Below are 72089 nucleotides of genomic sequence, written 5' to 3'. Positions count from 1 at the left end.
GGCGGCAGCGGGGGCGGCGGAGACTCCGAGGGGGCAAAAGGCGAGGAAGCTCCGCCGCCGCGGGCGAGCATCATGAGGCACATGGCCAAGTACTCTTCCTCGGTGGGCTGGTGATCGAAGAAGCGGTGGTGGCGCTTGGAGCGTTTCCGCTTGGCCCACCCCTCGACGGGCGGCGGCTCGTCGTCGCTCATCTCCACGCCCCCGCGTGCCCGAAGCAACGCAGCGCCGGCGTCGACCACAGCCATCTGAATTATCACAAAAACGACTTAGATCCAAAACAAGGTGCAGGCAAGTCGGCAAATCGGCAATCGGCAATCGGCAATCGGCAATCGGTGGTTGCAGTGGTTGTAGGCGAGTCGAGGAGTGAAGAATGTGCTTTATATATAGAGAGAGAAGAACGCTAAAAAGCAGAGGAGACTGGACGAGTCCAACCGAGCCGACGCCGAGCCAAATTCCAAAACCAAGCGCGGGTCAGGAATCCTCTAACAACGCCCCATCACAGTGGGGACTTGGCGCGAGAGCGGCTCAAGCCAAGAGCCGCCGCGAAAGGGAAGCGGAGTCAGTGGCGGTTGGTTGTGGGAACTAAGAAATTGAAGTGGAGAAGGAGGAAGAGTCAACCGAAAGCTAAGTAGGGAGTGAAATCTCGCTGGGTGCGGCCAAGAACAGTAAACACAGCTAAGCGCGTGGTCGGCCTTTGCGTGTGCGGTTTGGGCTGAACCCGGAATAGAAAATTAGTTCTTGATTTTGGTCTACTGTTTTTTTTTTTAATTTAGTAGAAATAAGTTTAGTCTCACATCTAAAATATTTAAATATAAATTTTTTGTATATATAATTATCTTTTGATTCAATTGTGAATTAGCATTAAATGGCAAACCTCTTCTGCTTTTTTCTCTACAAATACTAATCTGTTTTTTTACCATGTAAGTTATAGAAGAGTGATATTGTCCTAGTCGAAGGAAATTCGTTGAATCTCAATTGTATTTGTTACGGAAATTAAAGTTATCCCATTGATTCTCATTTGTATTCTGCATGGAGATTAAGGTGTTAAAAAACAAGAAGATAAAACTAGTTAAGAGCCCTTTCACTCGAGAGTTAATACAAGTCTTGCGTGGATCTTAGTGTCTTTGTTTACATACTTCTCTTACCTTACGGAGTCATGACTTAGCTAGTTAGCTTCAGTGGAGTGGAGTGGATGCTGCCTTGCGTTTGTTTATAATTTTTGCATTAAAATACATGTCCTTTCATTCAGTCTACCTACTGTTTTTCTTTATTTCAATCAGATAATTTAAGGTTTTTTAAACTTCGTATATCACATGTATCATGTACTCAAGAAGACTTAATTACTGGATCTTAATTGACTAGGACTTTACCTTTGCTACGTCTAAATCATTGATTATCACAGTGGAAAAAGGTTTTTTTTTTCTCTTCAATATTCGTGGTCAACCTTTTCGCCAGTTCGATCCCCCGGTCAGATTTGAGAAGATTCATCGAATTAAAAGAAACACGTTTTGTGCAGGTTCAATCTCTGTAGCTTCGGGTGAGTTGGAAGAATCAGAGCGGAAGCTACTGACTAGAAAAACGAAGCGTTCTCCTCATCCTCGCCTATATTCAAATCACTAGATTTGGTGCAATTTTGCAGGCGCCAGTCCAATCCATAAACCCAAAAGTTCATGGGAACGAAAGCTACCTTTGTTACTCCTGAAGAAGAGCTTGGAAGTTATGACACAGTAAAGTTGTTGGGTCGATGAAATCTATCCACAAGTTCATGGGAACGATTCCTCTGCAACGACTTGCGAGCGTTTCCACGAACGAAGGCATCGCTCGAGTACGCGGTGGATGGCATAACGTGTGGACGAATTCAGCACCGGCCAAAAAAGTGCCTACCAAATGGAAAGATACAGATACATGGAATCTGAAAGCTGTGGCGTAGATGGAAACGTCTGGGCCGGGGAAGCCATTTCCACATGTATATAATTAGGTGACCGATTCCTGAAGCCACCTTTCCAGAGAGGCATCTGACTTACTCTTCTTCTTTTCTTGCTCCATTTGGCTGGAAAATCAAACAAAAGCATTTTGTTTTGTGGGTTTGTTTCATGGAATGGAAGTCCCTCTCTCTTTGTCTTTGGGCTTCATATATCACCAAAGTAAAGCCCACTTAAGCATCATAATTAAACAGATGCAGTTGTTTTAGCTTGAGGAAGCAAAACTGAAAACACAAAAAAACAATTTCTCTTCTCCAATGGACTGAATGATTGGCAGCTAGTTGTAATATCTTGGCTCAACTGTACAAAAGGTGTTTGTAATAATGTAGCATCCCTTGTGAATCGATGGCCAAGTTGCAGAAAAGGCTGCCCTTCGACTTGTAATTAGCCTCACAGGAAAACAATTGCATGGTAGAAAAGGCTGCCCTTCGACGTGAAGTTCCATTTGAGTCTTTCAAACCCTCGTGCTGAAGACGGCAGGTTCAACAAATAACATTTTATCAAATGGCACAGTTAAGATCAAGTAGATATTGATCGATGATCTTTAAATGATTTTGACTATAAGTACCTAAAGAGCATGAAGTTTTTGGATTCATACCAAATTGATATTGTTACATTCTGGTAAGTACCTACTTCTGCTCCTTCATGATCAAAGGTAAAGTGCCTTATTCCGTAACTTTGTGCCTCGTTTATACAAATGCTTGTGGAATGAGATTTGATTAATAAAGAAGACTGGAAGAGCAGAATACATGAGAGGGTCCATTTTGTCAGGCATGCCAAATCCATGACTTGGTTAAAGACAGCAAGCTCTACTTAATTACCTGAAAGACGATTTCTGCTGTAAGTTTTTGCCCTGACTTCAGACTGATCTGTCTTTTTTATTTTTAATTATTTTTTTGGGCAGATGTCTTGTGTAAAACTCTTATCAGCGGTGTATGTATGGCTTGTACCTTGCAAAGAGACAGTTTCATCAGCAGACAACTATTTTCTGTCTCATATCAGCATCAGAATTTCATTAGAGAATACCAGCCAACAACTATTTTCTGTCTCATATCCGCAATGAAAGAATACCCAAATGAATCAGATAAGGAGGAATAGGCCATGATCAACAACACAATTAAAACGTTGTTATTCCAGAAAAATTGACACTTTTATGAGATACTGGACATTCTCATAACACACCTCTATCTTAGAATAAAAAGGAGGAGAAGAAAGAAAAATATTCATGTTGGATCTCATTTAAGGAGCTCAAAAACTCCAGCACTCAAAATAAATTATTCCTCTCAACATAATTCTACAACAATATAATCCGCAAAACATCTGATATCTCTCCGAATGTTTGAAAGTAACATGTGTTAAGTCTCTTCGTAGTAAGCTACAAGCCTCTTTAGACATTATACCACTTGGATATCATCTCCAGTTATAACTATCTGATTTATCCTCTTCTTCCTCACAGCTTTCTCCAGAGAGTGCTCGAGTAGAAATGGCTAGTTGAAGGGGCCCTTGAGGAGAGCCAGATTGGGAGACACTTTGTCGAGGGGAAGACGTGTACTCTTCTTCCTCCTGGGAAATCCACATACTTCCTCCTAAAACAGCAACAGGTTGGTCACCAGTAGAACCTTTAGGCATCTTTCGTGTGTGTAATCGATATTTCTGAAATCACAGATAGGAAGATTGTGTTATCGGTGCAGTTTAAATATAATCAAACAAAGTTAAAAATAAATCAGGAAGGCACAAGGCAACAGATGTAGAATTTAGTGAGCACCTGCAGATGGCTTTTCACTTCATCGTTGGTGAGGCCATCAACCTTCATCAAGTCTCTTATCTGCTTTGGAGTCGCGACTATATCAAAGCCAATTGCAGATAGTGAAAATTCAGTATGCATACAAACATGAACAAATTATTCGGGTATATTTTTTTGGAGGAAAACTACAAAGGTCAGAATTTGATCTCACCTTGAGGACCACCAAGCTGTTGGAGAGCATTGACAAACTGGCGATGCAGTTCTTGTGACCAGCATCGTCGCATCTTCCTTGCCGATGGCTGAACTTGTAGGCTTAGATGTGCACCCACAGAAGCAGGAACCGACACCGGAGATCTACCAACAGCCTTACGTCCTGAGCCGCCGCTTGAATGTTCCTCGGCGGGAGTATAAAAGGGGGAAGGCGAGTTATTTGCCGCAGCTGGCACTAGCGAGAGGTCAGGAGAAACAAGCACTGGATTCAACTTCCCTTTTGACTTCATTATAGGAGCTGCTATGCCCTTAAAAGGCAAAAATGCAGCCCCTCGGTTCGTAGAGTTCAAAAACAAACTCTGCTGTTCCTCACCCAGTCGATCCGGTCTTCCATTCTTCTGTAGCCGACACGAAAAGGATCCGTTTTAGAGAAGAGAAATGAGGGGTAAAAAAAAAATTAAAACGATCATAAGAGCTGAAAATTTCTTCTCCAAACCTCGGTCGAACTTTTGTTGTCATCATCATTCTTTTCTTCGCTGGAATTATCACTCCACAGCTGAGCAGAACTCATCCAGTTCATCTTATCCTTGCAATCCGCTTCCTCATCTTTCCTCTCTTCCTGGCACCTACTTCTAATCGGAATAAATTCCTCAAACGGGCGCACCAATCTCTCGCACGCCCTTCGATCCATCTCCATCTTCAAACCCTCGATTACTGCAGTCCAAAATAATTCGCATAAAACATCATAAAAATCACATCTTTACAAAACAAAAAAAATAATAATAATAAAACGCCGCAAAAATCAATAACCTTGAAAGAGAACGGAATGAAAAAGGAAGGAAAAGTACCTTCGGTGAGGAGAAGCATGCACAGTGGGAGCTCGCGCTTGAAAGCCTCGATCTTTTTCTTCTCCTCCTCTAGCATCCTCACGGATTCCTTCAGCTTCGCCACTCGGCCATCTACGGGACCAAGCGCCGTCTCCGCCGCTTCCTTGAGGAACCCGCCGACTGTTCTCCTGGCGAAGTCCTTCAGATCCAGGACGATCTGCGCCGCCGTCGATCCCATCCTATCCTTACAACCGCCCTCTTCCTCCTACTTTCCTCGTCGATCTCTCTTTCCCTAGCGCAAACGAGGCCGGAAGCCACAGAGAAGAAGAAAGAGGAGATGCCTATTTTTATACGCAACAATGGATAAGGGGGTGAACGGGGCGAACCGGTTCAGAACAAACCGACGGAGGGCAAAAAAAAAAAAAAAAAAAAGCCGGAAAAAGATTCCAATACGACTCGTCGCGTAGCGCATCACGCGGCGAGGCGACTCACCGAATTGGACCGGACCGGACCGGAATCTTCGTCGTATTTACCATCAATGCTCGTTTTTGTTTTGTTTTTTTTTTAAAAAAATATATTTATAAACTCATAAATCTTTGTTTAATTTTGGGAGGTAGCGTGGCGTGTTAGGATTAAAGATTTGGAGATCTCTCAGATAGGGTTTAGGGTATCCTATAGAATATTCTAATTTTAAAATAACGTGGGAGATAAGAAATTGCTATTTTTTCACTGGATCTAAATATGATTTAGCGGGACGGAGAATGGCAAAGTTGCTATATTCTCGAAATGATAGGAGTATTTTAGGTAGGTCGCGGAAAGTATCTGAGATCGAGGAATGTGCGCCGCGTAACGAGCGAGTCAGCGAATCTCTACAAAATATCGACACGTGGTAGGTGTGGAAGGAATCCATGCAGGCTTTTCGCTTTCACAAGGGAATCAAATTTATTAATGTCGTTAACTTTTCATAAAGAGTAAATAAATAAATAAACCTATCTTTTCTTCTTCAGAAAAATAAAATAATCTTAAATACGCGACGGCTCTGGATTCTTCCCGTGCTCGCTGCGCGGTGAAAGAATCTTGTCAAATTAATAAATTCGTATTAGGAGTTGGATTAGCGATAATTTAAATTAAATTTGATTTAATTGATGGTAGAGTGGACACGTGGTGCGATTGTTGCATTATTGTGAAAGGAACGGGAGACTGAGAGAGAGAAGGAAAGATTCTTCAAAGAGCTAAAGGACACACATTTATCTTTTTATTTGTTTTGAATTATTAGGGTAATCATGCCACTTAAATATGGATAAGTATTTAGTTAAAATCCAATTAAACAAAAACTGAAATTATGAAGAGAAAAAATCGAACTGAATTTTTAAATTCAAACAGTTCAATTAATTTGTTAGATTTAATCAAACTTTTACTCCTCCTTAATTTTAAACTCCCTAGCTTCCATGAAACTTCCTTTCACTATAAGATGTTGACATTAAAGTCCTAAACATGTGAATCACTGCCCTTACGGGGGGTTTGAGCAAAGGACCCTCCGTCCGTTGAGTGGACGACCAAATATGATCCTGTAAGATCTTCCATTGCTTTTAGTTGACTTTGATTGGCTTGAAACCCTAGACCTCATGGCGTTTGGTGTCCACTCAGTCCGGTTGGTATTCCTCCAACCACACACCAAATATTCTATTCCCAATCACGTCCTCAGAATTCGACATTATCAAACTCCTCCCCCTCTCTCTTCTTCCTTCAGCTGCAGTAAACAGGGCGTGCCTTTACACTTTACAGAGCCAGTAAAGATTTTTAACTTTTGAATGAAAAGCGACGTCGCCAATCAAGAATCTTTTCATAGATCGGTGGAATATAATAATACACACGCGGCGTGTATAAAAACACGCAGCGGGAAGAAGACGGTGGCCAGTGGATTGGATTGGATTAGATTGGATTTTGGGTTGGATTTTGGATGGTGGAAGATGACGCGGCGCACTCGTCTCGGCTCGCCGCATCGAGGACCGCACCCTTCCCTTCCGCCGCACGCTAGCTGCTTCCTTTCGCGGCCTTTCTCCTTCGCTTTATTTCCATTCCGTCCGTGTTTTTTGTTCCCCTCTTCTGTTCTCGCTTTCTCCCCTGCCCCCCACTTTCTCCACCCACCCACTTAGTTTTTTTTCACAAAAATTCCACGACCTCCTCAATCCCTTTCCACAGTTTTAATTTTTTTGTATTAATTAATAATCTACGCTCTGAATTGCTTAGGCGTCGAGCTTTAAACATCGAGTGGTGGGTCAAAATTTGCTGTGAGTGGGGCGAAGAAGACGAGATTCTCTCTTATTGATCGGACGAGTTCCATCAATTTGTGTTCTGGTTCCCTTTGATCTAAAGGGGAAAGCACATTAAACTTGTCTCTGCGCAAAAGGAAAAAAGGCACGGTAAAAAGTGATAACGATTAAGTCTATGGCTTATGGCTGTCCTCCAACTGCCAAGGAATCAGACACACAGTCAGCATTGTGGATATCTCAATCATTTCTTAAGCCAAGGAACTCAGTAGTAATTGGGGACTGAGGAAGAAAGTTGTTTGGAGTTTAAGAGAAAACTATATATAAACTTTACTAAACTGATCCTTCTGTAGAACTTTAAGATCCCCTTTTACTGTCAGGCTTTTCATGGTGGGGAAACAGTGGCCTCATTATGGTACTCTTTACTTCCAAAGTTTAATTTCTCAGTTACTTATTTATCTTTAGTAATAGAGTATGACGAATACGGCTTAATTATTAATCATAGCATAATGTGGCATACATTGAGGGTTGCCGGTACTGTCACAATCAGAGAGACAGAGAACCGAAGAAAATTGCTGATTCGAAGAGGACCCACTTCACATGGGAAGGAATCTGCATTTTCTCTCCCTGTCATGTCACGCTTCCATTATCCGGCTGTGAGAATCAATCAATTATCAGACAATACTAAAATCTACGGTGGCAGCGGAGATGGCTCGTCTCCGTCAGGATTTAATGAATTATGAATTAGACAGAAGACTACGAGTCGTAAGATCCATTCCATGGTGAAGCAAAAACTGTCACAATAAAAAAAAAATCTAAAATTTTAATAATCTAGGGAAGATCTGTAGGGGTCGAGACAAAAAGATCCATTTCATGATGAAGCGACGTACTGTTTAAGTAAACAAACGGTAGTTAGTGAGGAAGAATCTACGTCTAAGATCTAGGGAAGATGCGAAAAGATAAGATCGATCAAGCTATACGATAATTGAACCATATCGCTTGGGTTTGTTGAGCTTCAATTAGTTTGTGAATCCCTGCCTGTGACGGAGAAATGTCGAGGTGGCTGTCACTATTTTCATGATATTAAAAACTTTATAAAAAAGATTTCAGTGAATTAGAAACTGAACGGGTTCTATCGTATGGATATCGAGCACACAAGTTATATGTAGAAAAGAGAAAACAAAGAAAATGGATGTCGAATTTCCATCCTAAAAAATTATTCAGATTTCATTGAATTAGAACGATCTAGGAAGCAAAGTGATCATGTACAAAGAACTCGTACAATTACTGAGTACTCAAACCTCAGTACAATTACTGAGTACTCAAACCTCTTGCAAGGCTTATGGAAAGAATTGGATCACTATCAATATATCAAAATGAAGTGTGGAACATCATCCTTAAGTGATTTGTTGAAAAGGAATGCATTTATGATTTTCTTGTTGGCCTTAATGTGAAGTTGATGCAGTAAGGACACATATCTTGGGAAAAGAGGACTTCCTATCTCTAAATGAGACTATCTCCATCCTCTCCACTGAAGAAGGGAGGAGTGTTATGCTTGAAGATCAAATCTCTAATGGGTCAGTTCTTGTGACGAAATTTGTCACTTTACAGTCTCTTGAAGAAATCAATAAGCCAACAAAATTTTCAAAAAAAAAATTCAAACGGTCAAAGGAATCTCACTGGTACAATTATCATAAAAAATTAGGTCATGCCAAGAAAATTTGTTGAAACTAAATGGGAGATCTCCAAACATGAACAGAAATTTCTCTGGCAACACTAAAAAAGAACGAGGACAAGCACATACTGCTAATAGTCATCCAAGCAGGGAAGAAAACTCAAATTCTCGGATAAGCAATGAAGATATTGAAAAGTTTAAGAATTTCTTGGGAACAGTTGGAGCACCATATATAGAAAGACCATGTTCATTGGATTTTTCAAGTATTTCTTCTACATCTTGTTATCCTAATGCTTTAAATTTAAGCACGTGGGTAAGTGATTCGGGCGCCATTGACCATATGACCTATTCTTCTAAAAAATTCATTACCTATACCGCATGCTCTAGCCAAAAGAAGATCACCGTAGCCAATGGATCCACTATCACTGTTGCAGGCTAGAGTGATGTTTATATAAATGATAATCTCACTGTAAAAAAAGTCCTCCTTGTTCCCAAACACCTTACCACTGTCAAAAGGCTCACTAAAGATTCTAATTGTACCGTGATCTTCTACCCATCTCATTGTATATTTCAAGAACTAGGCACGGAGAGGAATATTAGACATGCTAATGAAAGAGAAGATTTTTACCATCAGGAAGAAAACCGTGAAAGCACTAGAGTTATGAGTTCCTTTTTTTTATCTTTTTAATTTTGTTCATCATTTTCAATAAAGATAAAGTTTGGCTTTATCATAGCCATTTAGGTTATCCATTAATTCATGTTCTTTTGTTTATGTTCCCGTCTGTGGTTAACAAGTCTTTATTTAAGAATTTTAATTTTATTGATTGTGAACTTGCTAAATACCAGCGGTCTTCCTTTCCAATCAATAATACAAAGGCATTTGTTCATGTTTCACTTATTCATAGTGAAATATGGGACCTTCTATATTACCTAACATTTATATGGCATGATGGTTTATCTCTTTCATTGATGATTGTACTCGAGTGACTTGGATATACCTAATAAAAAATAAATCTGATATAATTAAGCACTATCTTTCAGAATTTCTATCACATGGTCAAAACTCAATTTGATGTTGAAATCAAAAGAATTCGTTCAGATAATAATGCTAGGGAGTACTTCAATCAAACACTCACTCTTTTCTTTCAAAAATAAGGAATCATTCATGAATCCTTGAGTGTTCACACCTGTCAACAAAATGGAGTAGTTAAATGGAAGAAAATAATTCCTATCAAAGACTTATAAGAAGATTGGTATATTTGTCACACACAAGACCCGACATAGCTTTTTGCTATAAGAGTGGCCAACCTATTTATGCGCAATCCAAGAGAGATGCACCTCAAAGTTATTCATAGAATTCTGTAATATTTGAAAGGAATAGTTGGAAGAGGAATTTTGTCTAAGAAAGCAAGAAACATAACGTTAGAAGCTTATACATATGCTAATTATATGGGTTCTCTAGCTGATGGAAGATCAACCTCGGGTTATCCTACATTTCTTGGAGGCAATCTTGTAATATGAAGTAAAAAATAAAGTATAGTGACAAGATCAAGTGCAAAATCCGAATTCAGATCAATGACACTTGGAATATTTGAACTATTGTGGTTAAAAATAGTTTTGAATGACTTAAAAGTAAAGTGAGATGATCCTATGAGATTATATTTCGATAATAAGTCAACAATTAGCATTGCACACAATCCCGTGCAACATGATCAAATGAAACACATTGAAGTGGATAAACACTTTATCAAGGAGAAGTGGGATAACAGACTAATTTGTACACCATTTATCTCAACCAAAAACCAGTTGACCGATATTCTTACAAAAGGGCAATCAGGTGCATCTTTCCAACGTATGATTAGCAAGCTTGGAATGGAAGATATCCATTCACCTACCTGAAAGGGAGTGTTGAGATTTGAATATATATTTGGAAAGAATTGTAATATCTAATTTGAAGAGAATTAAGATCTTATTACAAATTCGTGGGATTGGATGAATTGTAACCCTTAATTTGCAGGGATTAATTTGTAACCAGATTATATGCTTGATTAGAGAGTAATTTTCCCTCTTTTTTTTACTGACACACACACCTGTTGTGCCTATGGCTAAACCCTCTTTAGATATTTGATCCTGTTACAAAACAGCGAAATAAATAGCAACTTAATGCACTTAAACGAAGACAATTAACACTAATGTGAATTTCTTGGTGACCATTGAGAACACTACTTCCACCAATGCCTAGAAACTTTTGCTTGATGTCACAAGAGCAACTCGAAATGGAGCAGGTCCATATGAATTAGCAAGATTAGCATTACAAATTGGGACATCTTGCAACAAAATCAGAAAACACAATATAAATACTTAATTTGTTAAGAAACAATCTGTGAAAATCTTCAAATTACTTGGAAGCCATTGATAAAGATCAAGGAAGTAGTTAAATACCTTGCTGGGGAAAACTCTAGACAGCACAGTTTTGCTTCCAATGAATCATCTATGACTTTGGACTTTCGATTGAATTAACGTATTCAAATAAACATCAAACCAAGAAACTGAGACTTCATATAAATTCCAAAATATGAATACTGAAAAATTTATCTCCAATTACTCTTTCTACCATTGTCCACTTGTACATTTTGATTCTGAAATTTCAATGGTGATTTTACTAGAGTATGCCCTACTAGCTCCCTCATAATTTCAATGATGATTCTAATGCAGAGTTAACATCATCTACCCTATGTTATTCTGTGATCTTCTAATCAGCAAAAAAGAGGAACTTTCGAAAATTTGTTGCGACTAAGGGCCAGCCAACTACTAAAGTTCGATTTCTACAATCCTAAAATCCATTGCTTGAAATGCCAAAATGCATTAGCACCAACAAACTGACAATTGTCATCAATAGTAGCAGATTGTGATGCATTAGAATTTGGTAGAGATGCACACACCATGGCTTACACCTCTCCAAATGCTGACTCAAACATGTCAACTAGTTTCCATATATTAACAAGATACCTAGTTATAACTCTCACTATTGGATGCCCGGTGGTCTCTGTTTCCTCATAAATATAATAAATATAATGATATCCAAATTAGATATATAAAATTAAAAAAAAATCATGTGATATTTAAATTTGACTTTTTAAAATCCTATAATAATCTTTTGGTATCTAAAATTTTAATAAGTTTTTATGGTCTCTTTTAGAATTCTTTGGATAAAAATTTTAACCAATAAGAACTCTCCAAAACAGTTGATACAACTTTAAAAATAAAATAAAAAATTTTTCTCCTCATCCTTTAAATTTCTATAGACTTCAAATTTTAATTTTTTATGAATAAGTCATTTTTCTTCGTGCTCCTTTTTAATCTCTTGACGGCCTGCATCAACCTCTCAACATGTATTTTATGCGAAGTTGAAAATCCTTTGAAGCATTTTATGGAGTGTTGTCGTCATGGTTCTTTAAAACGGAAGTGGAACAGTCATCATGATTCTTTAAAACGGAAGTAGAACAGTCGAAACGAGCTTACACGGTCTTGCTTACTTTTGCCTCGAGATTCTGATATTAAATTTTCTCCTTAGTTTATAACATTCAGCTCATGAGTTTTACAAATTTTTATAGGTATTCTTGAAAGTAGAAAAATTATTACTTTAAACAGATTAATCATCCTCTAGAGGCGTGCGTATAAATGTTGCCCTTGTTTTAAAATAATGATATAGTTTTTGACTAAGAAAGGTCAAATTGATGATTTCACCGACCACTCGTGAGCAAGTTAAAGTTAAAGTCGAAATCGATTTAGATGGCGGCACTATATGTACCGGGAAGAGAAACTTGACACATTAAATTTTAATATAAAATATATATATTAATAAATCAAATTAATTCTTAATTTAATTAATAAATATATAATTTAATAAAGTCTAATAAAATTAGATCCGGAAAATATTCAATAAAATTTTTAAATTTTAAAAATTCTAAAATAAAATTTATATATCTATATTTATTTATTTTAATAATATTATTACTGATCCTGTCCAAAAATCTTGGAGACGGAAAGCTGGAGATGTGGCTGTTACGTTGACTAGATGTAGACCACGCTCCGATCTGCAAGCATAAAAAATGTCAGTGTCGAGCTAGAGAAGGAGTTTCCTGGCCCTCCGACGTTCAAGTCAATCACCTGTACGAAGAAGAAGACGGAATAACAATAGCACAAGCATAAATCGTAAATCCTGCGTACCTGCACCGGTGTACATACCCCCTTTATATAATATCCTGGTAGGCGACGTGCACGCTTTTCAAGGCATGGACATGTTCTCCCATTAATCGCGGACGCATTCTCCAATTGATCCTGGACACGTGGTCATGAACACGTTCTCCAATTGGTCATGGGCACACCCTTCGATTTGTTGTCGTACGATCCGCCCGTTAACCATACCCTGTGTCAGTGCCCCTAAAAGGATATCCTAAGACACGTCAATGATCCCTTTGATCGGCCGAGCGAGGAAGTCACTCGATTGATACTCTTAGGCTCAGTCAGCCTCAGCTGTTCTTCCTTGTGGTGATTAGATATAGTAGCTTGTCTCCTTCTGCTCGGGCAAGCGCTTCGATCTTTTTGGCGTTCTGTCGCTCCATACTGATCATCTGGTGATCTTACCATATCGTTCCGAGCTAGAAGGGAGGTCAGTTTTGACAAGCTTGTTGCCGATTAGACATAATCTGGCCCGACCGACCACTGTAGTCAAACTTCGATTGGCCTCCATAAGTGACGAGTCTTGGTAGTTAGTTTCTGCCCGACTGGACTAACACTCCGGTCATACGCGCGCTCCTCTTCCTTGTGACAACCATCTGATAGTCTTGGCTGAACGGGCGCTCGTTTGGACCGACCCTTTGCCGATCGGGCAATACATGCCCAATCGGCTACTACTAGAGAGATCCGCTTAACCTTTTAACATCCAGTCCTTTACCGTTGACCTCCTTGACTTTGACCTCCACATTGGCTACTACCCTCATCGTTTGACTCGCACTTAGTGAGCCCCTTTATCACCGCATCAATTAATAATCAAATTAATAATATTATTATTAATTTTATTACTAATCATATTTATCAATTCAACACTTTATTAAAAGTTTAATCAAATTAAAGGGTTGACCAATATTTCATGATAATTTAGATAAAATTTATAAATAAAAATATCTAAAATTATTATAATATTATTAGATTTAAAATTACATTATTAAAGTTTTTTTTAAATTATAAAGTGAGACGTTATTCTCTCTTTGTTTTTAGCCAAAACAAGATAAAAGTATAAAAAGTTGAAAAAAAAATTTATGGACAAGTATGCTATTTATTATTTTATTAAAAAATTAATTTAATTAGGTATTTTAGGTTTTGTTCGAAGATAAATATCGCACGAGACCATGACCACCTATGTTTTTCCAAAATTGAATACACCCCCTTAACCCTACTCGTCTCTCTCTTTTCTTCTCTCACAAGATGAGACGTTCCTTTCTCTCTAGAAAACTACGTAATATAGGTTCTCACCATTAAATTTCAAAGGTATGTTTTTAATGAAATTTTTTGAATCAACCGAGTCGAAAGTATTCGCTGTATTAGTTGGTATCAAATTATAGTATTCGTGTGTAAATCAACAGAATCAATAGTATCCACTACGTCAAGAACACAGTTTCCATGAAGTTTATAAATATCTATAAAAATCTTGTAAAAAAAAGTCTATAGAATTCTAATAATTAGCATTTTGTACATTATTTTGGCTCTTATTATTGACATTTTTACCTTCTCACCTACTTAATTTGATATTTATATTATGTGTTATGAGTAGGAACTTATTTTGGACTTAAATATAAATTTCCTACAATTATGAAATTTAATCACATGTTGTTATTTTGGTTTTGTAGGAAATTCAAAGAGCCATGAGTTAGGGTCGGATCAGATCGAATCTGGCTTGATTTGGAAGTCAAACACAGGAGATCAAGCTGAATCAATATGAACAATCCAGATCAAGAGAGATCTTCCCCTTTCATTCAGATCTACTACCCTTGATCTAGATCTGAAGTTATATGGACCATTGGATCCAAGCAAGAAGACAACTTGATCTAAATCGTTCATCAACGAGATCAATGGGTAGATCTTCATCCATCTCCTTCATCAAAATGAACGGCTCAGATGTAGATCCCCTTCATCACTTTAATCAAATGGTCAGGATCAGTCTTAATCAAATCAAACGACCCAGATTAAAGGAGGAGAAAAATCCTTTCCTTTACTCTTCACGACAGCACAGTAGCGACATGTTCTGTTCGCGACTCCTCTTCCTCATGTTTTAGGGCTCGCGACGCCATAGCGTTGTGCACCTTCTTATTCCTTTCTTCACATCTCCGGCCGGCGACCTCTCTTCCCTTGCCGCTGGTCAGTCAACCACAGTCCACATTTCTTCTTCTCAGATCCAAGCGGCGAGCGGAGCAAGCACAAGAGGCAGGTGGCAACAAATTTCGACAACAACCATCTCCACCTAGCCGGAGAGGGTTTCTCCGGTGTGATCTCTATTGTTCGGCTTCTTCCTGACAGCTTCATCGTTAGGGGTTCAGGCAATGGAGCAAGGAGGTGACTCGGTGGCAGTCCATCTTCACTTCCAGCCAACTTCCATCCGAGGGGGTTCATCGGTGGAAGATTCGTTCATCCCATCATCGTTGTCGAAGAAAGCAGCAACCGGCAGTGAGTTCCTGTCTACAGATTTTGGGGGTTCCGAAGTCGGGCCCTTGTATGCCGGCGAGGGTAGTCATTGGTATTGGAGGTTGATGTGTGAATTGTGGTTGGAACACTTAGTTTAATTATGTTCATTCATGTTTATTAATTGTGGTTGAATGCTTGTATTGAACTTGACTTTCCATGTTTGAATTGCATCTACTATGTTTAAATAGATTCACGCACACAACGTGTTCGATGCATTGCTTCAGCCATTAGTTAGGTTTAATTCGATGCATTTTAGTTTGTTTAATTCTTGCTTTGTCTTGTTCTTTCAATTTCGTTAAGTTCTAGATTTGGTTGAATGCAATTAGGTTGGTTAGATTATATTTCTTTAATGCTTTAGGGTTTGTTAAATGCTTACTTTATTTCATGTTGCCCTTTTATTTTCTACAATTATAGTTAGGTTAGATTTAGCTTTATTACTTGCATTGTCTTTCATTTATTAGATTAGTTTCATTTAATGTTTTGCTATTTTCTTCCTTAGTTTAATAGTGTTGATGATTAAACCATAACATATAGTGACAATGCGTTGTGGATTAATTGTTGACACTTAGTTAGATTTTATTCCAGCACTAGATTAGTTTCCTACTTGATTTACTTTTCATTTGTTAGATTTAGAATCAAAATCTAAAACCCCCATTTTCATATTAAAAATCCCAAAAATAGAAATAACATACGATCCTAAGTTTACCACTTACCGTTACATTCGTTGGCGGATGACACGAGTCATTTCTATGCTACATTAGCATAGGAGGGGGTTGATACTTCATTGTTTAATGTCCATTTCATGATAAAATTGGGTCATAATCAAATTGGTGTCGTTGTCGGAGAAAAGAAGCGGTGTTTAGTAATCTTAGGATTGTTTTTCTATTTCCTCTCTTTTCTTGTCTCTATTTTTTGTGGTTGCGAAAATTCAAAAATATTATTAGGGGCTTAATTATTTCATATCTTATATGCATGTGTGCTATCTTATATATTTTCCTATGTCTTTTGATGTTATTTGCATGAGTGTTTCAGGTAAGACTAGGAAATTTCTTCCATATCGATCATTAGCAATTTCAGTGTGATCAGAACCTCAGATTTGATGAGTACCATGGAGAAGAACACTGAAAAGACTCTCAGAGAGCTTTGGGCACCAGATTTGTTAGTTGATTTATTTTACATCAGATATTCTGATTTAGAGACAGACTTCGAGTTATGAAAAATTGTTCATCTATTAACGAAGTTTCATGGACTTTCTGGTGAAGATCCCAACAGACATCTGGATGATTTGTTCTTCATGGAACTCACTTGGCAGATTAGAAGATGTTAGATATAGAGCATTTCCATTTTCAGTAGCAGATTCAGTAAAAGATTAGTTGTATTGTCTCCCACCCTACTCTATCACTAGCTGGATCGAGATGAAGAAATTATTTCTGGCGAGGCTCTTTCTTGCTTCTAGGATTGCAGTTATTCGGAGGAGTATTTGTGGAATCCAACAATTCACAGGAGAACCGTTTCAAGAATATTGAGAGAGATTTAAAGGACTTATTGCTAATTTTCCTCAACACCAGATAAGCGATCAGCTACTGATTATATACTTTTATGAGGAATTGTGTCCCATGGACAGAAGTATGGTTGATACAGCTAGTGGAGAGACTCTAGTTAACAAGACATCTACTCAGGCCAAAGAACTTATTGAGATTATGGTTATAAATTATCAGCAGTATGGAACTATACCAATGATTGCTAAAGAAGTTCATTCCTTTGACAGTATATTCCCGACCAGGATCCAGTATCAGCAGCCTGATCCTCAGTATTATCAGACTCATCAGCAGGACAGGTATAATTTATTTGCAGGATTAGGGTATGAGAATACTCAATAAGGAAATTTTGAGTGGTCTAAGCATTACCAGTCATATTTTCAGCATCAACCTGAGCAAGATTTTAGGGAGCAGTTATAAAAATTATATCAATAACAAGAAACACAATTTCAGCCAAGGACATATTCATCGACATAGTTATAGTTGCTATCATATCAACCTACTACATCAATTCCTGAGAAGATGGATTGTAGAGTTTGTGATATTCCTAATTTTTATTCTGCTACATTACATGATTCTTCTAGTTTTTTGTATCGTGATGTTGTAGTTGATTCTAATATTATTGTTGTTGATGATATTGTTGTTCCAAATAGTCTTGATGTTGCAGGTATAGGAGATGATGATGGAAGTATAGGGGAGACCCAAGAATCGCTTCCAATGATTATTTTACCATTTGAGCTAGTTGAGTCTACTATTCTACTTAATGACGATGGAAGTGTAGGGAAGACTCAAGAATCACTTCCGTTAATTATACCTGATACAGAGCCAAATCCTTCACGTGACCAAGATAATGTCGCATTCACTATTTTATAAGCTCTAGATACCTTTCAAGATGGTAAGGTTAATATTTCTTTTGAATCTTTAGGAAATTCTATGGAAGTAATTCATTTTGATTGTATTGAATGTGACACATCTTTTGATTCATTCTTTGTTGATTTTATCATCATTTCTAGTCTATCTCACACAAAATGCGTGCAAGAAATGCATCTTTTTCTTTTTAGTGTATGAGATTTCTACAGATATTTCATTTACAGTCAATCACGTAATTATGTATTCTATCATTTGAAGAAAGCCTTAACTTTTTATGCAATAATGTAGCTCTTGGAGTGGGCACTCCAACTAAATCGTCTTCGACCACCGGAGAATTTTTGTGGAGACGATGGTGGAGGGAGTGGTCTTCACTTCACCTACATTCATTCCACTCCCAGATGGGCTTCTGGAACTAAATTAGCTCCGACCACCAGAATTTCAAGGGAGTCTGTTCCATCTCACTTTTACTTTTGCTTTCTACTTGTATATATTTCTTTACTTTGTTTGGTTTGCTTTTACTTGATAGCTCATTTTTAGTTTACTTTGTCGATTTTCATAATAAATTCTCTATGTGTTCTTTTTATCATCTTAGAAATTATGAAAGTTAGTTAAGTTTGATTGTCGAGTTTGATGATTTATTGTCATGATTGGATTCTTGGATTGCATGTGATTACAACTTGGTGATGGATTCTATGTTGATAGATTGAGATGATAATTTTTGATATACCTAGTGAGAATATTTTTGAGCCTATTATTCCTATTGATGTGTTATACACTTATGATTAATGCTACTCTAAAACTTGCTTAATTCTTTCGAGACCACATTGTCATATGTTTGTATGATTTTTATGAAAGTTATCTCACTTTCTTTTATTCATTCCTTTTGTTAACACACTTTTCTTGAATAATCCCCCTATTTTTGGACATTTCATTCTTTTCTCTCTTCCATTCATTTCCACTTTACTCTTCTTATAGATGTGGATATTTTTGAATGTTCTATGATGAGTATTTTACCCGAGACAGACAAAAATTTAAGTGTGTGAGGAGAGAAATAGCTTAGTGGAATTTAGGAGAAGTATAGGTGAACCATGCTTTGTATCTTTTTATTTGAGCTATTAGTGATGTGTAAGGAAGTGCATAACATGTTAGAAAAAAATATTGAAAAAAATAGAAATAAAAAAAAGTGAAAAAAAGGTTGAACAGAAATGAAAATGGAAAAAAATTGAAAAAGGAAAAAAAATGCTTTTAACATGTTGTGCCATTTTTGTATTCATGTGAGGTAGAATATTTTTTTTAAAAGTGGCAATCTTTATTGTAACAACATTTAGATTCCATTGTATATCATGAGTGATTTTTATTGAAAGACTATAGTAGAGGTTGTCTGTATATTTATTGGATTTATGAAAAGCTAGTTTGGTGCTTTGATATTGTGTCATTTCATACGCCTTTGTGGTAGAATTTTTTTTTAGTGACAATTTTTACTTTAGCAACATTTAGATTTTATTGTGTATCATGAGTGGATGTTTATTGAAAAGTTATAGTAGAGGTTGTTCGCATATTTATGGAGTTGTGGGAAGCTAGCTTAGAAATTTGGATGTAATATTTTTGGGGCAATGATTTTTCTTATACTCATTTATGTAACATTTCATTATGTCCATGTCTTCCACCATTACCTTGTTTTTTTTTTCTTCATCTCTTTTCTTACACTATCATTTGTTTTGATCTATGCTTCTCTTACATACTTGATGTCTTCATTATTTTATTGTGCACTCTTATGTATATAGTGGTGGAGATTAGAAGCAAAACAAGCATATGGTAGTGCATAAATCATGAGTAGCTTGAGTGAACTCCACTATTACATTTATATGAGAGGAGAGCCACCATTATTTTTCTTGTGAGGTTATTTTATTATCATTTTCAGTTTATCTATTATGAATTGAAGTTATCATGTTTGTTAATTAATGTATGAATTGAATTCATGATTGCTTTGGTCATTTGAATTGTACAATCCTAGGTAACTTACTTTTCACTATTTTTTATATATGATTGAGAATTGCTAAGGGAATGTATCTTAGTTATTTTCTTGTTTTATTTACATGCTCGAGACGAGCAAGAATAAGTGTGGGGGAGTTGATAACTAACATTTTTGTGCATTATTTTGGCTCTTATTATTGATATTTTTACCTTCTCACATACTTAATTTGGTGTTTATACTATGTGTTGTGAGTAGGAACTTATTTTGGACTTAAATATAATTTTTCTACAATTATGGAATTTAATCGCATGCTGTTAGTTTTGAAGGAAATTCAAATAGCCATGAATTAGGGTCGGATCAGATCGAATCTGGCTTGATTTGGAGGTCAAACGGAGGAGATCAAGCTGAATCAATATGAATCATTGATCCAGATCAACAGAGATCTTCCCCTTTTATTCAGATATAAGTATCCTGCCCTTGATCCAGATCTAAAATGATATGGACCATTGGATCCAAGCAAGAAGATAACTTGATCTAAATCGTTCATCAGCGAGATCAATGGTTAGATCTTCATCCATCTCCTTCATTAAAATGAACGGCTCAGATGTAGATCCCCTTTATCACTTTAATCAAATGGTCAGGATCAATCTTCATCAAATCGGATGGCCCAAATTAAAGGAGGTGAAAAACCCTTTCCTTTACTCTTCACGAGGACACAGTAGCGACATGTTCTGTTCGCAACTCCTCTTCCTCGCATTTTAGGGCTCGCAACGCCATAGCATCGCACACCGTCTTATTCCTTTCTTCACATCTCCGGCTAGCGGCCTCTCCCTTATCTTCCCTTGCCACCGGCCGGTCAGCCACAGTCCACATTGTTGGGACTGATTATATAGCTAGAGGGGGTGAATAGCTCGTCGCGCGCTTCGTGTTCTTCGTTGCTTGTTTCTTTGATGGTGTGCAACGGAAATACAAGAAACAAAAACATACAACGCTAACACTAAAGGATTTACTTGGTATCCACCTCACAAGAGGTGACTAATCCAAGGATCCACACAGGCACGCACCCTCCACTAATAAAACACTCCTTTACGGTAACTACCGAAGGCGGAGAAGCCCTACAAGACTCTCAATACAAGAAGAAAGAAAAGGGCAGTAAAGAACAAGCAAAAGCGTACAAGAAGTGCAATAAAAGCCCTAACCCTAACTTCTCTTCTTCGCCTCTTGACTTGGACAAAACTTCCAAGAATCTTCAAGATCTGGCGTGGAGAGCTCTGTGAAGAAGTTGTGGAGTCGCCTGTGAAGATTAGAGCTGTATACGTGAAGTTCTACCGAAGGAATCGAACGCCTGCAGCTAAATACGACGCCAACGGTTGGATCCCGATCGATTGGAACGCTCCCAATCGATCGGGGAGGCTTTGGATCGATCGACTGATCGATCCAGAGCGCCTCTGTGCTTTCTGGAATAGCCTGGATCGATCGGCTGATCGATCCAGCCTTTATCGCGTGAAATCGCACCTCCCAATCGATCGACTGATCGATTGGGAGCTTTAGATCGATCGCCTGATCAATCTAAAGGGGCTCTGTTCGCGCGACACTTCTCCTCAATCGATCCACTGATCGATTGGGATAATGCCTGTCGCGGGGACTCACCCGATCGATTGGGCATAATCCAATCGATTGGCTGATCGATCCAGATCTTGGTTTTTGTCCAAAACCAAGTCCAAAGCCCCTAAACCAACATCCAGTCAACCATGACTTGTTGGTACATAAAACCTAGCATCCGATCACCCTTGACCAGCTAGGACTCTCTCACCAAGTGTCTGGTCAATCTCTTTGACCCACTTGGACTTTTCTCCTCTTGCCAAGTATCCGGTCAATCCCTTTGACCTACTTGGACTTTTCTTCCTCGTGCCAAGTATCCGGTCAATCCCTTTAACCTACTTGGACTTTTCTTCCTCGTGCCAAGTATCCGATCAATCCCTTTGACCTACTTGGACTTTCACCAGATGTCTGGTCAACCTTAACCCATCTGGATTTCCCCGTGCCTGACTTCACTCACCAGGACTTCCCTTCTGCCTAGCTCCACTCACTAGGACTTCTCTTCTGCCTGGCTTCACTCACCAGGTCTTTCACCTAGCTTCACTCACTAGGATTTTCCTCTGCTTGGCTTCACTCACCAGGATTTTCTTCTGCCTGGCTTCACTCACCAGGACTTCCTTTGCATAACCTCCAAGTTAGGACTTTCACCTGGCTTCACTCACCAGGATTTTCCAGTCAAGTATCCGGTTGACCTTGACTTACTTGACTCTCCATCACAATCTCCACACATAAATAATTGCACCTGCAATCTCCATGTGTTGTCTACATATGTTGTCAAACATGTATTGTCAACATGTATTGTCAAACCATCAAAACATAAACATTAAGACACGAGCTTGACCCAATTCAAGCTCAGTCAAACTAGGTCAACCTTGAACTGGGGAATATTGCACCAACAATCTCCCAACACACATTTCTTCTTCTCAGGTCCAAGCGGCGAGGGGCAACAAGCACAAGCGGTAGGTGGCAGCAAGTTTCGGCAGCAATCATCTCTACCTAGTCGGAGAGGGTTTCTCCGATGTGATCTCTATCGTTCGGCTTCTTCCTGGCAACTCCATCGTTCGAGGTTCAGGCAACGGAGCAAGGAGGTGGTCCAATGGTAGTCCATCTTCACTTCTAGCCAATTTCCATCCGAGGGGGTTCATCGGTGGAAGATTCGTTCATCCCATCATCGTTGTCGAAGAAAGCAGCAACCGACAATGAGCTCCTATCCACCGGTTTTGGGGGTTCCGAAGTCGGGCCCTTGTATGACGGCGAGGGTAATCATTGGTATTGGAGGTTGATGTGTGAATTGTGGTTGGAACACTTAGTTTAATTCTATTCATTCATGTTTATTAATTGTGGTTGAATGCTTGTATTGAACTTGACGTTCCATGTTTGAATTGCATCTAGTATGCTTAAATAGATTCACGTACACAACGTATTCGATGCATTGCTTCAACCATTAGTTAGGTTTAATTTAATGTATTTTAGTTTGTTTAATTCTTGTTTTGTCTTGTTCTTTCAATTTCATTAAGTTCTACTTTTGATTGAATGCCATTAGGTTAGGTTAGATTAGATTTCTTTAATGCTTTAGGGTTCGTTAAATGTTTACTTTATTTCATGTTGCCCTTTTATTTTCTGCAATTATAGTTAGGTTAGATTTAGCTTTATTACTTGCATTGTCTTTCATTTATTAGATTAGGTTTCATTTAATGCTTTGTTATTTCCTTCCTTAGTTTAATTGTGTTGATGGTTAAACCATAATGTATAGTGACAATGCGTTGTGGATTAATTGTTGACACTTAGTTAGATTTCATTCTAGCACTAGATTAGTTTCCTACTTGCTTTGTTTTTCATATGTTAGATTTAGAATCAAAATCCAAAACCCCCCATTTCCATATTAAAAATCCTAAAAATAGGAATAACATACAATCCTATATTATCATCCTATCGTTACTTTCGTTGGGAGACAACTTGAGTCATTTCTATACTACATTAGTGTAGTTAGAGGGGGTTCAAAACTTAAAATTCTTTTGATATCGTGTTTTCACAAATATCAAACTATATGAAATTTGTTTCACAACTATGTGAAATTCTATAAAAGTCAATAAAAATTTATCAACTTTATAAAAAACTATCATTAAAAAAAGTCAATGAAAGTCATTCAATTTCTTGATTGAATACACCCCCCTCGACAAGCATTTCCTTGATTGATGCTTGTTTGTAGGAGCTTTTGTATCTTTAAACCAATTCAACTTTGACGACCCCCAATTACACTATCAATTTCTGGAGACATATGAGACTTCGACATTATGGTTTCCATTGTGCTGATACTATGTCATGTCAGTAACCCTTGTTACGTTTTTCCTATCTAAATCGGTGAAGATATACAGCTAGTGAGGTGGATGGTGCGCTGACCGCAGGAGGATCTCAAACGGAGAAAATTCAAAACCGATAGCTAGCATGCCAAGTCACTAAAGGCACATGCGCAAGGATGAGTCCTGGTGTAGTCACTCTGACACTCAAGTTAGTTTTAAGACTAAATCCAAGTAACTGTGAAAACAGTGATGATGAATAATGAAAACCGTTAGAGAGCTTACCTGCGCATGAAGAAAGGACCCCTTATATAACACCTTTATCCTTGGCACATGTAACGAGGTGTCTCACTATGATAGTGTAACTTCTAATATAACACGTCTTACCTCCATGCCTAAACGGTACTTGGTAGTCCCATTATAGGAATGGTGGAGATGTATCCAATATGGATTGCAAAGATACGTTTCAGAGATTTTCTGACAAACTCCTGCATGACATTAAATGAGACAATGAGCTGATGGACTAAATAGATCAACGAGCCTTTAGTTGATATCCTTTAATAGTGAACATGTGTCGCTTAAGAGAAGACCTTGTGGACTCATAAATAAGGAATTTGAACCTGGATTAGCCTCCAACGAGTTTGAGGCCTTAATGGCCCCCAGTGATGTTCCTTCAGCTGAATCAGCCTTGTTGGAGTCCAATTAGACCTGGTATACCACCATATCCCATTGGCTTCAAGAGGCTGAGCATTTGTGAGGCCTTCGTGGGGAAGTAGGACTTTTAGTAAACTTAGAGCGAGGTTTAGCAACTCAACTATACAATAGATCTTAACCACTTGGAGGCTTAGAGAATATGTTCCGTACAACGTTCGATCGGACCTAAGAAACTATGCCCCTTGAAGGTCTCAGAGAGAAGTCAGGCCCATTGGATCCATAGAACGTTCGATCAACACCATCCACTTGGTACTGTCAAGAGAAACTTCTCGTATGCTCATCAAAGGACTTGGGACGCTTAGTTGCATACGTTTGGGCTTTATGGCTTCCGTGAATATCCATTCGACGCTACCCACTTTGATTTTGGGGGCCACACTTTACACCCCATTGAGTTTAATTTATCTCGAACCTCCGATCAGTTTTCGGGTGCCATCTTAGGACAAGGGCGCTTAATTTGACCTTCTTTAGACTTTGATCTCTACATCAACTAGCCCTCTTGACTTTAACATTCGTTCAAAGATTCTACTTTATTCGTCGTATCATTACGTATGCATATATATAGTGCCTGTATAAATACTGTCTATCTCGTACAAGTAAAGACGACCAACGTGTATTCCCTCTGTTGCTAATATATTTTAGTTCGTTATACGTCGCTAACTTGATGATGAGAAGGATACCCGATTCAGAGAATAACCTGATCAATCTCGGTCACACCGAATAGCGTAAACTACTACAAACAAACACTGAAGTAACCTCTACTGTAGTTATATATATATATATATATATATATATATATTTGTTTGTGTTTTGATTGTAAATAAAATCTCTCTCAAAAAAGGAAAACTCTGTTCTTTAATCTTTATAATCTATAGACATTTTTTACGCTCTAAAATGCTCCACAAACAAAAAATTGTCATGCAAAACTATATCTAAAGGTCATCTATAAAATTTTAAAATACAATTTGCTCTTAAACTCAAACTCCAACAGACAGAATATATTGATGCTTCATGATCAAATTCAAAATCTAGACATTCAACATTGCAATGCCTATAGATTCGGGCTCATATCCAACTTCCCTCTCCCCCTGCTGTCTCTAACATCATAAGGCTGCTGCAGTGTGTGTTGGGTGGGGGAAGAAGAATCTAATTCGCCTGCTACGTTTGGCCCACACCCCCACCTTCCAAAGGCTGCCATCCTCTCGCCCTTTACCTCTCCACTATCTATCTCATATACTTAAAAAAAAAAAAAAAAAAAATTTAATACGAATAAATTATGCTCTCCTACATTTAAAAAAAATGAATCTCCTCCCTTTTCCCCACTTTGATCGCGCCCTTTAATTTGCTCCCTCACACACTCTATCTCGTGGGCCAACATTTGAATTTCCAGTCGATTGCCCCCATCAATTTGAAATCAACGTCTCTTCTTTTTGTCATCATCAAACATCATGCATGCGTGCTTTTCTTTAAAAATTATAATAATTCTCAATTGTTCATGTAGCAGATGATTCATCTGGACACAAATTGAAGACATTCATAAAACCACAAGCATCACATTTCTCATATCTATAATTCGACTGATGATATCAACTCAGTTCACCAACATGAACAAACGACAAATGCTACAACGGAACAAAAGTGAGTAATAAATTTTCCTAGCTCTCAATGGAACGCGCCATTGGGAGTGGGGAGATCAGACCATGCCGCCAGAGACGGGCTAATATTCCAGTAACCGAACTCCGCTGCAGTAGACAGCTGTGGGATTGGGTCCAAGATCGCCGTCGTCGTCGTCGCTGAAGGAGGAGCAACAATGCCGGAATTCGACAGCATAGAACACGAAGCAGAGGAACCGTTATTGGCGTTGCCGACCAGGGTGGTCGGCAACGGCTCGTTGTGGTAATTGGACGAGGATTTGAACTTTTGGTAGAGGTCTTGGATCTCTGAGCTCGGCATTTCGCATGCAATCTTCAGGTTGTTGCCATTTTGCTGCGTCGGTCCTTGTTGGTAGGAGTAGTTTTTCCACAGAGAGGCGCCCAAACCGAGCTGGCTCAGGGGATCCAAGCTCAGGGCGTGCGCATTTAGGTGGTCCTCCTTGACTCTCACCGGACCGCAGTGCGTGGCGGGGCTCTGCACGCCGGCGCCGGACCTTAACAGGCTCATCAGATGGGAAGTGTGGGGCGAAGCCCACAGCAAGGGGCTGCTGGCGGAGAAGTCGCTGTCCATCCCGCCGCCGGCCAATCCGGACCTCAGCATGAGGTCGGATCCGTTGGCCGGCGGCTTGGCCTTGCTGGGCGAAGTCTTAGCGCCGCAGACGGCCGTGGCGACGGCGGGGACGGCCTTGGTCTTGCGGCAGCCGCCGCCAATGGGGACGTTGCGGAGTGCGCCGCCCTTGGTCCAGTAACGCCGGCAGGTCTTGCAGAAGTGGCGGGGCTGGGTGAGGTTATAGTTGTTGTAGTAGCAGAACTTGGTGTTGGTGGAGTCGCACCTCGGGCACCGAAGATTCTGCTGCTGCTGTTGCTGTTGCTGGTCTCCGGCGGCGGCCGCCGACGTGAATGAAGAAGAAGGAGACGAGATAGTGGAGGAGGTAGGGGAGTGGTCGATGAGGTGGGAAATTGCCTTCCTCTCCTCCACAACTCCACCTAACAATCCTTGGATCATTTTGCCGATCGAGAGAATGATATATAATTGGAGTACTAGGCCAAGAAGAAGAAGAAGAAAAAACAGCAAAAAGGAGAGAAATGCAGTAGCTTTGAGCCTTTGAGAGCTGAGATTGTGCTTGGACCAGAGCGATGGATTATGAAGAGAATAATGTGAAGTGGACTGATTATATAGGACAATGGAGAGGGGAATAGGGTAACTGCCATGGATGCACTTGTTGTCTCTCAGCAAACAAACCGAATCAGAGAGAGAGAGAGAAGAGAGAGAGTGAGGGGTTTTGGGGAACTGCAAAGAGACTCATGAGGACTGTAAAATCTTAAGCACCACCACAAGATTTAATTTTGTTTTTTTAATGAATTTTCGTCACAAGATTTATAATAGAAATGAAATTTCAGTCGACAGCTACTATTGGGCACGTCGGATCGGGCCCCATAGTACCTAGGCTAAGAACCCTACGTATGTAGAGAATGGTGGTTAGATTTGGATGAGATTTCAAGCAAATATATAAATAAACTGGTCGGGGACAGTGGTCTGGGCATCTTGTCACGTTCCTCGATAGTAGATACAAATTGGAACGCCATCATCTTCCTTCATTAGGTTAGACACTCGCCATGACATCACAGGTACTCGAGGACCTCCTCCAACAGTACGTTTAACCAATATGCTAATCGGATCGAAGATTACTGCAAAGCCGATCCGTTTAAGTTAAACAGGGACGTTGGCATGGAAAGAGAGCTGTCAGAGCGACTTGTCTGGTCTAGTACTCTTCACTGTCTGTGATCTAATTAATTTATTAATCAAGATTTGTGTCGTCCAAAGATAATGATTACGAAGGGAGGCTGATGGGAATGTCTCCTCTGCGTCTGCACTCTGTCTGGAAAATTGCATTCACGTTTCCCATGCAGGAAATTGGTACGTTACTCCAAGTTTCTTACATGTTTAATCCAATTTATTATTGATTAATTCAAGATCTGGACTCTCTTAATTGTCATAGTTCTCAATTAAAGACTCGTGTTAAGATCATCAATAATGGCCATAGTGTTCCTGCGAATTCATGGCACAAACTGACAGAATGGAGTCCATGTATGTCCTATCCTTTGCTGCGTTTTGAGCGTTCAAAGTTGGTTGCCAAATGGCTGGGAGAAGAAGACAAGCAGCCGGTCTTCATCCTTGTCTTCTCCTTTTGGAACCTTTGGAAGCTCAGAGACAGAGACGATACTGTTCCTCAGTCACTAGGACTTGTGGGAATCCTTGAAGAAAATCCAAGAATCCATTAGTATCGATCCCTCGACTGACACATCACCACTGTGTTCGATTAATCTCATCTATTCCTCCCTTGTCGTCCCTTAGACAGAGAGTCCGTTTGGGACCCGCTGAGGATCGATAGGATATGGCTGCTACTTGCTAGTGTAAATAAACAAAAGACACGGAGGCAGCGATAGCAGACGGCGCAAGCAGGTAACTGGGAAGGGTGCTACGACTGTTAGATTCGGTGGGCGTTCCGAGGCAGCGCGGTCAGTGCGCGTGCAGTCAAGGAGCGGGGCCGAGGCCGCGGTGAAAGCGACGGCTCACCACCACCACCACCACCACGGTAACCGTATAGCTAGCGCAACCCCTGGCCGTGGACACGGCCTGGCCGAACCGTACGGAACAGGTTCACCTCAAATCTTATTCAACTAGCAACAGCACCGGTGTGATGCATGCTACTGGGCAGAGGAAAGAAAGACAGAAAAGAAACGGGGAGGGAGACAGAAGGATAGATTCCCTCCGGTTCTCTTTTCTAGCTCATGGCTCTGTCATGGAAGCTGGGACGAGAACACATCCATGGCGTGTACATGTAATGCTCTGACGCTGGCGCAGGAGCGGGCCGGGGAAGGTGAGTGATGCGTGTATGTCAGTGCCGGCCATCATATAGCATGATGATGAAATGACCCCCGATGCATGACTTGACATGATATGGGGAACATACCCATCCCATGCATCGATCCATCCATCATCCATTCAATCCTCATGATCTCGTCGCAGTACCTTTACTGATCATGATGGATAGGGTTGCTCCCCCAGCAGCAGGCAGCTTCGCCTTTCCTAGGGCTTCACGAATCCATCTCCATCCCATGCAATGGGATGAAACACAACAGAAGTGGAAATATAGAGGTAGGCTCCTGGTTGGCGTTCATGGTCTGCGTGGATTTTCGTGTTGGTGGAGTGGTCCTCGGTCGGCACAGTACGCCTGATCGTCGGCTACAAAAGGCTTAAAGAGAAGCCAATGTGGAGTGCACGCTGCCACATGAAGGGAAGGTCCAATTATCGGTGGCAACTTTTGCTCACCCTTAACCTTCGTAGAGTTCCCTATTATCTTCATAATGCAGTGCTATAGAACTAGTAGATACATCATGGGAATTTGGATTGAGTAGGTAGGAAGGGACGTCGGCAGCATGGGCAATGGTGAACATGTTGGGGAGCCGCCATTGGAGAAGAAAAGAGGAAAGATTCGGTAATGGCAGGTGGGGAAAAATATTCTTGTGACCGACAGACTCATAATCAGATTACTGCATGAGATTATTCCAATAATGAGAGCATGTTCATGACGGTTTTGTGGATTAGTTGTATGTGCATAAATTCATGATTAAAGAAAACTTAGTTATAAATCCTAAATTTTCTTAACTAAGAAACAAAATCACATAAAATTAAGAGCACACCTATTTTTATATGACAAAAAATAAATTAGTCCCTCAACTGAATCAAATGTCAATTTGTCTAATTATTGGAAAAGCCAATAACTTTGATGCAATAGGGGAAGAGGAAAGACTATCCATGGGCATCATTTTAATATTACGACCATCATAGCTAGAGCCATTAGTTGCCTTATGCTGTAAGGACTTATTCTGCAGCCTATTTTCAACCATGTATAAAAAGGGTGGCTGCTGGGTAATCTAAACAACAGTTTAGAGATCATGTTGCCAAATAATTTTAACACGTAGTTAAAACCATACTTGTTCTTCAAGACAGGTAGTTATCATTTGTCTTTGACTCGAACTCAGAATTTAGAATGCTCGTAGAGTAGTTTCATCTCTTCAGACTTCACTTTTCATTCTGCTGATGATGTGATCCTTTGTTGAAACAATAGTGCTTATCTAGAGCTGAGGAATTCGTACACTTATCCTTGATCTCAGTTCAGGAACCTGGATTTACATTGAAACAAAAAATAAGAAAAAGGGAAAACCCTTAAGATAATTTCAAGAGGTACATAAAACAAATTCAAAGGATTTAGGATTAATTGTGTCCTGTCCTCCTTCATTCTTAATCTAGATGGCCACTTGCATTTTGATAAACAAATCTTTCAGAGTCTACGCACCTGCAGTTCATCAGTAACTTATCCCTGAAAAATAGTGTATGCCATCCATCAGCTACAGAAATAAGCTCTTGCCTTGTATAAAAATTACAATGTCCATGCTCTTTCCTCTTTACAATTCTTTTGTTCAATTTCTCAAGCTCTTTCCAGGTCATGAGACAGCTTTTATGGTTGAGTTAAGTGCTTCTGAGACTGTATCAAGTGTGGATTAATATCTTGGCTTTCCTTCTCTGCATCATGTAAAGAAGTTTGATGGTGTAGGAGGGCATCCTTTTCCAATATCACTCGTTTGCACTCATCTAAAAGGAACTTCAAATGTTCAATTTCTGTAAGATAAGCTTCATTTGTCTCTGAAAACTTGTTCACTGTGATCAATGCAACAGTTGCACACAACTCGGCTTTCTTTATTTGTTCTTCATGGACTTTAATTTTCTTCTCTAATTTGTTTATAATAGACACCTTGTCTGCTATCTCGGAGGTCAACCGATAAATCTCTCGTTCTTTATCACAACTTTCCTGTTGCTGTGCTTCAGATATCGCAAGTGTCGCTCCCCTTAAAGATCTCAACTTCCATTCCATATCATATCTAAAACTTTGTGCCTCCTCCAAGCACTTATGCAGTTCCTCAATAATCAAATCTCTTTCTGATATGCCCCTAATCATCCTCTCAACCTGTTCACCTACCCAACTGCTTTGTGGAATTGATTCAGTGATAGAATCAAGCTGATCAGTAGCTTCTTCAAGAGATGTAGTTCCATCATAGAGTATATCAGCAATCTCATATGCTAATCTTTCCCAATCTTCAGTTAATGACCTTATTTTCTCATCTTTGTTGTCAACTAGTCGTCCAAGATTTTCTTTCTCCTGAGTCACCAAGGAAAGCCTTGTTTGGAGAGCTTTCATTTCATTTTCCAAATCAGTGAAGCTTTGTTGCTTCACTAATGACTCATATTTTTCATTGTTGGCCACCTGCTTTTGAAGTGAACAGAGTTCCTCTGGCAAGGATGCAATTACCTCAGTAGTCTGAATCTCGAGCTGCCCAAGAACTTCTTCTAGTTCAAGAAATCTCTGAGGTGCCAAATCATCTTTGCACTTCCTGTTCAGATCTCTAGCCTTTTCTAAGGAAGCATGAAGTTTTCTCAATTTTTGTATAGGAGAGTTCTCATTGTTATAATGTCCAAAAACTATGTTTTCCATCTCCTCATTGGAATGAAGAATACATTGGTTTCTCAATAGAGATATTTCCTTCTCCTTTTCCTTTAAAAGTACCACTTGTTGATTGCACTTTGCTCTTACTTCTTCCATCTCTTTTATTAATAATAAATGTTCTGATTCATGCAATTCGATGATGGATCTCGAATCTTTCAGCTCATCTTTTATATCTTCATGCCCTTTTCTCAACAATAACACAGTTGCATTTGCAGATTTAAGCTCATTATCTGCATGATTAGCTCTCTCCTCTGCAAGGATGGTTTTAAGTATATCTATCTCCAAGTGTAAATTCAGGGTTTCTTCCTGCTGAAGTGTTATTTGTCCATAGACCTGTGTATCTGCGTGTGATAGCTGAGATGGTTTTTCCTGGAGCAATATTGACCATTACATATTCCATATGTTAGACAATTCACTGGTCGAGAACATGAATAAAGGACAAGTAGAAAAACAATGATGTATTGCACATGGAACTCACCTGGTTTTCCATGTCTGACATTAGGTGCTGATCGAGCTTTCCATCAAACACTTGCATAAGCTGCAACAACAAAAAGATGCTGTTTACTTTCAAGAACTTTCATGTTACATAACCAATTGTAATGATAGCTATAAGTAGAAACCTTGTTGCACAATTCAGACACTTCGGCTATTAAATGGTCTCTCTCCCCAGCTTCATAGAAATCCTGAAACCTGTAAAAGAATGTCAAGAAATGGGGGAAAAAAGACCAAATCAGTAAACGGAAGGCAATCAACTAGCTGTACATGAATTACCTTCTCAATTGATCCAGTAGCCTTTTGTTTTCCAATGCAAGGTTTGCCAATTCAGGATTCTCCTCAACTCTTGCATGAAGCAACTGTACCTCTTCAGAAAGGGATCGTTTTTCATCCAGCAAGTACGAGTCAATTCCCACCTGACCTTCCAGAAGGCTTTCCATTTGGCAAACCTTGTCGTGCTGCAGTTTAAGGATTTGTTTAATGCTCTGAGTATCTTCATCTTTTTGATGAACCTGTTAAAAAACACAAGTAGTGCTCCTCATCACATCTCATACAAATGCAAGTACAACATCTAGGCGATTGTTTCAACAAAAGATATTTTTAAAATCATATCACAAACACGAAATGATATTGCAAAAACAGCCTTAAAATTCTAGGCATGCTTAGTTCTCAGCATTATGGTTTTGCATTGAATCTAGAAAATTAGTAAATTTGAAGGTGCTACAAATATTCCTTTACTAATGAATGCGCAATCAATTCTCAACCTTCAAATTAATGACCAACAGTCTCACTAAGTTTAGACAACAGGAAAAGTCAAAAAAAAAAAAACTTACTAGGTAATTCAACTGCTCAATTTCTGCTTCAAGTTCCTTTCTTCTAGTATCTGCTATATTTTCTCTTCGTAGTGAGCCAGCTAATAATGCTTCAAGTGATTGCAACTGCATATTTAATCATAAAACACCATTACTTGCTTTATTCATTTATATCATAAGTTGAATTCGCTGAATACAAAAAATATTGTGAACATTCTATTTATGAATTCTTAAACACAGGCACCATTTGAAGGAATCAACATTTTTAATCCACATTATTTCATTCTCCAAGACAAGAAGTAGTTTATCATTTATATTTCAATAAATGAAAAGATAAGCCTTTTTAAAAGAACCCCATGCAGTCAAAAAATGTAGCAGCTATCAAAGTGCAACCTCAAGTACCTGCTTCAATGAAATTGTTGCACTGTTGAAATCTTGACCAGCCTGCAACTCTTTACCATGTGCTTCAACCATTTGTGGTAACTTCTTCGCAGTAGAAACATCCAAAATTTCATTCTTTGAATCTTCAAAAATGGATCTGCGAAATGACAGAGATCTGGACACATTTTCACGCTTAAGAACTGCAAGTTCCTCCTGGGATGAAGTTTCCATAGAGGCATTTTGTTGAGCACTACTTTTAGAGGGAAAATATTTCTAAGAATAAGAATCAGAAAAAAATGAACATAAATTGTTTAAGGTGCTTGAGTCCACCTTCAGTAGATGTATTTGACGGCGTAAGGCACCAACATCTTCTGAAGCATCTCCATTTACAACAGCCTTACAATTGAGGAGGGAAAAAAAATATTTTTTAACAAATTAACTTTTGAAAATCAAACAATAAGAAAAATCTGAAAATTTTTAACAACACAAGCTGTTACATTATTCTGAATGAGCCTTGCACGCTGAGCAAATCTAAGGGTACTTAGAGTCTCATTAGCAGAGCTGCATGTGACATGAAAGTAAATCAGTGTGCATTAGGCTACCATGTCACAAATTTAAAAAAAAAATGGGAGGAGAGAATAAATTTTTATGTACCATATTGAAGGGCTGACATTTGCAATAATCATAGTTTTGGAGTTGCCGCCAAGTGAATCCTGAGATGATGATACACATGAAACTGGAAATAGAAGAACTTGGTATAAATATGAAAAGGTAACTAGTTTTAGTATTTCTTACTTGGAGAAGAAACGTGAGCCTTGAATCCCTATAAGGAACATGTCTTTGCTTCCCTTGAGCCACATCGGCAAGAACCATTATCACATGACTATAAATGTATTTGAAAATGTCATTATTAGAAGTCTAATAAACAAACTTTTGGCACTGTTGGGTGAAGCAATCGTCACATGACGGAAGATAAATAATTTATTGATAAAGAAGGAATTTGTTAGTGTTCTGATAAATACCCAAGCGTTGACAATGATTTATTGATACTTGCAGCTTCTTTTAGGCGTTCACCTTCAGCACCTGAAGTTTTCTGCCTGCTAAGTGATGCGAATTAGTGGAGAAGTATAGATAACAAAATAATCTAATTGAAAACCATATTAACCTTTCTGAGCCAGCTAGATCAACAAGGTTTAGTCTTGCACTTCGGGTGTTTACTATTAAATCTTTGTCCCATCTACTCTCAATTATACAAGTACAAACAGTATGTGAGCGGCTGCTTTCATGGTTCATGTTTGTAGATGCCATTTTCCTATTGGAAGCGCCCTGATAGTCGGTTTCAGAATTGACATTTAACAAACACAAAAGGAAAAATGTTGAAGGTGGAGATTGGATGTAATTTTACCTGTATAAGAAGCTTAAGAACATCGTTGGCATTCTCAACCACATATTCGGTGAGATTTTCAACATAGATGCCCTTCCTAATGTCTTCTCTCAACTATTCACATGTTATGAGGCAAAATGAAACAACGGGCAATATATTAGCTATATGATCATTCTTATTAACCAATACAACAGACATCAGAAGTTTAAAAGGAACTTACATGTAGACTGGCAGATGAAGGGCCAAGTAGATCAATAATTTGCTCATTGTATATCTCGAGGAATGAACATTTGCAGGTATACTTAAGTTTTTCATCCTTCCTGCTTTCTTCCTCCTGCAATGAAAAAGAAGAGGACTGCATGCTTATATCTTTGTTGAAGGTACAATAAAAAATAATACTAGCACCATTAATAAAAACTCACGGCTTTGACTCTTGAAAACAAAAATTCAAAAATTCTTGGTATCATTCCAAGGTTCGCACCATGCTCAAGTTCTAGCTCTTCAGCCTCACCAAGCATTGTGTATGTCTTCCCACTTCCTGTCTAAAATAGAAATGCATGAATTAGAAGATATAAAAAATGAGAATCAACGAGTATAAAGCACAAAAGGATCAGAAAACTAAAAAATGATGGTTGCGAAAATACAATGTACCTGCCCATATGCGAACACACAACTATTATATCCAGAGATGCAGTTCTCAACCATTGGCAAACCAGCTACTCGAAAGAGCATCTCCTACATATATTTTTTTTTTAAAAAAAGAAATCAGATGGAACCATATGAATGCTCCGAGTTCCTTAAGTCATAACCACATACCTGGTTGACTGTTTCACACGCAATGTGATCAAATGTAAAACGGTTCCCTGGTTGTCCAATCCAAGTTATATTATGTGCACTCTCTTGCTTCAAGCATCTGTAGAAACCTTGAAGGCTCTTTTCCATGTTATTGAGAGGACGCACACGAATGATTACCTATGCAGGTTCAAAAAAGTTTGAAAAGCGTCTCCATTATGTAGCACCCATACTAACCAATACAATGGTTTACATTGTTGTGAACCTCCTAAGGATGATAGCTAAATTTTACGTTTTTTTACAAGTCTTGATTAAAACTCTCATGGGCATTTTCTTGATGTAATAAAGATTAGTCAACCAACAAACAGTTTGACATTCCAATTGACCTTATCCTTTGAGCTCTCATGTTTGTGTTTGATATTACATTTCATTCCATAAGCACGCTGATGAAACTTGAAAAAAGAAAATATATGTTACTAGAACATATTATGTTACCGATACCTGAACATTATTGTCCATCCAGAATGATGTATTCTCTTTGAGTTCAAAGTGAGGAACTTCATCTGAATTCACAACACTAGGAAGAGCGGATGATACTGGAGTGCCTCTGGACGATATGCCAAAGCTCATCCTTCGTGTCCCGACACTAATGGGAGGACGGGTGTTGCTTATACCAGAGTTAGCCAGCTTCATAACACTCTTTCCCGGAGTGCTCCTAGTGGAACTGAAGTCTGAACGTACCAATGATGCTTTCCCGGCGGTCCTATATGGACGAGGAGTCCTCAATCCATTCACATCTCCAATGCCTAAGTCTCCTTCATGACTGAGAGGCGGAAGCAGAGTGTTTGAAACACGGTAGCTCCAGTTGTCACCATTCGTCGTAGGGCTAGTCTTCGATACACAACCTGACCTGTACCCAGCTTCCATCTTCTCTGTCTGGTTCTCCGACAGGTTCCTATCCGGTTTCCTCCTCAAAATCGCGCTTTGATCTAACCCAGATTTAGGGTTCTGCACTATTTCCTGGATCGTTTGCAGAGGAGGTCGAGAAGGATCAGATTCCAACTGCGAGGCCATCGAATTAGCGGGGAGATTTTCATCCCTGTTTTCAGCGATAGAAGCTTTCCCAGAGTTCGCACACCGGCGAAAAATCCCCAATTCTCTCATCATCCTACAAAAACCAGACGGGAAACACAGTAAAAAGAGGGAAAATTATACGAAAACAGCTTCGAAATTCGAGATCCACAACAGAGGCTTTCAAAAATTTACATGAACGAGGAATCGGAGGAGGAATCCTGATGAAACTAGTTCGATCTCTAGTAGGGTTTTGAGAGTGGATTTATTGCTGCGGAGAGGAGAAATAACTAAATCGACGGCGTAGATTTGAAGATGGATTTGAAATTGAGGCGGCCAAGTTGCCGTGGAGTTTGAATGAGGCAGGAGGGTGTTTTGGGAAAGGCAGCCAGCCACGTGTTCACAATTCATTTATTCGTTCTAATTAAATTGGCAGGACAACGGCTACTTTAGATAAGGGCCGCCTATTTTTAATCAACGGCCCATTAATGAAAATAATGCACTGCTTTTCTTTTTTTTCTTTTTTTTTCTTCCATATTTTCAAATACTAGTTTTTTTTTTGTTTATCTTTATGAAATATCAAACGTATTTTTTTTCTCTTTCTTTCTATTAGTTAAGCATAGATAAGATAATCACCATAGCTATAAAATTTCTTACAAGTAAACCTTTGGTGTGTCGCTAGCCATAGACAACTCTCATGATGAACATAAGCCCACGCGAAAAATAAAAGAGCACATAATTCTTGATGTATATGATGATGTATATGATGATACTCTTTAAACATCATATTTACATCCTATCATCCACCTATCCTCACTCGTCCTAAGAATCATCATGTAATTCCTGTAAATTCAGAAGGATGAATAGATTGTACAGTAAATTTATAAGTTGACAGATAAATGATCAAATCTTCAGTTCCCAATCTATCATTCTATGCATGTATTTCCATACAGTTGATCCAAGTCATAGAATAAGATTAGGGGAGAAAGTGGTTTGTTTCCGTTTGCAATCGTTGTCAAGTGAGTTAGTGAAAAATAATTATCGTGGAGAAGGTTGTCAGTGACACAATAGTAAGAGAGGCCCACCAACAAAATAACTATCATGGGAAAATACAATAGAATTATTATTTAGACCAAGCATGTCCACACCTTATTTAAATACTTCTTCTATCGTGATATTTCTTATAAATATCTATTTTATTTAATAAATATATTTTAAAAAATTAATAATATTTTAAAGTAATATTATTATTATTATTAATTTAAATATTTTCAAATATATTTATTTAATATGATATAATTTTAAGATGATATAATTTTAAGATGATTGAGTTGATTATGGATTCATATATAATGAGTGTTAATGTTAAAGAGAATATAAATGAAAGAGATATGTTATTATAATGAGTATGTGATAGTGAACCTTTTATGAGATGATGAATAATATAATATGAATGGGTTGTAAATACTCTTAGTGATAATTGTACAATAATGCTTGTCTTTCTTGAGGGCATATCAAATGCTTAGTTAGAGCATCCATATCAGTTTTTTTATTACTATATCTAAAATTTAGGATAAATGACCTACTTTATTAAATTTAGATAATCACTTTTCACTACACACTACATCAAATATCTTAAAATTTTCATCATCCTTAATTTTTTATTAGTTTATTCTCTTTCTTCTATTTTTTATTATTACTAGTGTAATCGTGCACACGCGTTGCGTGTGTAATATAATAATATATAAATTATTTGGGTATTTGAAAATTTGAATTGTTTGGATTTTCTAGTATCACCCTTATAAACCAAGAATTAATTATTCGTCAGACTCATACAATAGTAACTACTGTAACGGGCTTCCCTATGTAAAAAAAATATTTTATTTTAATATTATACTTGTCTTAGTAAAAAAAACTAAGAAAAGTATATTTTTTAACATCGTCGGCTTAAAATATTTATAGAAGCTTCTTTCATCATAGTATTGTCAATTCTAAGATGTGGGACTAAAGAGAACTATATTTTTTTATATAAAATAACCAGAGAAAAATTCATAATAATATGTCGCAGCCGAGTCTTGAACTCTACATCACATGTTTCGCTTGTGGAATTACTAATAAATCTTGGAATTATTTTTAGTGTAAATAGAAAAAAAGACATTAACGTAAATGCATTTTAGGCTTCACCAAAGTTAGTTAGTAAAGGGGAGAAATTTTTAATAAAATAGTAAGATATTTATGGAATGAGTGGAAGGAAAGAGATTGTGTGGAAGGAGAGAAATTAAAAAATATATTATTTTATTTTTAGGGTAGAGGTTTCATTTCCTAAATTTAGAGAATCACTATTTATCAAATCTAAATTTAGAGAATGGATAGGGTAACTAATGCTAGGGGTGACAATTCAGTTCAGGTTCGGGTTGACGAGTTCAGGTTGGCAGATTGGCGGGTTAGCAAATGACAACTTGAACCCGATCTAATTATTAATTCGGGTCAAACTATTCAACCTGAACATGATCTGTTTATTTGCACTTGACCCGAACCCGACCCGTTTGACCCGTTTGACCCGAACATGACCTAAATTCATTAAAGAAATTTTGTATATTAAATTAAAAATAACATCTATCTACCCAAATTGAAAATCCATATCATAAATAAATCATGACAACATTGCAATCAATAGCATATCTCTATGTGTTATAGTTTTAACTTTTTTAAATTTATAATTTTAGTTTAAATTTATAATTATTTATAAACGGATTCGTGGATTGTAATTGGGTCATTTCAGGTTGACCCGAACCTGACCTGTTTATTAATTGGGTCAATTGGGTCGACCCGATTTCGACCCGAACCCAAAACTACCCAACCCTAAATTGATTTTTTCGTGTTCGGTTCGGATCGTGTTTTCGTTTCGGATAAAAAATTATCACTCCTAACTAACACAGAGAATTTTTAGTTAATCTATCCAAAATTTATAGTAAAATTTTTAAATAGAATAACTGATGTGGATGCTCTTAATGCACATTTAGATCTCACATAATAAGGAAGGCCAATTATTATAGAGTTGTTTCTGGTCTGAACCTGAGTTTGAGGGTAAGAAATGACTACCTCGTCGAGCCCAGGCCTACCCTGGTTGTGGTCAGATACGATAGATGCTTGTCGAATTGCTTTGATCTAATTTCTAGATCATTGCAAGAGCTTTTCTACATGATATTATCATGTACAGAAAGTACCGATGGCTTTCTCACAATAATTATAGAAGACAAACCGAATCTCCCTGCACATGCTCATATATTTCAACGCTCGTAGCCTTGTATTTCCAATTACCTGACACTTTAAAGGGGGCTTTAGAAGACAAAAACATAGTTTTTTAAGGGAGGCTCTGCTCAGGTGAGAGTCTCTTGAGGATTCTGAGGCAAAGCCTGCAGTTAAACAATTACGTACTTGCCTCGCTTTGTTCCCCTACCGTAGTGAGATTCTCTCGAGGATTATGAGGCAAGCGAATTAGTAAATGGGCAAGTAACTGCTTTTGAGGTAAAACTCTGCTCTAATGCCCCTCGTTCATCTCGCCCAGTTGGAATTTTCTCCTGCCCCTCTCTGCCAGCATCTGCGGCCCCTTCCCAGTTTGAGCCACAGTGGTGTGTTCAGTTCAGCTAAAAATTGGAGCTGGGGAAGAATGGCGAAGAACTTTGAATCCAACTGAACTATTGAAAGGAGATTAGGACAGAGGAAGAAATGGCAGCAAAGAAAGCCAGTTCGAGTGGCCAAGCATGGTTCTGCACTACTGGTTTGCCTACTGATGTTGTGATCGAGGTTGGCGACATGAGCTTCCATCTACATAAGGTGAAGTGCTGTGCCTCAAAAATCTCATCTTTGTTCATGCTTTCGTCGGTATCTAACTCTGATTTTTTAGCAGTTTCCTTTGATGTCCAAGAGTAGAAAGCTCCACCAATTGATAGCGGATGGAGAGGAAGATGATGAGATCGAAGAAGTAGAAGAAGATTTCCAGCACATTGCGCTACCGGACTTCCCGGGAGGCGCCGACATATTCGAGGCCGCCGCGAAATTCTGCTATGGTGTCAAGGTCGAGATCACCGCCTGCAGCGTCGCTGCCCTGCGCTGCGCCGCTGAGTACCTCGAGATGACGGAGGAGTTCGCGGAGGAGAACCTCGTCGCCAAGACGGAGCGATTCCTTGACCAGTCCGTGCTCCGGAGCTCGAGAGACTCGGTGAAAGCCCTCAAGTCCTGCGAGAATTTGCACACTATGGCTGAAGATCTCGGTCTCGTCCAGCGGTTCGTCGATTCCATTACCGCCCTCGCGTCCGCCACCGCCGACCTTAGTTCCCTCTCGGGCCGCGCCGTCGCCACCCTATGGAACGGGATCGATTACGGGATTCGGCGCAAGAACGGTGTCCGCACCCCCGCCATCGCCTCTGCCGCAGCTGCCGACTCCTGGTTCGACGACCTAGCGACCCTCGGTCTACCTTTCTACAAGCGGGTGATCTCCGCAATGAAAGACAAGGATCTAAGCGCCGATGTGATCGAGTGTTCTCTCATCTCCTACGCGAAGAGGTCGATCCCAGGGCTTTCACGTTCGAATCGCCATCAAACAAACGCTAACACAGCCGCCGCTACCTCCGCCTCTCACCCAATGCCATCAGAGACGGAGCAAAAGGAGCTCCTGGAGACCATCATTAACAACCTCCCCCATTCGAACAAGAAGATCAGCAGCTGCTCCTCCGGTCAGTTCACTACCCGCTTCCTCTTCGGCCTCCTCCGCACGGCGAACATTCTCCGTGCGTCGGAAGATTCCCGAACCGTTCTGGAGCGCAAGATAGCGTCGCACCTCGAGCACGCTACGCTCGACGACCTACTGATGCCGAGCTATTCCTACCTGGTCGAGACGCTCTACGATGTGGACTGCGTCGAGCGGATCCTGAGCTACTTCCTCGAGGAACTGGAGGCCACAGCGGCAACGGCAGACTCTGCTAACGACGGGAGCGAGGAGGGATTACAAATGTGTAACGATGAGAACAAGCTGCTAATGGCAGGGAAGCTGATGGACTTGTTCCTCTCGGAGACCGCGTCCGATGCAAACCTGAAGCCGGACAAGTTCTGCGACCTCGCACAAGCGCTGCCGGCCATGGCAAGGGCGTTCGACGATGGGCTTTATCGCTCTGTGGACGTCTACCTCAAAGTACGGCGACCGCGGAGCTCCTATTTATATGCACGCAAGGTGTTTGTTCATATGTTAATGTGATGTCTGACATTTACATGTACCGTAGGCGCATCCTCGGATAAGCGATGAGGAGAGGGAAAGAGTGTGCAGGGTAATGGACTACCAGAAGTTGACGCTGGAGGCGTGCACGCATGCGGCGCAGAACGAGCGGCTGCCTTTGCAGGCGGTGGTGCAGGTGCTCTTCTTCGAGCAGCTGCAGCTGCGGCGAGCGATCGCGGGCACGCTGATGGCGACGGAAGCATCGGAGCACGAGGAAGAGAGCACGCAGGCCTCAGCGACGAACGAGAGAAGGGAGAGGGGCGCGTGGAAAGCGCCGTCGGCGATACGGGAAAACCAGGTGCTGAGGCTGGACATGGACAGCATGCGGAGCCGGGTGAAAGGGCTGGAGAGCGAGTGCTCCGTGCTGCGGAAGGCAATCGAGCGAATGGATCGGAGAGCGGCTGCGAGCAGCAGGGGGATGCTGGTGCGGAGGCTTGGCTGCAAGTTCAGCACACAGGTGTGCGTTTCGCACCACCGGACGGTGGTGGCGCCGAGGAAGTCCCACAGGACGACGACAGAGATGAATTGACTGTGATCCGACAGCAATTGTACTGTGACCATTCCTGATCCATAAAAATTTTTTGGACCAGATGATCTTCAATGCTTTCCTGAAAATTCTGTATCCCCCCACGAACGCATTATAAACCTCGGAGGTGTTCCTAAATACTTCACCGGCCATTTCCGCCTGAAGCTTCGCCGCGTCTTCCACCTCCCCTTCTGCGCAGAGTCCTCCGTTCCTCCTACCCGGCGTTAACCTTTCCCCTGCTGTCTCCTCCCTTAAAATTCTCATCCCTTCGGCGAGCCTTCCCTTTTCGCGCATTGCTGCGAGCAATTCGTCGACTACCGAGGTTTCCACCAAACCCTCGACTCCTCGAGTCCTGATGGGGAAACAGCGTGGAATCGACGTCGGCGATCTGACAGTGGCAGCCGGTCAAATGCGCGAATGGCCGCTTGGAGGAGGGAAAGGGCGTCGGAACGTCGACGGTGGCGAGCGAGCACGTGGGTGGGAGCGGCGAAGGATAGAGAGTCGTGGATGAAGAGAGTGTGGCGACTGGAGAAGAGGAAGAAGCTGAGGGCGAAGCGGGGTTAGTTGAGGAGGCGGAGGAGGACGTGGGCGAACTGGGCGGGGTTAGTTAAGGAAATTCCAGCGGCGTTTAGAGCGGAGCTCCCGCAGGATGGAAACGGCGGAGGAGACAACGGCCTCGTCATCGGAGGAAAAAGGTGGAAGGTCGTAGGTTGGCGGGGAAATAGGAGGACGACGTGAACGGGGCGGAGGCGTTGCGAACCGGGAGGGAGGTTGAACCTGATGGCGGCGGCGAATGGCATTCCAAGAAGGAAGATCATGCGGCGAGGTGGATGAGGCGGACAATGCATGATAATATTGTATGGGATTTCTTTCCGGCTGATCTTTTTTTCGGCCCAAAAGGCATTGTTGAGCCCGATCGTCATTGCATTCAAGGGAGAGACAAGAGGGGTTTTGCTATTGCGTTTTCGAAAAGTGAACAAAATCACTTCCTCCCTAGAGAGTTCGTACTTCATAACAACATCAAATATCCTATCCAACCTACCATACATCCCTCTTAATATTAAATTATACAATTAAATATTTCATCAATTAAATATTTATAGATCTCGTATATTAAAAAAAATAATTATATTTTTCAATTCTTCAATTTAATATATTTTATCTACCATTTATCCATAAATATTTTTTATTTAATATTTATCTATATATTTAAATAATTATTTAATATAATTATTTTAATATTAATTTTTTTATTTAAATAGAAACACTATAATATAGGAGTACAAATTTTAAAAGGAATAATACAACATATGAATACAAATGTTTCATTAATTCAAATTGAAATAAATAAATATTTTATAGATAGATTAATTATTCACTCACATATTTCCCAGATTCTTCAACCAAATCGTGACGAAGTTTATGATGCACCTGAATATCACATAACTCGGAGTTTTTTCGAATGTATTTAGTAAATTTAGAGGTTGAGTCATGATAGTACCATGTTCTTCGTGATCCCAGATCGATATTGCATTATCTTCGTCCTCCACAATCATATTGTGTAAAATAACGCATATATACATGATTTCTTTGCATTTATTTATAAACCAATGTCACCCTGGTTCTTTTATAATTGCCCAACGAGCTAGGAACACTCCAAATGTCCGTTCGACGTCTTTTCTTGCAGCCCCTTATCTTTCCTTAAATTTTATTCTTTCGGAGCCTGGGGGCAGGAAATACTCTTGATGAAAATGACCCATTTTGGATGTATACAATTTGTTAGATAATATTCTTTTGTATATTGTGTATCGTTCACAATACAAGTAACCTCCAGTGTATTTCCTTTCAAGACTTCATTCAAAATAGGCGATTTATTAAGTACATTGATGTCATTGCAAGACCCAGCAACTCCAAAGAAGACATGTCATATCCACAAATTGACAAATGTGACCATCTCAAGCACAATTGTTGGATAGTCATGATCACCTTGTGTGTACTGTACCCTCCACACAACCAGATAATTTTTCCAAACTCAATGCATATAATCAAGATTTCCTAACATCTTAGGAGAAATCGTGTCTTTGTTCATGCATTTCAAGCAAACGAGTGATGTTAATTGCATTGGGTTTTCTTACGTATTCACTTCCATATATCTGTATCACATATTGACAAAAGTTGGACAAGTATTCAAAGGTAGTTGTTTCACTCATCCGTAGGTCTCGTCCAATTAGTCAGCGAACCTCCATAAGCTAGTTGACGGATAGTCGTCGTGCATTTATGAAGTGGCGATAAGCCTTTTCTTCTGGCTACATCCCTCCATTTAAAATATCCACTAGGATGATTTTCCAAATTAATGATTATGTGTAACAATAAACTATTTTCTCAGTTGAAATCATCGTCAAAACATGTCATCATTATACACTGGTTCAGTAGAGAAATAATCATTGATAAATTGAGTGTGTCCAACAACATGATATCTATTAATTGGCCTTCTTCTTTATGTATTATCATAATAATCTTGTATGAATTTAGTCATTCTAAGTTGATTGTGCACTATTATTATGAATAATATTTAATTGATATTATATGGTTCATTGTCTCTTTGGAAATATTTTTTATGATAGTTTAATTAGAATCCTGAGATATTTTGAAACAAATAAAGAATTTAGTGTGAAAACAAATGAAGAATGGATATGATATGAAGTGATTTTTTTTAAAAAAAAATATACGAAAGCGTTACTAACGTCCAAAAACTGAACGTTGGCAACCTTCACTTTTGCCAACGTTTAATTTTTTTTCCTTATTGAATTTAAAAATAATGATAAAAAATTTGACAACATTCATTTGTTTTTTTTTATTTTTCTAAATGATTAATTTTAAAAATATATATTAAAAAACAAAAATAAATAAAAATAACTATTGCCCGTCTTTTAATAGGCCGATTACATGCCATTAAAAATAAATCACTGGTATCCAGTGATTTCTAATATCTTTCAAATATCCCTTATAATGAGAGATCTTTAAAAGAAGCATATTTGGTGCTCTTAATTCATGTTCTATTTTCAACGGATGATCGGTCGGGAACAAATTTTAATTGGTATAAGATATTTAATTTAAGTTGATTAATTTTAATGATGATCAATTTAATCTTATAAAAAAATTTTATTGATGATCAGAACAAATCGAAACGCATTCATAACGAGCAATTTATCATCCCAACGAAGTGCATCCTTAGTTTGTCGAAACTGTGACCGGATCCTTAGAAACTACAAAGGTGATATATCACTACACCATATTACCCTGCGGCATTTAATCAACAAATTTCCCTTTTTGTTATTTCACGATGAAATCATGCTTCCATAATTTATCATATATTCATGGATCAATTTTCAACTTATGTCGCAATGCAGAATTAATTTTCTCAATAGGAAAATAATCTTGAAATTTGACTGAGATGTGATATATTGTCTGTACACTCGATCTATTTTAGTGATTGGTCATCTTCAGAGTTGGATATATATATATATATATATATATATATATATATATATATATATATATATATATATATATATATATATATAACAACGGTGGAGAAAAAACAGAGCTCTAAATTTGTATCTTTCTTTGGATATAATTATTCTCCCTCGACTTTCTTTAACTGCTTTCCATTGTCTTAAACCCCTTTCATAATCTTCCAACCGTATCCAAGGCAAGCTCCCAAGAGTACAAAAATCCAACCGCATACAGAAAGACATGGCGGAACATCCAAAGCTACACTGCAGACTCGCATGATCCAGGTCCCATTCAATGAGGCCTTAGAGGGCTCTTATTATATTGAGCCTATCAAATTTTTTAATTATATATATGTATATATATATATTAAATAAAATTACTATTAATAAAATATGATTATTATTTTATAAATATATGAGTTCAATGATAAATATGTAAAATTATTAGCTATGGTAAATTTTAATCAAGATTTGTTTTAATTAGAAATTTTAATTTTTTTATTAGTCAAATTAAATTTGATTAATAACTCTTAAGTTTTTTAAATTTGATAAATAATTTTTAACATTTCATAGATTAAAGTTAAACTTGATGGATTTTAATTTTTTTTAATGTTAAAGTTAAATTTTGGTTGTTAATTTTAACTTTTTATGGCAAAACTAGATTTAGTTGATAATTTTTTTATTTATTAAAATTTAATCCATAATTTTTAATTTTTATTGACAAATATTTAATTTACTGATAAAATTAAGTTTGACCAATAAATTAAAATTATTTATTAATTATACTTATATGTAAGATATAATATTTTTTTATAAAAATACTTTTAAAAATGAAAAGCATATCTTAAATGTTTTTAATTTAATAAAAATACTATTGAAAATAAAAATACTTTTAATTATCACCCTCGTCGTCTCGGGTGAACTCTGTCTGCTGCCCAGAAGTCATCTGGCTGCCAATAAACTGTAAGCGTTGATCACCGACCTGGGTCTCTCGGATCCTCGTCCTGATCGATAACTGAGCAACCATGGTGCCCAGAATACCCCGCTCTGTCTGTCCCTGTTCCTCAAGGCCCAACTCGGAGAAACCCTGAATTAAGTCCGTGACCAAAACTCGGTGACATGCTGAAGCCCCTATGGACTTCCGACTAAGTGCATCGGCAACCACATTAGCTTTCCCTGGATGGTAGCTAATAGTACTGTCATAATCCCTCAGGAACTCCATCCATCTCCTCTGGCGAAGATTGAGTTCCTTCTGGATGAAAAGACATTTGAGACTCTTATGATCAATGAGAATCTCAAATGTAATACCATACAGATGATGCCGCTGAATCTTTAAAGCAAAGATAATGGCGGTCAGTTCCAGATCATGTACTGGGTAGTTCTTCTCATGCTCCTTTAATTGACGAGAAGCATAAGAGATTACCCTACCATGCTACATCAAAACAGGTCCCAAACCCTGTAGAGAAACGTCGGTGTAGAGTACGACTCTGTCCTCTCCAGAAGCAAAGCCAGAACTGGTGTCGACGATAATCTCCTCTTCGGCTCCTAGAAGCCGGTCTCGCAAACTTCTGACCACATAAACTTTACATCTTTCTTGGTCAGGCGTGTCAGTGGCATAACAATGCGAGAGAAACCCTCAACGAACCGTCTGTAATATGCGGCCAATCCCAGGAAACTACGGATCTCCTGAACTGATTTCGGTTGCTCCCAGCTGGTGACAACCTCGATCTTCTGAGGGTCTACAGAAATACCTCGGCTGGAAATCATGTGTCCCAGAAAATCGACTGAGGATAGTCAGAAAGCATACTTGCTGAACTTCGCATATAGACGATGTTGTCGAAGAATCTCCAAGACTATGCAAAGATGTTGTGCATGTTCCTCCTCGAAATGCGAGTAGATCAAAATGTCGTCGATGAAAACGATAACAAACCGGTCTAGATACTCCAGGAAAACACGGTTCATCAAATTCATAAATACTGCTGGAGCATTCGTAAACCCAAGTGACATTACCAAAAACTCATAATGCCCGTATATAAGGCATACTCAACCATAAGATTACGAGCAACGAATCTGTAATCCGATCACTAACTACATATCACCAAATCCATAAATATCACACATCACACTCACTATGTCACCATCAATGTTAAACTCAAATAATAGATCATCAAAACAAATATCCACTAATAGATCATCAAAACAACTATCCACTAATAGATAATCAAACAACCACATAACTCAACATTTAATCTAATAAATCATTAGAAACCGACATATCACATTATCTGATCTCACAATATCCTCAACCTCAAACCATCATCAACAATAATCAACCATGATAACCCCTCAATGACCAATTTTCATTATATCGGGTACCCTAATATCCAAAAAATTTGAGAATACAAACTCTACTAATCCTATCCGAACAATGTCTAAGGAGTATGTCAAATCTCATCCTTTAGATACTCAAATATCCACACTTAAAGAATCATAATCCAAATTTCAAAGGGTCACTCAACCTCCTGACTAAGAGTCACCCATCAAAGAATATCACCACAATCTCAAAATCATACCCATAAATGTTTTCCGACAAATGTCGATAAAATATCGAACATCCTGATCTAACATATAGACTTCAAGACCTCTAGTAAATAATTGAGTGGTCAAGGTCTTAAACTACTTATGGAGACAATGATAGTTGATTCGACTAACTATTGTCTTGAAATACATCATGCTATGATTGCTCCACCTGAGGTTCAGTAACCTCTGGTGACAAGCAATGCCCACAAGGGTAGAGGAGTACTATCAATAAATAGCAAACCGACATAACTGTCAATCGATGCTCTACTCCTTGTAAATCATTATATGATATTTTTCACTTAGTGAAGGTGAAACTTCCTAGGTATTAATCAACTAACATCACCTTTGTATCACTGCGGGTCATAAATCCCTAGATACCATCAAGGATATCCGCGATTGGTCCATGAGTCAGGATCCCCATGGATCAGCGTTAGGCGAATCGACTGATCATCACCTTATAATCCATCATGCTACCGAAAGAGGTAGTGAAGTACTCGCTCTAAAAACACCTCAATGTAATCACCAAATGATGCCTTGATCTCAAAAAATCATCATCTGCTTCTTCCTTCACGTGATGCCTTGTCACGTAAAGATAAGCAGCTAACTTCAACTTTTCTTACGCCAATACAAATTATATATCCGAATGTACTCACCAATTCATACTCCCATGAAATGGTTGTATCTCCTAAGTGTTAAGCAAGTATCTTTACACCTTTCCACATGAGTGGGGGTATCCTATCCGAATGTACCTTCTAAGTCATCCTACCAGGTACAGACGGTCCAGGGTCAAAGTCCACATGGAATATGATACATTGATCCTCTATAAGTTGACCAAGCCGACAATGGTATACGACTAATTCAATTCTCTCTATATTGGTACAAGTCATGTACCCAAATGTGCCTAAAAATCTCTAACCAAGCACTAGAAACCCAAAAATTCAAAATCTCTATAAAAATATAGTAAGTCGATCCCCTATTGATCGAACCAACAAAAATAGATCAGTCATCTATTAACTGATTCAATAAGAGTACCTCAATCCTCAACAAAAGTAACTAAGGTAAATCAATCCACAACTACCCAAGTCAATAATGGTGAATCAATCCTCTACAGATAGAACCAAAGAGAATATATATTAATCCTCTATGGACTAAGTCAACATGATTATTACTGGTAGTATGATATGACGAATCCCCTAAGACTGTTATCCTTAATTTCCAGTAGGGTTGACAGTGATCAGTGGTTGACCCATCACATGCAATATATGCTACAAATAACTAGACAGTTATTAAAAGAGTACTAACACATATCATAACTGTTGGAACCCCAAGGTGTTTTGATGTGATCAAACAAGCTAAGTTAGGTCCTGCGTTTGTTTAACCCTTGTGCCTAAGTGTGCAGGAGCTTAGGAACACAGGAAGTCGAGTGGAAGACGTGGCTAGCGAGAAGGACGGCACGGGAGAGAGCCGACGGGCTCGGTGCGTCCGAGGGACGAGGTGCCCGCGGAAGAGTACACCGGTGGACGAGAAGAGCGTGCGCGACGCTCGAGGGACGAGAAACCGGGAAGGAAGGCTGCTCGAGGAGAAGGCCGGAACATGGGTTCGGGTGAGCCCTATTCCAGAAGGCCGAGATCACCTAAACCAGCGGAGCCGGAGCGAACAGACCCGGACCAAGACGAGCCGAACTGAGACGAGCTGAACCGGAGCAGAGAGCCTGGACCAACTTTGGTTCGGGCGCCCGGATCAATTCCGGGCGCCCGGGGGTTCATATTTGACCAGATCGAAGCTGATCGCGAGCTGATCGTTGGGGGATAAAATTTATCCCCCGGGGGTGCCTGGAACCCCTTCCAGGCGCCCGGACCAATACTATAAATAAAGTACTGATCCGTACATTCAGGACAACGAACTTGTAATCAATTCCTTCTGTGCTTTCAATTATGTTCTTTTCATTTGTGCTGTCAACGTTGTAAAGAGGCTACTCCGCCCAGAGGAGAATCAGATAGTGCGCTTACATTCCTTGGATTAGCAATCCCCTGATTGCAAACCAAGTAAAACTCTGGTGTCTGCTTTTCTTTACTTAGTCTCTTTTATTTATTTATTACAAGTGTTCATTATATAGTTGAAATCTGAGAAAGGTTCGAGTTTTATTTTGTAGGGCAATTCACCCCTCCTCTCTTGCCGGCCTCCAAAGGGACCAACAAGTGGTATCAGAGCAAGGCGCTTCAGGAGGACTAACCGCCGATCGAAACAACAAGATGGTCGGACCAAGCATCGTCCCACCAAAATTCGAGGGGAACTTCGCAGACTGGAAGCGTCGTATGGAAGTATTCCTAAAAACAGATTTTGAAATTCGGTTTATTATGAAATATGGTTTTGTAGCTCCAATAGATAAAGATGGAAAAGAAAAAGAAGAGAGCGATTGGACAAAGAAGGAGCAGAATGAGTCGGTAGCAAACAGCCGTGCGGAGCGTGTTACCGCCTCAAGAGGTCAACCGCATCGGAAACTATTTATCTGCTAAAGAACTTTGGGAGAAGTTCTTGGAACTCCACGAAGGCACGTCCGAAGCAAAGCTCGCTAGAAGGGACATCCTCCGCAACAAACTGATGAACATCCGTCTGGAGAAAGGTGAGAAAGTAGCCGGTCTACATGCGAAGGTAAAAGAACTAGTTACTGGTCTCGAAAACCTTGGTGAAACGGTAACAAACCGGGATACTATACGCTACGCGCTCAACGTGTTTCCAAGAACTCCGGAGTGGACATCAATCGTCGATGCTTACTACATCTCAAAAGACCTGGAGGTAAGTACTTTAGAAGAGTTGTTTTCTACCCTTGAATTACACGAAACTAGATATGCAGAGATATCAAAGGACACAACCCAGACTATGGCGCTGAACGCAACCAACAAGGATGAACCTGAGTCAGACTCCGAAGACAATCAAGAAGCGTACATGGTAAGAAACTTTAAAAAGTTTTTTAGATCTAATAAATTTAAAATGCAGAATAAAAAGAATCAAAAAGGTAGAAGAAAGGTACGGTGCTATCAGTGTCAGAAGGAGGGACACCTAAGGGAAGACTGCCCAAAACTCAAGAAGGTCAAAATGAAGACACCCAAGAAACACAACCTAAAAGCAACTTGGGATGACACTTCTTCATCTGAATCATAAACTCAAGAATATGCGGGGATTGCACTGATGGCAAGCCACGAAGGACAAATTACATCAGAACCCAGCATCGATGAAGGGGGAGGGACCTTAGACGGAAGTAGCGAAGCAGGGGGAGATTCAGGCTTCAAGTCTGATATGGTAAGTGAGGTATGCCTCTTACCCCCTGATGAATTTTACTTTGGTATCAAAGCTATGACTAAATCCATGTATAAATTAGAAAATAAAAATGCCAAATTAGAAAATGACATTTTAGAAACAAAGAGAATTTTGGCAAAATCATGTCTTATAGAGGATTTTGAAAAACTGAAAATGAAAAACTAAAAGAAGAAATAGAAAGATTGAAAAAATCTAATGGTTCAAATCTTTCTACTTTTAGATATTATAGAGGTTTAAATTGGTATTATAGATTTCATCAAAATCAAATAAGAAATATATCAAAAATCTATATACCTAGGAAATACTTAGTTAATCCTGTAGGTAGGAACCTCTATTGGGTTCCAAAAACCTATTTAATTTAAAATTAAAATTAGACTTAGCATTTTCAGCAAGGAAATTAAACAACTAATTTCTTTATGAGGCTTTGTCTAAGGAAGTGGTTGTTGCTCCAATAACCAAGAAGGCCTAGTGCCTCGCCATGACCTGGAAGCCAAGTATCGAAATAAAAAGTTTAATTGACTAACTGAAAAAGCATTAATTCAAATTACTTAATGCTTTAAAAGAGTTATTCAATTTGTGTTAGAAAATATTTTTAACTTAACTTAGAAATTTTTTTTCTTAGAAATTTTTATGAAAATTGACTTAGATTTTTTTTTATATAAAAGTTAACTTAGAGATTTTTTTTTATAATATTTCCTTATCATTTTTTTAAAAAAAATTTTTTTAGGGGATCAAAAATTTAAGTCAGCTTTAAATTTAAAAAAAAAAATCTATTTTTAAATTTTTTTTAAACTTTAAAAATTTAGCAGAATTTTTAAATTCTGTTTTTAACCCGGAGCTTCAGTTTTAACTTAAATTTTTTTTAACACTTATGACTGTTTTATCTGAAAAATATTTTACTTAATTTTTTTTCGAAAGAAAAATTCTGAAGAGTGTCTTTAAATTGAATTTTACTTAGACATTATTAAATATTTTACACTTAAAGTTTTTGTTTGAATTTACCTTAAACTTATTAATAACCCCAATTTTTATGTGATCAAAGGGGGAGAAGTATGTTAAGTCTAGGGGGAGGTACTATAATTTTTCAATTGAAAAATATTTGGACTTATTGGAATATAAATCGTTTTTATTGCATATGGTTACCCTAACTTAACTTGGGTTGCTCACATAAAAAAGGGGGAGATTGTTGGAACCCCAAGGTGTTTTGATGTGATCAAACAAGCTAAGTTAGGTCCTGCGTTTGTTTAAACCTTGTGTCTAAGTGTGCAGGAGCTTAGGAACACAGGAAGTCGAGCGGAAGACGTGGCTAGCGAGAAGGACGGCACGGGAGAGAGCCGACGGGCTCGGTGCGTCCGAGGGACGAGGTGTCCGCGGAAGAGTACACCGGTGGACGAGAAGAGCGTGCGCGACGCTGGAGGGAGGAGAAACCGAGAAGGAAGGCTACTCGAGGAGAAGGCCGGAACATGGGTTCGGGTGAGCCCTATTCCAGAAGGCCGAGATCACCCAAACTAACGGAGCCGGAGCGAACAAATCCGGACCAAGACGAGCCGAACTGAGACGAGCTGAACCGGAGCAGAGAGCTTGGACCAGAGTCAACTTTGTTGACTTGACAGGTCCGGGCGCTCGGACCTCCGGGCGCCCGGGGGTTCATATTTGACCAGATCGAAGCTGATCGCGAGCTGACCGTTGGGGGATAAAATTTATCCCCCCGGGGGCGCCCGGAACCCCTTCCAGGCGCCCGGACCAGTACTATAAATAAAGTACTGATCTGTACATTCAGGACAACGAACTTGTAATCAATTCCTTCTGTGCTTTCAATTCTGTTCTTTTCATTTGTGCTGTCAACGTTGTAAAGAGACTACTCCGCCCAAAGGAGAATCAGATAGTGCGCTTACATTCCTTGGATTAGCAATCCCCTGATTGCAAACCAAGTAAAACTCTGGTGTCTGCTTTTCTTTACTTAGTCTCTTTTATTTATTTATTACAAGTGTTCATTATATAGTTGAAATCCGAGAAAGGTTCGAGTTTTATTTTGTAGGGCAATTCACCCCTCCCCTCTTGTCGGCCTCCAAATGGACCAACAATAACTAACTATCCTAGATAACCATATAAGTACTAAAAGAAGTGCATGATAACAATAACAAACATACCTCTTATAGCTTAGAGATGTCCTGCTGCTGTGTGGCCCCAAAACCTGAAAAGTCACATTGAGAAAACCAAAACACGAAATCCAAAATACAAGAAAATATACATCGTAAATCTGTGGCTCTGATACTAATAAATTGTCACACTGCAGAAGAGTCCCTATCAGAGGAAAAATCGGCAGCATCTCCGCTGTACCAGTGACAATCTAAAGCATGAATACATCACAAACAAAATACATCAGCCCACTTGGCTGGAATTTACACAATCACGCAGTTATATATATTGAACAACCCACACGGTTGTTCTAAAAACACAACTACGCAGTTATATATATTAAACAACCCACACGGTTGTGCTAAACACACAGCGAACAAATAAGCAGGAAGCCCATATAACCAAAACAACACAATGCATGTCGACACGACTTAAACACAAATACAACACCAAAACAATAGAATAGCCACATGACTAAACACCAATACAAAGCTAAATCAATAAAGAATATATAAAAAAAAATCAAGAATGAGGTAAACCATCTTCTGATGTGACGTGGGACCGGCAGAAAGGATACTCCAAGTGACACGATATATCTATGTACTAACATGAAAACAACAGGAAAAAAATAAGGAGTAGTGAGTTCAACAACTTAGCGGGTATCAAGCGGGCATGCATAGTATAATATAACTACCAGTAATAATCATGCGGTACAGCTCCCGAACAATATTAAGAAATGTGAACTGAAAAGACTAAAGAAATTGTTCTCACCAGGATCTCTTATCAGGATATAAGGGTCGTCAGACCAGACACAAAATGTCTCCTGTATGCATGTCAATTATAGGCAACCACCAAAAATGCAACATACAAAATGCAGCAATCACAAACAATAAATGTAATCCATGCACATGATGCAAATGACATGGTCACCCCTAACGGCAGTCAACCATCTCACACGCGATGGTGAGACCGAGTGGGTAGGGCTATGACAACTGTGCACTCTGCTATTACTACTCCTGAGCAACCGAGTAGACAGGATGCTGTCGGAGTACACCTATTCTCCTACCCCAAATATAGTGGGGGAGCATAAGCTCTCATCTCCTTGTATCATGGTCAAGGGGAGGGATCCCTGCCTGCTACACGCTACAGTCATCACTACCCATGAGCGGACCAACGGAGCCCTGATAGTGCAAACTGCACACACCTTGCTTAATATAATACTAACCCATGAGTGGTTGTGTGTGCAGATTATGTAACTGGCGATGTGCTCAACAATAATGGAGCCGACAATCGCTCAGCATGCGATCATGTAAGATGGTGCATAACACAAAATATGTAGATACTGACAGTATACACCTCCATATAAAATGTATCAAAAAAAAAATTCATACAATGATCTAGATAACAATAAACTAGGTACACAAGTCAAACATGTCAAATAACTAGACTACTATACAGTAGGGCAATGTATACCACTATTTCTATGAACAGGAGTAAACATGGCAACAAACAAGAGAATATAAGTATGAATGCATAATAGATAGGAATATATGCAGACTATAAGAACCAAGAAGTGACATACCAAAGTAGAAGTAAACACAATCATTACTACTAGCTATAAACTATTATGTATATCAAAAATAACTATATCAAGGAGATAAGTTAGAGGTACCCACCTTTATCAGTCGATTGTGACCAAAAATCCTACGTCGATACACCCATCTCGAATCAATGTCCTGCGATTATATAAATGTATTTAGCTAATTACACATATAGTAAATAGCTAAATAAAATCCTAAAACCTATATAGGGTAACTCTAATCCAAATATGATCATCGCTTAACCCCCAATATATGTTTAGGTCTCGGTAAAACAATTCACCACCTAAACTTGAGTTAATCCAACCTTAACCCTAAGCATTCCATAATCAACTTACGATAAACAAACTTGAATCAATTCTAATAACTCACCCAAATCTCAAATGCTCCCCTGTTGATCCACTACTGAAGGAATATGTCGAAATTTGTGGCCAAATCCAAATGTAGCCACTGCCTCCCAAACAATCACTCTAAATCAACACTAAATAAAAGATCAATTGCCCAAATCCACTACTAGGTTTAATGCATACCTCAATCAGGCTGCTGGAATCCCTAAATCGGCGACAGATGGCACCGGCGACAGATCGTCTCAGATGCTCGACTTCTATCCTCGACCCCTAAGGAGAAGATCGGTGGCGCTCGGCGTCCAGCAGTCGACGTTGGCAGTGACGGTCGAAGATTGGGAGAGGAGAGCAGTGAAGTCGGCGCGATGGGGAAGATGAGAAGGCTTCGGCAGTGGCTCGGCGTCGCGAGGGGGGAGGAAGGGAGAGGAATTGGGTGTTCGGCGCAAATGAGGGAGAAGAGATCGGGAGGAAGAAGGCGGCGGTGGCTCGGCGTTGCGTGAGGGAGAGACGGCGTCGAGCGAGAGGGGAGAAGGGAGAGGCGTCGAGAGGCTTAGGGCACGGGATCAGAAGAAGAGAGGAAATAAAAAAAAATAAAACAAATTTTCAAGAAATTAAACTTATGTATTTTTAATTAAACCTAAGGTTGAATTCCTCAATCAACTCCTACTTTTGGGTATCTCATTTATAGGGTTTTCCCAAGTCTATAAATGCATCCCCTTAATATATGTCATATGAGCTCCGAAAAATCCTCAGAAAATTTCTTAAAAATTACTAAAAATTCTAATAAGATTTTTTCCTCAAATGACCTTATTATTTAATTATTATTTATTCATTATTTTACATTCTTTGTCAATCTATTTTATTTTATAGTAGCTCAATCCTCTCCCTTATCCTTGGATGATTAGATGACCAGAGATGCCCCAAAATTATAACAATTAATTGAAAAGTGTAAAGCCCAGTTTCTAGCTTTCGGTTGTAGAGCTCTTCATCGATCTCTAAATCATCCAATTCAAGTGCATCAAGCCTTTGAGTCTCTAATTTTACCCTGTCAGAGTATCTCAAATAGAGTTCCATAAGTCAGTCTATCTTTTCAAACTCATTTTCTACAAATTTGCTCAATGATCAGTCCCCTTCTTGAACCTCTCAAAATGCCACCAAATAATGAAGCAATAAGTGAAACAATGTGCTCTTTTAACTCCTCCTGTGATCTATCTCTCTTATTTTTCCTCTACAATAGATCTTACCCATGAATGCAACAAAAGTTGTCTTCTATCCCAGCACGTCCATAAACCGCTCACATGCTGCCGAATATTTTGTCATTGCAAATCAAGTGCTCTGATTGCCAATCCATAGGCAGACTTCTTCTACTTCATGATAATGATCATAAGCTCCACTCATTCAAACTTCAAAAACCTCTCTTTGTTCTCCATTGGCATGATAAAGCAACACAAACAGTCGAAGAGGTTCTCAAGCATCTCCTCTATAAGTACCTCGTGATAGTTTTAATGTGATTAACCTAGTTAATTTATGTCATGTGTATTTGATGCCTTGTGTCTGAGTGTGCAGGGACTTAGAAACATAAGAAGTCGAGCGAAAGATGCAGCGAGCAAGAGTGATGACAAAGAAAGTGAGTCGATGCGCTCGGTGCATCCAAGAGACAAGGAGTTGTAGAAGAGTATACAGGTAGACGAGAAGGACGCGCGCGACACATCCCAAGGACAAGAAGTCGGGGAGGAAGTCTACTCAAGAGAAGGTCGAAGTTGGATTCGTGTGAACTCAACTCTAAACGACCAGAGCATCACCCAAGGAAGCACGAGGAAAAGAATGGTAAATGTTGTAATTGACCATTTGATAAACAGTACTAAAGACGCTTCCAATGGCTTTTTAGAGGCGCCTCGAGCATTGACAGTGACTCTACCGAAAGAGGCACTGAAGGCGCCTCGGATGAACAATGTCCGAGGTGCCTCCAGCTAATCAGAGGCGCCTTGAGTGAATAGTAATCGTAAAATTACCGTTTGCTGAGGATAATGTTTTATCCTCTTGAAGGTGCCTCCAATTGATCGAAAGCGCTTTGAGTGAATAGAAACTGCAAAGTTACCATTTGCCGAGGATATATTTATCCACTTGGAGGTACTTCGGATGTCTTTGGAGGTGCCTCTAAGCCACGTCAGCATTGTTGGTTAGTCCTAGGAAGAGCGTACCGGTTCCACTATACAAAAATTTTGTACAAGTGTCGAACCTTCCCTAATAACCTATTGTGTTCATTAGAAATTAAATTTGGAATCGCAAACGGAACTTAACATTATTGATTCCAAATTTAACTTATCTGTTCTTAATGGTTTAGACTTGGATCGCAAACGATGTTTAACATTATTGATCCAAATCCACTTATGTTATAAATTCAATTAAATATTAATTTCAGAAATCGTCTTCCACGTTAAATATGGTGAGGCACTAGGCCTTCTTGGATATGGGAGCAACCACCACTTCCTAGACAAAGCCTTTCAATGAAATCTAATATTTAATTTCCTTATATAACCTTAGGTTTAACCAAAAGGAACAATCGAATCACAATTTCGAAAAACAAAAAAAAAATACCAACTCGAATTACAAATTAGAAACCTAGAATTATATGCCTCTTGTGTTTAGAATTCATACAAAGAAAAACTAGTATAATGCGGAAAACAATTATTAGTTATACCTTTCTTTGTAAACAAACAACCTCTTGATCTTCTACCGTATTCCTCTTCTAATCTCGGACGTTGTGTGGGCAACGATCTTCCGAAACGAGAACCACCAAACTCCTTCTTCTCCAAACTAGTTTCGGCTACCACCAAGTCTCCAAGAGATGTAGACGTTCGGGCACCACCACCAAGCTCCAAGGAATGATAGAAACAAAGCCTCCTTTTCCTCCTTCCTCTCAAAGCTAGATCCGGCCACCTTCCAAGCTCTAAAGGATGAAGAGGTTCGGCCAAGGAGAAGAAAGAAAAAGGAGAAGGAAGAATAAGAAGGGCCGGCCACACCAAGGAAAAGAGGAGGAGAATAGAATAGAGTTATATCTTATGAAGGCACCCCTACCCCCTCTTTTATATTCCTTGGTCGTGGCAAATAAGGAAAATTTAAATAAACCTTCCTTATTTTCTTTGCCATGAAAAGGAAAATTTAATTGATTAAAACCAATTTCCTTTTCTATTAAACATGTGGTTGGCCACCTCTTATCTCCAAACAAGGAAAGTTTTAACAAGAATTAAAACTTCCTTATTTATTTCCGAAATTTTTTTAATAAAAACTTCTCTAATAATTTTTCCCTTCATGGTTATAAAAGGAAATTTTTTAAATTAAAATATCTCTATTAAAACATGTGGATGATTTCAAAAAAGGAAAGTTTTCTCTAGAATTAAAATCTTCTTTCAATCTATAAATAAGGAAAAATATCTAATCTTTCTCTTAATCTTTTGTAGAAAACTATAAAAAGAAATATTTAATTTTTAAATTCTTCTTTTAAATCATTGCTTCCATATAAGGAAAGATTTTAAACAAAATAAAAATCCTTTTAATATGATGTGGCCGCCCACACCAAGCTTAGGTTCAAGCTAGGGTCGGCCACACAACTTAACTCATCCTATTTACTTGGCCGACCCAAGCTTAGGTTCCAAGCTTGCTTGGTCGGCCCCCATTAGGATGGGTATAAAGGTGGGTAAGAAGTGGGTATGTGGTGGATATAATTCTCTATATACAAGAGGCTACGATAGGGACTGAGAGGAGGAATTGGTTTTGGTCTCCCGATGAAATTAAGCTTACAGTATTCGCCCCAAACACCCAACTTAATTTTATCAATAATAATTCATACCACTAAAGAATTATTATTGAACTACCACACCAATCCCAAATTATATTTTTTGGGCTCCTTCTTATTATGAGTGTGTTAGTCTCCCTGCATTTAAAATATTGGATATCCATTAATTAATTGAGTTACTGACAACTCATTTTAATTAATATCTTAGTCCAAGAGTAGTACCACTCAACCTCATCGTCATGTAGAGCCGACCCTGGGCCAGGGCTACCAGGGCACCTGCCCAGGGCCCAAAAAGTTTTAGAGGCCCATTTTATATGCACATTATAGATATTATATACATATCTCTTAACGTTTTTTTCCCTTACCTAATTTTTTATTTATAAATGTTATAGATATATATCTCTTAACGTTTTTTTTCTCTTAACTTATTTTTTATAAACGTTTTTCTCCATCCTTCGTCAAAACCCTCGTCGCTTTCGCCGAACGCCAGTCGCCAGCGATCTGAAGCGCCGATTCTCCTCGCCACGCCCTTGCGATCACTGAAGCCCTCCTCGCCGCACCTTCACTCTCTCGCTATGACAACTACAGGCCCGCGCTAGCTCTCTCAAAGGTGCCGAAGCGACGAAGCCCTCTTCACAGCGCCTTCCCTCTCTCACTGCGACGGCGACGGGTCTCTCAAAGGCGTGCCTTGTTACTTCACGCTTCTGTAAACCCTAAAAGGTCATCATCTTTGCCAAACCCTAAAAGATCAAAGTTGTTCTCACTGATCTTTGCTTTCTATTTTGATATCTCTGTTTTGATTAAACTGATCAAAGTTGTTCACGCTTCTCACTGATCTTTGCTTTCTCACTGATCAAAGTTGTTCTCACTGATCAAAGTTTGTTCTCACTGATCAAACTGCACTCTCTGTTTCTATTTTGAATTAAAGATAGGGCTTGTGCAATTATGTTCCCATAGGGCCAATATTAGCAATTAAGCATAACAGTGAGAACAATGGTATAGAATGTTAATAAAAAAACAAACAATACATTAATTTGGTGAATAAAGAGTGCACAATTTTAAAAAAATGCAGTAAATATTAATATTCATAATGTCTAATTGCATGTGCGGTATACTCTATATAGATGTGGATATTGGAATCTACAACATACGGTATGGATAGTATGCAAGGATAGGATTAAATAGTAGTTTCACAAGATTCTAGCTTAATTGAGATCGTAGTATATCTGTGTTATTGGACAAAAAAAATGATCACTCGTTTAAAAAAAAAATGATCCAGTTTGGTGAGGTTGACTTTAGTGTTATCTTTTTTTTTTGAAACTTTATTTTGCTACTGTTTTAATTATACGAATAAGGTCTTAACTCCTAAACAATTGAATTGTATTTTTTTTATAAACTTGCAGGATATCTGTGTAAGGTCTTATATAAGTGGATTTCGAATCAAAAGAAAAATCTCCATATCAAGTTTTATTGTTCTTTGTTTATTGCTTTTTGTTCATAATTATCTGTTATCATGAAACAACTCTCTGGATATCAAAAAAGACAAAAAAAAGAAAAAAGAAGAAGAGATAGCCCAAAGCTTAAGAGGTTCATTAAATAAATATTTTGATAAAGAATCACATGACACAACAGAAAGCTTAGTTCATATTTTAACTAATGAATCCAATGTTAATGAATATTTTGTTGAAAATAAGAATGATAAAAATAAAGAACTTGTGAGAAATGAAAGTGATGAGAATGAGAAATTTGTAGAAAATGAGAACGAAGATAATACAGATTTTAATAATTTGGATGAAATTGAAATTGACACAACTAAAAATATTGATAAGTTTTGTGATGATGAGCATAAAAACAAATATCAATGTTCGACACCTAAATATGATTTGAACATATTTGATTCAAGAGTTTGGGATACTCTTGATACAAAAATGAGGGATTTACTTGTGGAAAGAGGTCCTAAAAGAGAAGATATTCTCAAGTTTCCTTTAGATAAAGAATCTCGACACTTTTCTCATACTTATTATGTTCAAATGTTACCAAATGGTGAGACTCGTGATCGAAAATGGTTAGTGTACTCGAAGGAGTTAAACAGAGTATTTTGTATTTGTTGTAAGTTTTTTAAAGTAATACACACCAAAAGTAATTTAGCAACAGAAGGAATTAATGACTGGAAACATTTAGGTGACAAACTTAAATAACATGAAAATAATATTGAACACCTCACTAATCTAAGAGCTTTTGTTGAACTACAAATGAGACTAAAGAAAACAATGACAATTGATAAGGAAATACAAGAACAAATTAAAAAGGATACAAAATATTGGAAACACATTATGCTAAGAATAGTTGTTGTAATCAAATGTCTTGCTATACATAATTTGGCATTTCGTGGTACACACAACAAAATTTATGAAGATGGTAATGGTAATTTTTGGGGTCTACTTGAAATGATTGCAGATTTTGATCCAATAATGCAAGAACATTTTTGACTCATTCAAGATAAAAAGATTCATTATCATTATCTTAGTCATAAAATTCAAAACGAGTTAATATCTATTCTAGCCTCCAAAGTCAAGAATGCAATAATTAAAAAAGTAAAAGAGGCAAAATATTTTTCAGTAATTCTTGATTATACACCGGATGCAAGTCACAAAAAACAAATGACTCTCATATTAAGATGTGTAGATGTTTCAGAGACTCCAATTAAAATAGAAGAGTATTTCTTAGAATTTATAAATGTAGAAGATACAATTGGTTTAGGTTTTTTTAATGAATTGAAATTTGTTTTACAATCTTTAGAACTTGATATTGATAATGTGAGAGGGGAAGGTTATGATAATGGATCTAATATGAAAGACAAAAATCAAGGTGTGCAAAGAAGATTGCTTGACATTAATCCTAGAACATTTTACATGCCATGTGGTTCTCATTCTCTTAACTTAGTTGTTTGTGACATGGCAAATTCTTGTCCTAAAGCAAAATCATTTTTTGGAGCATGTCAATGTATGTACACCGTGTTCTCTAATTCAACAAAAAGATGGAATGTTTTGCTTGAATATATTGATGGATTAACTTTAAAATTATTGTCAACTACAAGATGAGAAAGTCATATTGAAACAGTCAAAGCAATACTATCTTAAGCTTCCCAAATTAGAGAAGCTTTGTTCAAATTAGCAGAAATAAGTGAAGATAGCAAATTAAGTAGAGATGCTGAAACGTTAGCATCTAGTGAACTTTCAAGTTTTGAATTTATATTAAGTCTTGTTATTTGGCATGATATTTTGCATAAAATTAACTTAGTTAGTAAAAAATTACAGTCAGAGGATATGCATCTTGATGTTGCTGTAAAATAATTGGCCAGTCTTGTTTCTTTTTTTGAAAAATATAGAGAAAATGGTTTTGCTTCAACTATGGTTGATGCAAAAAAAAATAGCATTTGATATGGAAATTGAGCCTGTATTTCCTACAAAACGTAAAATTAGTAGAAAAAGACATTTTGATGAGATTGTTAATACTGAAAGGGAAAATCAATCACTGGAAGAGTCTTTTCGAACAGATTATTTTATCTTAGTAGTCGATATTGCTCTTGGGCAATTGAAAAGTAGGTTTGAACAGTTGCAATATTTTGAATCTATATTTGGGTTCTTGTATGATGTTGCAAAATTAGTTTCAATGGATGATGATGAATTGATGAGTTCTTGTGTGAATCTTGAAAATCCTTGAAAAAATGATAACACTTCTTATATTGATGCAAAATATATGTTTTCAGAATTACAAGTTTTGCAAGTAATGTTACCAAGTGAATCTTATGAAACAAATAAAAAATGGTCTTCCATTCAAATATTAGAGTTTTTAAAAACAATGGATATATTTCCAAATGTGATGATTGCTTATAGGATATTATTGACAATACTTGTGACAGTGGCATCTGCCGAAAGAAGTTTTTCAAAATTAAAATTAATAAAATCTTATTTACGGACCACAATGACTCAAGATAGGCTAAATGGATTAGCAATTTTATGCATTGAAAAAAATATTTTGGAAAATATCGAATATGATGATATTATTGATGATTTTTCCTTTAAAAGTGCATCACGAAGACACTTTAAATGAGTTGTCTCTGTTTGTCTTAGTGATCCTTCTACACTTGCTAGTTTTGTAGCAGTATATACACTTTTTAGACCTACATTTCCTAGAACTTATGACAAAGATTGAGGGATATACACCTTATTTTACCCCGTATGTCTAATATCTTAGTTTCATTTTTTATGCTTTTGTTTGAAGTGTTTGCTTACATGAATTGATTTGTTGTTAGGAATTGTCCTTTGCTTTTCCTATCCTTAGCCAATATTCATATTGCTGCCGCTAGAATGCAAAAGGTATTAATTGATATTTTTTTTTTTTGTCAGATTACTCAAGTCAGTACTTTGTATTGATTCCCTCGGTTCTTTTTTATTGTTTCAGTCTCAACTAAGTTTCCTCTTGAATTTCCTGATGGAACAACTCCAGTAACATGCCAGATTTGCATATATGATGATTCTTCATATAGTGAGGTTGATGTAGGATCTAACATATATGATGATTCTTCAGATAGTAAGGTTGACGTAGGATCACTTTTAAACCAAGCTATAGTCCCTCCATTGCCTGCTGATAGTCTATACATGGAAGAAGTGCACGCTAAGGTTAGTATGCGGTATTAGTTGGACCCTCTTCTATTTAATATTGCTTCTAATTGATGCTTCCAGAACATCAATAACATGTTATTACTTAAGTTTCTTGTTTTGACTTTATTTGTGTGATTCAACATTCCACCACCACCGGTGGCATTCATTTCTTTGTTGAATATGTGGATTGAAAAGATGTAGAAATTCTAAATATTGGTCCATTTTTGTAAATTCCCTAGAAATGAGCTTTCTTTTTATTCCTTGTCTGTAGCTTGGAGAGGAATTATGGTTCACTGGTGGAGGTCAACATATTCCTTTTGGTGCATCACCACAGGTAAGTTTATTTTTCCTTTCTCTAGTTATGGTATGCTTCCTTAAATTATCTCACATTATCTCTAGTGGAAATATTGCTGTTATATATTTAGTAGTCACTTCTTTCTGACATGCTTCTACACATCTCTATTTTCCTCAATAAATTGTAAAGTTTTATCACAATTTCACCCAAATGTGTTTTCACGACCTACAAATTCTTATGATTTTTGTAGGATATCTGGACTGAACTTGGACCTCCTTGTGGAATCTATCATAAGCAAATAATTCTACCATTCAGATATCTTTTTCTTGTGCTTTACTATTTTGAACTCCTGAGTAATACTTTATAGGGACTAGTATTTAGATTTTAATCTTAATCTGAATAAATTGTTTAAGTTTTAGTGGAAAGATAAAATTGGGGTATAATTAATAGTTCTGCTTAGGGCCTTTAAACAATCAGGACCAGCTCTGTCGTCATGTCGGACTAAGTCCACCTGTAGGGTTTAACATGATAATCCTTATGAGCTCCTCTTGGGGACATTATCAACTTAGATTTCTAGGACACAGTTTCCTTCTATAATCAACAACACACACTATAAGTAATATCATTTCCCAACTTATCGGGCATTTTGATTTATCGAGCTAAATCTCACCCTTTGATAAGTTAAAGAAATAAATACTAAATATATGTGCTTGTTATTATATTAGGATTAAGAGCACACACTTTCATAATAACTAAAGTCTTGTTCTTTTATTAAGTCAGTACAAAAAGAACTTACCTTAATTGGTCCTACTCAATACACTCAGAGTGTACTAGTGTAATTTATTAGTCAAGATAAATTAATACCTAATTACACTACGACTATTCCAATGGTTTGTTCCTTTCCATCTTAGTCGTGAGCCACTGTTTATAATTTATAAAGAACCGATAACATGATCTTCTGTGTATGACACCACACATCATGCTATCTACAATATAAATTAATTGAACAACTACACTTAGCATATAAATGTAGATATTTTTGACCAAATATGATTCTTTATTTCAAAATAAATGTTTACAAAAGCTAGGCTTATAGTATACACTCTAACAAGCATTGCTAGTCCTAGTGCGACCGACAAGAGGGGTGAACTGCCTTGAAATTACAAATATACCTTCTCATTTTTTGACTTTAACTAAGACACACTTATTAATAAATAGAAATAAATTGTATAAAAGAATAAACGAGGCTACCGGATATACTTGGTTTACAACCGGGGAGGTTGCCAATCCAAGACAAGTAAAACGCACTATCAAAACTCCTTCTTCGATCAAGATTAGAGGCGAAGAAGCGCCGTACAACGATTAACAGTTCATAAAATGAAAAAAATAGAAACGTGTATATAAATGTTGTTATTGAACAGGAGAACAAGCACTCCTTTTATAGCCCTTTGGTCAGATTTGACCGTTGGCTAAAGTGGCAGCTCCGAGCGCCAAGAGTGTGTCTAAGCGCCCCAGCGGTATACTATATCATCTTCGCAACGGCTCTACAATGACTCCTGGATAAAATTTTATCCTCGTCCAGGTGCCTAGATCAGTCTGAGAGACTGGAGTGCTGCTACGTGGACTTCGAACTCAGCATTGCAGTAACGGCTTAGCTCGCTGAGCCCTTTCTACACCAAGGTGGTCTGGGTGCTTGGACCGGTCCAGTCGCCTGGACCGATCCTGGCACCTGGAGTGTTGCTGACATGGACTTCGAAGTCTTCCTTGCAACAATGGTTGGGCTCGCCGAGGTGCTCTTTCTGCACTGGGTGGTATGGGCGCCCGAACCCTATCCGGGTACCTAGACAAGTCAATTTCGCATTGACTTGTCCGGTTTCTACTCCGGTCGCTTGGGTGATTCTCTGGTCATCCAGAGTTGAGCTCACTTGAACCCAATTCTGACCTTCTCTCCTTAAGCAGTCTTCCACTCCAGCTTCTCATACCTCGGAAGTGCCACATGCATCCTTCTCACTCCACCGATGTACTCTTTCATAACTTCTCGTCCCTCGGATGCACCAAGCGCGTCAACTCACTTCCCATGTCATCTTTTTCATCCGCTGCGTATTTCGCTCGACTTCTTGTGTTCCTAAGTTCCCCATACTTAAACACAAGGATTAAAACACAACAAGATCTAACTTGACTTAGTTGGTCATATCAAATCATCCCGGGGTATTTAGAATCTTCTCCTTTTTGAGGTGCATCAACCCAAATTATGTTAAGGTTAATGACAACATAAATTATTTTTGCAATTAAGTATTAGTAAAGTATTACAATTAAGTACATATAAAATATTACAATATTAACTCCCCTTAACCCCCTAATTTCTCGCTCTTTGATTATATTAAAAAATTAGGGGTAAGTAAAGAAAAGATCTGAAAATTTTACTAAAAGTGATTGAAATAGTGATAAAGATAAAAAAAAAAAGAATTATTTTTTAAATATTTGAATTTATAAAATTTAAAAACCAGATTTGTGAAGTAAAAGAGATATTATTTGAAATCCTCAAAAAAATTTAAATTTTTTTTATCAATGTTAAACAAAAACATTCAGATTAGGATAAAATTTTTCATAAAAAAAATAAATTTAGTTTAACAGAAATAATTTATTTTGTAAAAAATATGTATTTTTAGAAAATAAATATTTAAAAATAGTTTTTTATCTCAAAAAATTTTGCTAATTTTTTTTATGTAAGATTGAATGTATATCTGTAAAAAAATTTAGATTTTTCAAAATATAGGTTTCAAGAAGTTTTAATATTAAAATTAATTTTTTGGAAAAAAGCCTAGGAAATTCTTTAATAGTAAAAAACTTTCAAAATTTATAAAAATTTTGAATAGAAAACTCTAACAGAAAGTTTGCAAAAAAATATTTTTTTAAGTAAAGAAATTCTAATCTAACAAATCAATTATATTAGAGAAAATTTAATCTAGACATGATTTTGAAACCCAATATAGGTTTCCATCTACTAGATTAATAAGATATTTTTTTAGGATTATATTTTCGTGACACTTTTGCAATTTAACCTTTGTAATATCTAAAATACCAGTTAAGTCTATGAGAGTTTCTAAAATTTTTAAAAATTTAAATGATTCTTTTTTAATTTTTTTATTTGATCATTCAATTTTTTTTATTTTCAACCTTCAATTTATCAAAATATTCTAATAGGCATGATTTTGCTAAGTTATCTCTTAATTCTAAATTCTCATTTTTTTTAATTGTTCAATTTTTGTTTCTAGTTTACATGAACTTCTAGAAAGCATTTTGATAAATTTATACAACTTATCGGGAGGTTGAGAATATACCTCACTTACCGAGTCAATCTCGTTATTCGACACTCTCCCTTCATCCTGCTTTCTTCTAAAATGGCTCCTCCTTTGTCGATGTTCATCTTTGAGATACTTTCGTCATCTTTTTGGTGATCCACTATTAGTGCTAGTCCGACATACTCTTCTAGTACAGACTCAGATGACGACTCGTCCCATGTTGCTCTGAGGCCTTCTATCCTTCTCTTTTGTCTTATTCTTCAATTTTGATCAGTTGTCTTTTACATGACTTTCTTCATTACAATTATAGCATCTGATTTTCCTTTTGCCTCAAAGAAGCTTTGTTGTTTGTTTCTTACCAAAGTTGTTAGACTTAAAATTTTTTGAAAACTTCCTTACCATGAAAGATGTTTCGTCTTCGTCGAGTGATGTGTCAGAATCCGGTTCATCATTCTTGGCTTGCAAAGCTAGGTTCTGACTTGACTCTATTTCTTTTTTAATTTTTGCACATTGAGACTCGTGTAATTCAAAAGTCGAGAATAATTCTTCTAGGGTACTTATCTCTGAGTCCTTAGAGATGTAGTATGCATCTACTAAGGTTGACAATTCTTGTGTTCTCGAAAAGGTGTTGAGCGCGTTCCGGATTGAGTCATGATTCGTTACTAATTCTTTGAGATTGTTGAGTTATGTGATCAGTTCCTTGATCTTTACATGGAGTTGAGCCACCTTTTCTCCCTTATTCATCTGGAGGGTTGTTAGCTGATTTCGGAGGATGTTACATCTTGCTAGCTTGGCTTTTGAGATACCTTTATGTAGCTCCAGGAACTTCTCCCAAAGTTCTTTTACTGAGTCATAGGTTCTGATCCGGTTGACTTCTTGTGCCAGTAATATGGTAAACATATGGAATTATGCTTTGTCATTGACTACGAAGTCGGCCTGCTCCTTTTTGTTCCAAAGATACTCTTCTTTTTTTACTCCGTATTGATCTTTGGGTACTACAAAGTAATTTTTTGAAGTTAGAAATATATCGAAATCAGTTTTAAAATATACCTCCATTTTGCGCTTTCAAATTGTAAATTCTCCTTGAACTTGGGTGGGTGAATGCCAGATCCAGCCATTGTCTTGTTGCTTCAATTGGCAGTTAGTCCTTCTGAGTATTGATACAATATCCCCTAGGTCAAGTTGACCAGGTTGACTAAGCTTGAGTTTTGATGTTTGAGTTTCGATGTTTGACAATATGTGGAGTTAAATCTGTGGCCTGCCTATGTAAATTACCAATCTTCCACTACAAAAAAAAAACAGTTTTACCGATGAAATTATCCATCGGTATTCCGTCGATACATAGCAATACCGACAGCCTTTCGACGGAAATTTTTCCGTCGGTAAAATATCCGACGGCCCGAAATATACCGACGGAATTCTACTTCCGTCGGTATGTATTGCCGACTGAATTACCCTTCCGTCAGTATAGTTCGCAACAATGACAAAAGTCAAGAAATTGCCCTTACCGACGGAATAGCTGTTTCCGTCGGTATTTACCGACGGAACTACCCATTCCGTCGGAAAATACCGACGGAACAACGCATTCTGTTGGTATTTACCGACAGAACAACCCATTCCGTCGGTATTTACCGACGGAAGCAGCCCATTCCGTCGGTAAGTACCGACGGAAGCAGCTATTCCATCGGTAAGCTATCGTAACTACAAATTCGATAGCTTACTGACGGAATCTTATTCCGTTGGTATTCCGACGTAATTTAAAAAAAAATTCACAGCTTTGGTTTGTTTACACGCTATTTCCATATACATTTTCCAAATACATAAACAAACCATCACAATCGATGGTATCATACAATCCACACGACAAATAAAATCCAAAACCAATATAATCCACACATATATAATAAAATCCACAAACAAAAACATATTTCATACAATCCATAGCTAACCAAATCTATAGAATATATATTCAACACATATCCATGTCTAAAGTCAAGTTTACATAATACATACCGAATTAGAATGAACTCCAAATAACACAATAACGCAAAAACATAAAGCAAATCCTATAGAAAGGCAAATACAAAATGATGTGTAAATAAATAGTTTGCATATATATGTATAACGAATTTTATATGAAATGATACCTGAACAAAAGTGAGCAAATGATGTAGTGAAGAGACAATATGTAAATATGACTAAACGTGACTCCTGAAACATATAGTAATAAAACCTTTAAAAATAAACATGTTATAATATCAAAACAGGCTCACGTTATATATAATAAATTAAAAACTAAATCTTAGTTGAACAAACCTAAAAAAAAGCTAATGATCTCCGCCTAATGGATCTTGAGTCTCCTGTGACTCAGAATCCTGTTATGCCTGGGTGAAAGAAGCCACGTTCACCCGCATTTGGGCCATGAGATCTTCATTATTTTTGTCACGTTCAGCTCTCTTCTTCTCCTCATCAGCTCTCCACTGATCAATATCAGCCATCCTCTGATCCATTGATTTCAATTGAGAATGCAGTTCTAGATTTTCAAGTCTTAAAGACTGCATCTCACTAGAAGAAGAGGAACTAGCACCGTCTACTAGATTCCTCAACCGATCAAATGCTACTTTGGCCTGAGAGCCAAGGTCGTAGAGGGTGGAGTTTTTTGTCCTTCCACCGACAACATCATAATAAATCTCATTTAGATCGTCGGTGGATAAAGACTGTGACTCTCCACCCTCTGCTGAGGGCTGAGATGCCTGAGTCACCCTTTCTGTCATTTGTTGCGGGATAAAAAACAATATAATATCCAATTTAATCCGTATTACTAAATACTAATCAAGATAGAAATGAACAAATGTAATAAAGTTAATAATCTTACATGTAGAGTTTGAGATCGAGAATCAACAAATGACCCATCCTTCTTCTTGTGGGTCTTGAGAAAAATCTCCATACATGTAGACTGTCGGGCAAGCTCACGTTCCTACATTCAAAAAATATAGAAAAAAATTAGTATGCTCAACAATACAAGGTTGGTAATAAATATAAAATTTTAAATTATACTCACCAGATCTATGGTATGCTCAACAATAAATCTGGATCCTGACGTATGACGAGCGGTTCCGGTGCTCGGGCCACCTGGCTCTGTATTCCTATTTGCTTTTGCCTTTTCGGCATTAGCTTGCCACCTTTCTGCAGCCTAGGTGGCTGTCCATGCACTCCATATCGCCTCCGAAACATATGCAGGCCTAGTGCCCTTCTTTCTCATGTAATATATATGATCTTTGTATAGTTTGGCACAGTAAGTATTCCATGTAGATTTGAATTGTTCTTCTTGCCCGTCAGCCCATGTATACCTTTTCCTGCACAAAATAATAAGAAATTATGAGAAATATATTATAACTAAAGTTATATATAAACTTGAATTAATAGTACAAACTACTTACGAGTCTCCGACAACGGTAAGAACCTTGTAGCCCCGGGGTGCCATAGGCTGCTGCTCTGCCATAATGATATATGTAAAATAACACTGCAACACATCATAATAAGGTCTAAAAACCTGATAATATAAATACAAAACAATATGGAAACATTACTTACCGACGGAAATAATAATCTTCAACTTCATCCTTACTAATCAAAATTAACAGTTTCTATTTTCTCATTGCTAGATGAGCTTAGTTCAACTTCATCCTCACTGTTGGACATCTCCCCATCATCTATCTCTTCGTAAATGTCATTAGCATCTACAAGTAATTGAGAAGTAGATTGGTGTTGTAAATCAACTGAATGTCTCTCCACTTCATTATTCTGAAATGCATCATGGTTTTGAGCAGTGATTGTATTCGGCATCTCTATGATCGAGCGAGACTTGATTCGACAAACAGACAACCATTCACTAGATCTTCTTCTCTTCGTAGGATATTCAAGATAGAAAACTTGACCCGCTTGTATTCCGAAAATAAAAGGCTCAAACTTATTGAATCTTTTATTTGCATTAACCTCAACTAAATTATAATTTGGATGAATTCTAGTACCAATTCTTGGGGTCGGATCATACCATGAGCATTTGAACAACACACACCTCTTTATTGGTAATGCAGGATATTCAATCTCTATGATTTCTTTAAGTCTACCATAGTAATCAAACTCA

The 72089-nt window shown here is 38.1% G+C and overlaps 5 protein-coding genes and 1 long non-coding RNA gene across 8 annotated transcripts in view; 1 reads left to right on the top strand and 5 right to left on the bottom strand.

Moving 5' to 3' along the window:
* LOC122030876 (zinc finger protein AZF3-like) overlaps positions 1 to 602 on the bottom strand; it is a 1256-nt gene extending 654 nt beyond the window's left edge. Inside the window, exon 1 of the mRNA XM_042589924.1 lies at positions 1 to 602. This exon is cut by the window's left edge and continues 654 nt beyond it. Coding sequence (XP_042445858.1) covers positions 1 to 245 — 245 coding nt within the window. The 5' untranslated portion in view covers positions 246 to 602.
* A 2618-nt stretch (positions 603 to 3220) lies between these two features.
* Positions 3221 to 5117, bottom strand: LOC122032235 (transcription factor HHO6-like). Of its 2 annotated transcripts, none has more exons than XM_042591508.1 (5): positions 4785 to 5117; positions 4433 to 4650; positions 3938 to 4331; positions 3748 to 3824; positions 3221 to 3635 (listed from the first exon to the last, which is right to left on the bottom strand). In XM_042591508.1, the coding sequence occupies exons 1-5, from the start codon at positions 4999 to 5001 to the stop codon at positions 3393 to 3395; spliced, it is 1149 nt and encodes a 382-aa protein (XP_042447442.1). In that variant the 5' UTR covers positions 5002 to 5117; the 3' UTR covers positions 3221 to 3392. The 2 variants fall into 2 exon arrangements, with proteins under 2 accessions (XP_042447442.1, XP_042447441.1); XM_042591507.1 differs by having other exon boundaries at positions 3938 to 4334; positions 4785 to 5116.
* Positions 5118 to 25978: 20861 nt separating this feature from the next.
* On the bottom strand, positions 25979 to 27379 carry LOC122032032 (dof zinc finger protein DOF1.4-like). Its single transcript, XM_042591276.1, has one exon. The coding sequence runs from the start codon at positions 27095 to 27097 to the stop codon at positions 26102 to 26104; it is 996 nt and encodes a 331-aa protein (XP_042447210.1). The 5' UTR covers positions 27098 to 27379; the 3' UTR covers positions 25979 to 26101.
* A 2515-nt stretch (positions 27380 to 29894) lies between these two features.
* Positions 29895 to 36905, bottom strand: LOC122032888 (kinesin-like protein KIN-12F). The gene is made up of 20 exons (XM_042592202.1): positions 36789 to 36905; positions 36024 to 36690; positions 35547 to 35702; positions 35382 to 35465; positions 35153 to 35272; positions 34951 to 35064; positions 34752 to 34844; positions 34512 to 34672; positions 34369 to 34443; positions 34142 to 34229; positions 34001 to 34059; positions 33844 to 33907; positions 33677 to 33742; positions 33368 to 33559; positions 32987 to 33091; positions 32430 to 32665; positions 32279 to 32348; positions 32137 to 32196; positions 30453 to 32027; positions 29895 to 30279 (listed from the first exon to the last, which is right to left on the bottom strand). Coding segments are annotated over exons 1-19 (3825 nt in total). The 5' UTR covers positions 36791 to 36905; the 3' UTR covers positions 29895 to 30279; positions 30453 to 30614.
* A 3042-nt stretch (positions 36906 to 39947) lies between these two features.
* On the top strand, positions 39948 to 42531 carry LOC122032809 (BTB/POZ domain-containing protein At5g66560-like). The gene is made up of 3 exons (XM_042592122.1): positions 39948 to 40430; positions 40504 to 41784; positions 41873 to 42531. Exons 1-3 carry the CDS (start codon positions 40323 to 40325, stop codon positions 42392 to 42394), a joined length of 1911 nt encoding a protein of 636 aa, XP_042448056.1. The 5' UTR covers positions 39948 to 40322; the 3' UTR covers positions 42395 to 42531.
* Positions 42532 to 53766: 11235 nt separating this feature from the next.
* LOC122030953 lies at positions 53767 to 56460 on the bottom strand. 2 transcript variants are annotated; one of them, XR_006125680.1, is made up of 4 exons: positions 56072 to 56460; positions 55914 to 55991; positions 55620 to 55679; positions 53767 to 53998 (listed from the first exon to the last, which is right to left on the bottom strand). It is a non-coding gene; the product is annotated as an uncharacterized LOC122030953 (long non-coding RNA). The 2 variants fall into 2 exon arrangements; XR_006125679.1 differs by lacking the exon at positions 53767 to 53998 and adding an exon at positions 54044 to 54546.
* Positions 56461 to 72089: the final 15629 nt, after the last annotated feature.

The sequence above is a fragment of the Zingiber officinale genome, chromosome 11A, assembly GCF_018446385.1.
Source record: "Zingiber officinale cultivar Zhangliang chromosome 11A, Zo_v1.1, whole genome shotgun sequence".
Classification (NCBI taxonomy): Eukaryota; Viridiplantae; Streptophyta; class Magnoliopsida; order Zingiberales; family Zingiberaceae; genus Zingiber; species Zingiber officinale.
The sequence above is the reverse complement of the archived record's forward strand: the minus strand, read 5'-3'. Positions and strand labels throughout refer to the sequence as shown.

Excerpts from the sequence above, each read along its gene's own strand:
- LOC122032235 (XM_042591507.1), bottom strand. The coding sequence starts at position 5,001 with ATGGGATCGACGGCGGCGCAGATCGTCCTGGATCTGAAGGACTTCGCC. Across the intron at positions 4,651-4,784 it reads CATGCTTCTCCTCACCGAAG|TAATCGAGGGTTTGAAGATG; the intron begins GTACTTTTCCTT and ends TTTGGACTGCAG. Across the intron at positions 4,335-4,432 it reads ACAACAAAAGTTCGACCGAG|AAGAATGGAAGACCGGATCG; the intron begins GTTTGGAGAAGA and ends TGTCGGCTACAG.
- LOC122032032 (XM_042591276.1), bottom strand. The coding sequence starts at position 27,097 with ATGATCCAAGGATTGTTAGGTGGAGTTGTGGAGGAGAGGAAGGCAATT.
- LOC122032888 (XM_042592202.1), bottom strand. Across the intron at positions 33,743-33,843 it reads CAAGGCTCATTCAGAATAAT|GCTGTTGTAAATGGAGATGC; the intron begins GTAACAGCTTGT and ends CTCAATTGTAAG. Across the intron at positions 32,028-32,136 it reads TGTCAGACATGGAAAACCAG|GAAAAACCATCTCAGCTATC; the intron begins GTGAGTTCCATG and ends ATATTGCTCCAG.
- LOC122032809 (XM_042592122.1), top strand. The coding sequence starts at position 40,323 with ATGGCAGCAAAGAAAGCCAGTTCGAGTGGCCAAGCATGGTTCTGCACT. Across the intron at positions 40,431-40,503 it reads TGAGCTTCCATCTACATAAG|TTTCCTTTGATGTCCAAGAG; the intron begins GTGAAGTGCTGT and ends ATTTTTTAGCAG. Across the intron at positions 41,785-41,872 it reads CTGTGGACGTCTACCTCAAA|GCGCATCCTCGGATAAGCGA; the intron begins GTACGGCGACCG and ends CATGTACCGTAG.